At 40.6% G+C, this 53,314-nt stretch overlaps 2 protein-coding genes across 2 annotated transcripts; one reads left to right on the top strand and one right to left on the bottom strand.

The window, feature by feature from the left end:
* The first annotated feature begins 15,831 nt into the window (after positions 1-15,831).
* On the top strand, positions 15,832-18,899 carry abraa (actin binding Rho activating protein a). Its single transcript, XM_080845528.1, has 2 exons — positions 15,832-16,807; positions 17,918-18,899. Exons 1-2 carry the CDS (start codon positions 16,196-16,198, stop codon positions 18,371-18,373), a joined length of 1,068 nt encoding a protein of 355 aa, XP_080701654.1. The 5' UTR covers positions 15,832-16,195; the 3' UTR covers positions 18,374-18,899.
* Positions 18,900-22,966: 4,067 nt separating this feature from the next.
* On the bottom strand, positions 22,967-42,087 carry rims4 (regulating synaptic membrane exocytosis 4; the record flags this gene model as incomplete). Its single annotated transcript, XM_080846641.1, has 6 exons — positions 41,958-42,087; positions 29,235-29,373; positions 25,632-25,744; positions 25,004-25,105; positions 24,675-24,814; positions 22,967-23,185 (listed from the first exon to the last, which is right to left on the bottom strand). Exons 1-6 carry the CDS (start codon positions 42,052-42,054, stop codon positions 22,967-22,969), a joined length of 810 nt encoding a protein of 269 aa, XP_080702767.1. The 5' UTR covers positions 42,055-42,087.
* Positions 42,088-53,314: the final 11,227 nt, after the last annotated feature.

Raw genomic sequence — 53,314 nt, 5'->3', positions numbered from 1 at the left:
AGCCCCATCCATATCAATTTATGAAGAAATCTGGGTCGTTAATAAGACATGTGTGATGCATCTCATGATTGAGTCCTTTTTGGCTGAGGCTTCCACTGTTGGACTCGGTAATGAAGTTGGACAATACTGCAAGTCTAAATGACGTGTTTCCAAACTGTGTCGATTGACGGGATAACACTCATATGGAAATACTTACACAGCAGTGATTACATCTGTCCACAGCTGTGGTTGTCTCATTGTATTCACTTTTTTCCCAGCATGTATTTGATAACGTAACAAAGGGCATTGACAAAGAACAAGTCATTTTATTACCATTAGCGTCACCAGCAAATGGCCTGTCCCATTAAAAGGCTATTTTCACTTGAAGAGTCACTATTGACACTGACTTTGCCCCAGTTACTGGGCTGGAGACTTTATATAAAGCCTTTGCCTTTTCTCATAAGCTGATGCCTTAGTATGAGCTGGAGACCACTGCTGTGAAACAGTAGTTTGTTTAACAGTCCCTTTGAGAGAGAGAGAGAGAGGGAGAGAAAGAGATAGAGAGAGAGGGAGGGAGAGAAAAACAGATAGAGAGAGAGAATGTTACTTCTTGTTTCATTAACAGGTTCTGTGAAAGTGAGCTGGCTAATCAAATTGCATGAGATAGGAGTTTCAATAAACCAACTCCTGCACAAGCTGTAATATTCCTTACTGCCTGCCAAGTAGCAAGAATCATTTTGTACTATTTGAGACACAATGTATACTAATTTAGAATCGGTTTTCTTGAAAGGGTAGATTTTCCCCCCACATGACTGGAAGTTTGTACATCTTTTTAAAAACGAATTATCCAAGCAGAGGCCTACAAGACATACACTCTAAAAGACATCTGCCTACATTCATGGCATAGCAACACTCACCGTGAGTGTCACTTTACATCATGTCACAAGTGTGCTCTTCTTAGTGAAACTAGAACACTTTGAATACCAACTTGCATTACCCATGACACATTTCCACCCACATTAATGAGATGATGTGGCCCTCTGGTGGCAAATCCCAGATACATTCACACATACTTCACACAGACTCACTCTTACCTCCCTAAAATACTATTGATTATGCTTACCTGCCTGCATCGGCAGGGTGGCTAGGCAGGAAATACAAAAAAAATGCCACATGGCGCCGAACAGCAAAGTTTTAGTATAGAGCTGATAAAAAATGTGCTCTAGCTACGGTTCTTCTGCTAAGGGATGATGTAGTTGATGAAGTAAGGGATGATATAGTTGATGAAGTAAGGGATGATATAGATGATGTTATAAGGGATGATATAGATGATGTTATAAGGGATGATATAGATGATGTTATAAGGGATGATATAGATGATGAAGTAAGGGATGATATAGATGATGTTATAAGGGATGATATAGATGATGAAGTAAGGGATGATATAGATGATGGTGGACGAGATGATATAGATGATGGTGTAAGGGATGATATAGATGATGTTATAAGGGATGATATAGATGATGAAGTAAGGGATGATATAGGAAGGGATGATATAGCTGATGGTGGGAGGGATGATATAGTAAGGAATGATATAGCTGATAGTGTAAGAGATGATGTAGGAAGGAATGATATAGATGATGAAGTAAGGAATGATATAGGAAGGGATGATACAGCTGATGGTGTAAGAGATGATGTAGGAAGGGATGATATAATAAGGGATGATATAGATGATGGTGTAAGGGATGATATAGATAATGTTATAAGGGATGATATAGATGATGAAGTAAGGAATGATAGGAAGGGATGATATAGCTGATGGTGTAAGGGATGATATAGTAAGGAATGATATAGCTGATAGTGTAAGAGATTATGTAGGAAGGGATGATATAGATGATGGTGTAAGAGATGATATAGATAATGTTATAAGGGATGATATAGATGATGAAGTAAGGAATGATAGGAAGGGATGATATAGATAATGGTGTAAGGGATGATATAGTAAGGAATGATATAGCTGATAGTGTAAGAGATTATGTAGGAAGGGATGATATAGATGATGGTGTAAGAGATTATATAAAAATGGCTGTGGATATTGTGACTGGTAACACCAGTGAACTGATTCTGTGTTATAGATGAAGCCAAACCTTTTTCTGTCCTCATGACCTCAATTCCTCTTCTTTCTCTTTTTTTCCCCTCAGTCATTTTCCCTGCAGCTTTGCACTGTCTTCCTCTAGAGGAACTGGATGAGAATCTAGGTTATCAAATGTGTTCTATTTCAAAGCAACACCAGACAACTCTTTTTTTTGAAAGCCTGTGTCCTCTCCTTCACAAACCTCTTCTTCACTGCAGGCTCAGTGTTCGCTTTCTGTAGGAGCTCAGCAGGAGCTCTCGGTGTATTTGAGGAATCTAAAGTAAACTGTAGCTTATTACCTGCTTTAAAACCGTGTTACCACTTACTGCAACTACACACACATACAAACACACACACACACAGACTCTAGGCATTTTTACACTTCTACGATTCTCTCCGATTTGGTCGTAGAGGGACACTTTGGCACGCCTTGGCACGCCTTGGTAACACCTTCACCCAGGTGTTGCCGCCCATCCGACCCGTCGGAGAGCCGTCGGAGAGCTGGTCGGAGACAAACGCTTTTTTCTAACTTTTCTTAAAGAGACGGAGAGAGTCGGAGACCCCCTTGGCTGTGATTGGCCAGTTTACGACATCATTTCCGGAATCACACATGTCAGGACCTCACATTTCCTGTTTTCTGTCAAAATGTTTTAGTACGACTTTGGTAAACTACAAAGCTGCACAGCATGCAGCATTAGGCTACCGTATTTTATATAAACCCTCGAAAAGTACATTTCTCCCGACCACTGTTGGTCTCTTGGCTGGTGGCTCGGTGTTGAAAGTGCCTTCTCCAACCAGCTTCAACTGACATCTAACGTAATTTGCGACGGAGTAATGCTGGCAGCATAATTACTTTGCATCTATTAAATAGGAAATGTATTTCATGTATGTGTAGAACCTATTTAGAATGACTGACTTTACATAAAACGGCAGTGAAAGACATTTGAGTCAAACATTACTTTTGCCTCAATGAGGGTGGCGTGTGAGAGCATAATCGGCACGACAACGTTGTACTTATTAGCAACGAGGCTAGCTACATTAGCAGCACACTTTTGAGAGTTATTGTGAATACGCTAATGCTTGATTTAGCGGAAAATCTAGTAAACGTACGTACCACCTGTCTCCTGTTCTGTTGTTGTTGTAGTCGTCGCTCAAATCGCTACAAGCACGCCCTCTGCTTATAACTCAAACTAGTCCAGCTCCACCATCAACCATTGTCTGTTAGTTGCCATCATTCGCTGTTGTGAGGATTCCCGGGAGGAGGAATACAATAAACGACTACCACACACACAACGATTTCTCTAAGATCGTCTTCTTGAAAATTGGGCATTAAAGGTGTCCAGGCAGAGGATAATAAGTGAGTGTGCTCCTGTATGTGTTTTTCATCATATTCATGGTTGAAAAGGCAGTCTCACAACTGTATGTTGAGGTATCAGAATCAGAATGTTTATTGGCATGTATGTGTATGCATTCTCTTGTTGTGTTTCTGATATAACTATAACACTGCATGTGGATTGGTATGAAGACTGCAGTGGGTTTATTTTTCTGCCCCTTACTTCATAGTTCTACGGGTATTTCTGTTCGAAGTGTGCATGCTTTGTTTTATAGTGACGTTTCACGCTAACACTTATGACAAGGGCAACCGTCTCGTTGCAGATTAAACACATCGGTTTTGTCCTGCCCACAAGCAGCAAAAATGCATAGCCTACTTGTCAGTCCACTCTGTCTTAAATTCGAGAGTTTTGGAATCAACTTTTCGTGTGTGAGAGCCTGGCAGAGGATCATTAGTTAGTGTGCTAATGTATGTGTTTTTCAACATATTCATGGTTGAAATCGCAGTCCCACAACTGTATGTTGAGGTATGCATGTTCTTGCTGTGTGTCTGATATAACTATAACACTGCATGATGTATGATGTATGATGAATACCGTGGGTTTATTTTTCTGGCCCTGTCCTCAGAGTTTGGGGGGTAATTTTGTTCGAAGTGTGCATGCTTTGTTTCATAGTGACACATTCACGTTACCACTTTTTTACAAGGGCAACCATCTCGTGGCCAATGAGTGCATTGTCATAGCGTTGTAGTTATTCAAAGGTTACCCAGCGATCATTGCAGTATGAATGTGACAAAAATACCAAAGAAAATAAGAACGTATTCATTTTATTGGATCGTTTTATAATAGTTTCTGTATTGTATGTAAGATAAGCATATCGTTTTGTTATAAATCGGAATGTTTTTCACAAAAAAATGACCACCACGATGGAGATACATTTGCCTACTCAAGTGAATATATAGCATTATACATGCTAGTGTTGACTGAGCTACATATCTCCAAGGCCGATGTGACGGCACCTGCCCGACAGGTCCTGAAGCAGCATCCGTGTCATGTCAGTGACATTTGGGAGGAAAAACAATCAATGACTTCCAATAAAGAGGTTATGTGATAGCTACGGGCTCGACAAACAGTCGTTACCCCACCCAGCGGTCTGGCGTTGAATAGGTTAAATAGGCTTTAGGACGCATAGCCGTCGGAGTAGTATGTAAGCCCGACCAGTACGTTCATTTTTTTCTGAATCAACCGCCTGCCCCCGCCCGCCCATTTTTTTTTCGAGGACGGAGAGGGATGCAGAAGTATAAATTAGGCTTCTCTCTCTCTCTCTCACACACACACACACACACACACACACACACACACACACACACACACACACACACACACACACACACAAACACACACACAAACACATTCACAGTGTGTGAGAGAGAACACTGTCCATGGGATAAAGGTATTGCCAGATGGGGGCACTACTGCACAACTTCATAGAACGGGCCATCTTGAGAGTTATTAGTGGGAGTGTACCCACAGTGCAGTCAGTCAATGCAATTATAGCCATTACTGCCTTCGCAATAGCAAAGTGCAGCTTTAAGATGATGAAGAGGAAACATTTATCCCCTTTGGCCGTAGAATGGGAGCCATTCCTAGTTATAGTGTTCCAGTGTAGTTTAAATGCAGATGCAGTCATTTGCTGTTGCAGCTGTCCTTCATATACAGTATGTATCTTTCTGTTAAACATAAAGTAAAGAGTTATGTGAGCTGTGAAGGGATTTTCTGGTCCCCAATGACCAGAGCCAGCAGTTTAGGTTATGTCCTCTGTGCTACAGACTGCACTCACAGCGATACACTGCACTACGCCATAATAATTTGCACATGTGATAACATAGAGATGTAAGTGCATGCTGCAGTGCATGTGATGTGCTTCAGCAGAGCTGGTGCATGAGACACAGACATTGCACTAGAAGAGGGTAAGCATACAAACGAGGGATACATTCACACATAAAGCATTTAAGTATGTTATCTGTTTGTAAACATGGCTGTTTATTGAGTAATAAACTACATGTTTGAGCTAAAAAAAACATTACAATTTGGCACAGTTTTACTTAGATAGTCTGGTGGCCCACATTTTTGTTTTGGTGCCTCTCTTGTGGCCAAGCCCTGCAACACCCAGTTAGGTGTGAAGTGCACGTTGAATCACAATCACTGAAGTAAAGAAGGCTCTGTTGGACTCGTATGTCCCACTGTTTGCCTCCATCTCAATAACACATAATGTCTGCAATCAGGAAGTCATTTATGGGACCACCGCTTAATAGGTCGGAAATATTGTGAAATGTAATCATCCAGAAATGTTCTCTTGATGAGTAACTGCCAGTAAGGGACAGGTTGCATTTAACATCCAGCTTATAGGCCGTAAGGTGAACACGGTTTTCGTTTCAGCCCGTTCCACTCACTGGCATCTACACAATCTTTAGCTTATAAAAAAGAACGAGTCGTGGTTAGTTACCAAAAAAAAGTTCGTCGCTGATTTTCCAGTCGATTGTCTATATGGCTTTGTTTTATGCAGAACTAGAGACTTCAGAGCGTAATAAGATTTTTGTCGGGAGCCGTGCCACGGTTCGACACGTGATCATGCTACACCAATGAGAAGGCTGCATTTGTCAACAGAATGGAAAAATGGCGGCTCCCGTGTGGTTAGAAACATCGTTAAAGATAGAGGAAAACATCCGAACATCCTCAAAAGTTGGCTAAATTAATTCTAATTAGTGCTGTATAGATAGCCGCGTCCAAGAATAACAATGAGGCAAATATACGATAATGTTATTTTTATGTTAAGTTATTTACATCAAGTTTGACATACATGGGAATACCCATTACTGAAGATCTTACATGGACTGTGAACACCCACCGAAGAAATCAAGGCAAAGACTGTACTTCCTACATCAGCTGAGGAAGTTCAGCACCATCAGCTGTGTGTCCTGACAGCATCACTTGGTATGGGAACTGTACAGCCTGTGACTGCAGCACCGAATCATCAGAGCATCTCTCCATATTCTGCAGGAGACCTACAAGAAAAGACCTACCTACCAGCGCCCAAGGTATTGTAACTAGGATTCCTAACATCCTGCCCATGGACTTTTCAAAACACTGAGGTCAGGCAAACGTCTCTGCTGCTACAAGACCAGAACAGAGAGACTGAGGAGGAGCTTCTTTCCTCAAGCATTCCTTATCCTGAACACACACAATGACTATAAAACATCAATTACACCTTTTTTCACACACTGCTCTTTAAACTCCCTCTTGCTATTTATGAAAACTATTTCTTGATCTTTCTTTCTCCACACTCGCACAGAAAAAACAGTAGTAGGCTATTTTTATGTACGTGACAAATAAACCTCCATGTATCAATAAAAGGCAGTAATTGTAAATACCAATGACCATCTGTTTGTTCATTCATTCTTCCACAAATGAAAACAACACTAATGAACCATAAAAACACTCTTCATGAAACATGAAATATGATAAATAAAACTGTACAAAACTGAATAAGAAATAACAGATTAGGGACACTCAGTCCTCACTGTTAGTGTCAGTGTCAGGACAGTTATCTTCCAGTTCCTACAGCAACGACATAGGTCAACTACATGCAACACAATCCTGCAGAAAAACATCTGTCTGTCTCACAGGCACCTTTGCAGCCACACTACATTATCAGCAGCCGACTGATCATATAAGTGGCATACATACTGGCAAAGAAATGCAAATGTTGACTGCTCCAAGTTTAAGTTAGTACCTAAACTTTTAAAAGCCTTTAGGTAATCATCTTTCTCACATGCAACAGAAAATGTCTTTCTTTTTCCTTTGCCATAAAAGGCACTTGTGGAGTCACACCCAGAGAATGTTTGAATTCCGATCAAGGCTGAACACTCACTGGTTCCAAGAGCTGATGACACCTTGGTAATGTCAATGATACGTGTCCTGTTGCCAGTCCCTGTGAAAACATATAAAGTGCATGGCAAATCTGTCTGCACACTTACAGCAATGACTGCCACATCTGTAGATGCCAGACAGTGTAGCGGGTTAAAACGGAAACAGGGTTCACCTTACAGCCTATATGAGGATGTGCATGTGTGTGAGTGTGAGTGTGCACACACTGGGCACCTTCACGAGGCTTCTCTCCAGTCTTCTCTTCCACACACACACACACACACAAACAGAGTTGAAGACCTTGTAAATGTTTTCCCACATAGTATGTTTTTGCATATGAAAATGCCAGTGAAAATGCCTTTACATATTGTAAACATATAAAAGGTCAGGCACATTTATGTGGACCTTCCCTGCCATGTACTATCAGGTGACGTTTTAAAGACCCAGCTTGTTTAGAAGTTTTTCCACATGGCATGAGTATCAACATATGCATTTGAGAAGGGCAAACTTCACACTTCAGAATTCAAGCATTTAAGTGGCTTTTCTTCACTGTGCAACCGCTGATGGCATTTCAGACTTGATGTCCTAGTGCAGTGTTTCTCAACCACTGGGCCGTTGCACTTATCATCCTTATTACTACTGTATTTTGTGCTGTCTTATTGATATAATGTATTTAACCCTTATTTAATGTTAATCACAATTACAAACAAGGGTCTGACAGGGCTTACAATTAGGTGTGAGTGCTCCAGATCAATGAGGAAAAGTCAACCCCCTCGCTGGATTTCTAAAGTTGGGATGATTATTGTATTTCTGTAACTGTGTGTGTGTGGGAGAGAGAGAATCTGGGAGTGGAGCTGTAATGTTATAGGGGAATGAGGGTTTATTGTTGTGAATGAAATCTCACCTGTGAGTGTGTGTGTGTAGGCTATGTGTCGATGTGGAGTGAAATGTGTTTGTAGCCTACTGTATGTGGGGTGTGTGTGTTTGTATGTGGAGTGTGTGTGTGGTTGTTGCCACCTTACGTTTTTGCCCATTTTCTTAAATCCATAGTGTCAAAGTTAGTTAAACTCGCAGGCAAACATAGTTTTTGCAGGGGCAGTGAACCAGCTCAAGGATCACCTTTGGAGCTGGTGGAAGTGACATCCAGAGTCATAATTCTTGTCTTTGTTCATCTGTCAGACGATGTCATCATTTCTTTGTGATTTCTAAGAAATGCTCATGAGTTCTTACAATGTTGCATGGAATTGTTTGTGTATCATCTAAGCCTATGATTTCTCATAGTTAAGATCACCTCAGCTGACGTAGGAAGTACAGTCTTTGCCTTGATTTCTTCGGTGGGTATTCCCATGTATGTTAAACTTGATGTAAATGACTTAACGTAAAAATAACATTATCGTATATTTGCCTCATTGTTATTCTTGGACGCGGCTATCTATACAGCACTAATTAGAATTAATTTAGCCCACTTTTGAGGATGTTCGGATGTTTTCCTCTATCTTTAACGATATTTCTAACCACACGGGAGCCGCCATTTTTCCATTCTGTTGACAAATGCAGCCTTCTCATTGGTGTAGCATGATCACGTGTCGAACCGTGGCACGGCTCCCGACAAAAATCTTATTACGCTCTGAAGTCTATAGTTCTGCATAAAACAAAGCCATATAGACAATCGACTGGAAAATCAGCGACGAACTTTTTTTTGGTAACTAACCACGACTCGTTCTTTTTTATAAGCTAAAGATTGTGTAGATGCCAGTGAGTGGAACGGGATTCGTTTTCTAAAGGACTTTTCGTGCTTCACCTTGCGGCCTATTACTATCCATTTTTCATCTGTGTCACTTCTGGTGCATTCAATTAGCAGGTATCCTCTACTGTCATATTAGCTTAGTGTACAGAAAACAGAAATAGCTTGTGAGCCCCTCACCTTTCATTGCATGTTTCCAATATGCTGTCCAGAGGCTATAAAGTAAATATATGATGGTGGGAGGGTGTTGGGGGGGGGGGGGGGGGGTGTTATGTGTTATGGGAGGTTATAAATCTACTAGGAGAGAGGGGCCTCCAGTACTGGATGTTCAGAATGTTTATGCCCACCTGTCTCTCCCTCTCTCTCTATTGCAAATTATAAAGGTGAAATATCTTAGTTTCTTACAGCATGTTGAAAACATGAATACAATAACCAATAATTAACATAGTGCAATGGTCCTGGTTCTTTGCTTTTTAGATATTCTGATCATTAATATATACGTTATATTATAGTGCTCTTGTGGGCCATAAATCTATTTGAAATTAATTTAAAAATAACGTTATTCATAAATGGAAAATAACAGCACATTTTGCATTGCAGTTTTTTACTCTGATATCCCAGTGCAAGACTCCAGAACTCTAGGATTTTCAAGACTCCTCACTGTGTTAGTTCTGTGTGGCACAATCAGTCTTTCTGCCTCCATCGTGATTGCACTCATTAATGCATCTTTAAAGAACTGGAAGGCAAACTCTATTTCCGAGTGCTCTCTTTGAGAATAGCATGCGTCGCGAACAGGTGCTCCCACCCTGCTGGGGAATTATTCAGACTGCGAGAATCACTGGCTGAGTCACAGTCAGAATGACTCACTAAGACGCACACAGACAGACTCGCTCCTTTCATTAGCACACATGACATGACACCACAGACATATCTGTCGTATCTTTGACTCCATGGGACTCCATCTCCTTTTACACATGTTACTCTTCTCTTGGTTTGTGAAACTGGCTAAAGACGAGGCTAAACAACCATTGTTTAACACACTGCCTTACAATGTCACACATCCATTTCTCTCAGATTCAAACTTCCTATCTGGGCCATGGCTTCAGCGCCGTTTAGGGAAATAAAAAAGAAAAGTGTATGTAGAACAAGTTTTGGCTGCCGAGTAGGTGACCGAATCCCCTTAAATGTGGCCAATACCCAGACAGGGTAAAACAGAACGGCGCATTGCATTCTGGATGGTTCCAGAAAAGAATCCCAGACAAAGCTCGGTAAAAATACTTCCTCTGTGTATATAGTTCAAGGGCACATTTTTGGGTCAGGTTGCCTATTTAAAAAGAGAGGTAGCAGCAACAGTGGCCAGGAATACAGAGTGACTCTTCATGGGCCACATAAGTAGTGTGTTCATAATAAGAAGTGTAATTATTAGCAGCAGTGACCAATGACCACTACAATGACCTCAGACATGGTTTAAATAAAACATATTGCCTGGGTCACAATGGCATGCAGTGCCTCAGGAAAGATATATCTGGGGCGTGATGTTTCCTTTAAGGATAACGAATGAGTGTTTCCAGAATCCTACATAAACAAATGTAACTAATAAGCAAAGTTGTAAACATTGGCAATCACAAACGCAATATCCGTCACACCACCAATATGCTCTGAGGTAAACATTACCTTCATCACATCAAATTGTGTCTGTTTCAAATAGCAAACACTCTGGACAGGCTTCGAACACTTTGCCTCCCCGAAGATGAGACGCTGCCTCTCACCAGTGCACTGCCAGGCGTCATTGCATAGCACTGTGTTGATTAGCTGATTGCTCATTCTCCTCTAATGAGTGCCATGGAGATGCAGGAGTTATTCAAGCAGAATGAAAAAAGAAAAACACTGACTGACATGATGGTGGCAATGCCTAGGCCTGTGCTGACAGAAAGCATTTTGTAACTCTTTTTTGAGGAATGCTCTTTTGAAGGTATTCAAACTAGACACTAGAATTTTTTAGTTTTTAAAGTATTTCCTTATCTCACAAATTACCATCCAATAAAAATCAAGATTCAAACAGTTTATGAAACTGATGTTGTGAAAATGACATGCTTTTTTCCTGATACATAACCCCTAAAAAAAGTCATACAGGCAATACAGTGTAAAACGTGCAGTCCACAATTCTGCTCCAATGCTTTTTGCTCCTCACGGCCCTCTAGCTGTCTGTTGGGTCTCAAAAAACTGTGGTGTTTGTACACAGTCCTGGCTCTGTAAATGGGACACAAACATAGAAGCTTGGAACGATCCATAAACAGCTACATTTACAAGTTGCTTCAAGAGCACAGAAGGAAGGGGGTGTAATTTGATTGGTTGGAGAGCTCAAATTTCATCAATCTTTTGCCAAGATTCACGGACTGTACCTTTAAGGGACTAGGTTGGTTTGACAGATGGACACCTCCCACTTGTCAAAAAGCACAGGCTGTTGGGAAAATTACAGGTGCCAAGTTCGGTATCAACACACAAATGCAGTGCCAAAGTATGGAATCACTTTTGGAAATTAAACTCTCTGTGACACCTTTTCTTGGTGAGTCACTGTGTCCTTTTTGTAAATGAGGAAGTGAAACAATTGGTGTTGAAAAATGTAATATGACAGGTATTGAAACCACTGCACTCTGGATTGTTGGAATGGTTCTCCTTTTTCACTTTAACAAAAAGTGGAGCTCCAGAGTGCAACATTTCATTACAAAAAAACATAAATTCTTATTATTATTTTTTTTAAAGGCTAAGACAACTGTGCCTGTATTATAAAGTACACTGTCCTGTGTGTGCATCCAATTGGTGAAAAAATGAAAACAATACCTATTTCAGCCTTTAATATATGGATGCTTGTGCATGCCACCCAAGTATAAAACAATAGAACTAATAGATAATCAGTACTGCTAATTCACATTATTTGTTGCCATGTATGCCAAGGTAAAGATTAGCTAGCACCTGAATATTGGGATCTATCACCATTTCAGTGAAAACATTTTGTTTAAGGAGGCTATCTGACTTGACATTTCCAGACAGGTAACATTACTATAAAGCTAGGGCAGTCTTTCACAACTACACCTAAACTCAAACTTCTCCCTGTCATGATTTGAGTTTGTCCATTTGGCTGATTTGCAAACCAGCTACCCAACTGTCTGGGCTGGTTAGCAAATTAGCTAGTTAGCGAGCTAAACACCTATCATACACAGTTAACTGAACAGTACCTACAGTGTCATCAAATCAAGTTGTGTTATGTCAAGCATAACCAAGCAGTTCTCAGTAATTCTGGTGGACCTAATGTATTAGCTGTGGGCAAGGCACAGTGCTATCATGTTTAAGGCACAGCAGGCACTGGCCTGTGCCAAGACCTGGGAGGTTACTGAAATACATGGTTAAGTGGCAAACCTGTGGCTCTTCTGTCAGAGGTTTACTACTTACATGGAGTTAACTTGCCCTGCTTGGTCACTTAACCACATAATTGGAATATCATCCTGCATAGTCTATTGTCTGTGTGCAAAATACAGTATATTTTTATTTGCATATTTTGAGTAGAAACTATTATACTTGATTTATTTTAGTGCTGTCAAACGATTCAAATATTTAATCGCGATTAATCGCATTTTTGTCATAGTAAACTCAAAATGAATCGCGATAAATCGCAAATTTGTATCTATTCTCTGTATCTGTCCCTTCAATAATTTTCCATCATTTTTATTTTATTTTAATGCTCTTATCATGGAAAAGTGGATTGGCTTGCTTTATGCAATGTTTTATTTTATTGAAAAACAACATTGCCAAACAGGGCGGTACAAAATAAAATTATAAGGTGCACATTTCAGATAAACAAGGACTATAGTACAGTTAAACTATGGCTTAATATTTTCTTTTTTTCAAGTTTGCTGTGAACATAGAAGTCAGGCCTCTTATTTAAAAAACAATGAACCGTAACAGTTAGGTTACCAATAAAAGGTAAGCCTACTACTTCTGTGCTTTCAGCCAGCTGCCTGTTGACATTTTCAGACAACAGTGAAGCTCGCTTCTTTTGCACAACACAACTTTTAAAGGTAAACTTTCTATTCAGAAGCTTTTTATCATCCATTTTGCCGTATCGTGCTAACCATTCACTGAAACCGTAACATTAGCCTACTACACATTTTGTGAGGCCAAAAAGAACGTAATGGCCCCCAACTGTCACACATTCTTGATGTTTTAACTAGCTATTAAGTTAGCACAGCAATTATTCAAATGGACCAGAAATACATTAGGCAAAGTAATAATGCTGATACTGTAAAAGAGCTGTGATCCATCTTCTAGCCACAAGGTCATGTGGTTATTACGTTTTCTGACAATTTCTTTCTAGTCTCCATTTTCTGCATATGATCATAAAGTTGATTTATCATTGGCCTTTAGTCATCTATTCAAATGTGGTGTGGCCTTACAATATACAGTCACTGAGCACTTCATAAGGAACACTATACTATACTATCAATTCTTCGTGGCATGGATTCCACAAGATTTTGGAAACATTCCCTTAAGATTCTAATACAAAAAAAAATCATGCTGCAAACCACCTGTTCTCCGGCCATCACCAAATCACCAAATCACCTGTTCTCCCACATCCCAAAGGTGTTCTATTGGATTCAGATTCGATCACTTGGAAGGCCACTGAAGAACACTGAACTCACTGTCATGTTCACCAAAACAGTTTGAGACAACTTTTGCTTTGTGACATGGTTCATTTTAATGCTGTAAGTGTGCCTAGAAAACATTCCCCACACCATTACACCACCGCCACCAGCCTGGACTGTTTTCAAGTTTCCATTTTTTTTTTTTTTAGATTTGTTTTTGGGCTTTTTATGCCTTTAATTGACAGAGCAGTGAAGATTGTGACAGGAAATGAGAGGGAGAAGAGGTGGGGAGTGGACCCGTGACCTCCTTGAGCTTCAAGCCCGAATGTGGTCGGGGCTACTGTTTGAGCTACAGTGCCCACCAAGTTTCCAGTTTTGATGAGCCTGTGCCCACTACAGCCTCAGCGTTCTGTTCGTGGCTGACAGAAGTGGAGCCTGACGTGGTCTTCTGCTGTTCTAGAATCTCGCCACAGTCAAAAGTCCTTTGTCCCCGCATTCTGATAGATGATTAACTGAAGTTCCTGACCAGTATCTGCATGATTTTATGCATTGCACTGCTGCCACATAATTGGATGATAAGATAGTTGCATGAATAAGTAGATATACAGTTGCTCCTAATAAATTGCTCAGTGATTGGATATCCATATGAAATGTATCTCAGAGTTGGTAGCCAATGGCCACTGTTGCTGCACCTAGGCTTGTTGTTTAGCCAAACAATAACTAATTTCATGTTGCAAACCCACTGATGTTTCAGATTTTGGACGTATTGGATGTATATTTTATAAATGTTGGCCACATTTTGTATAGGCCTATAGGGTTCAGAGCGTCATTAATGGTAGTATGTTGTAGCAGTTGAGACGGACACCATGATGACTCGGTGCCAGAAACAGACATGCAGCTGTGTAATGTGAACCCTATTAACATTTCGTAGGGGTCCCTGCGCCTTAGCCTGCCCTTTTTTGATCAGGGGGGCTACCCCATATCCTTAAATTCACCACTCACTCCAGTTAATAATGTTTATGCAACAAGTTATGCAGCCCTTCCATCTCTGAGGGATGATGTACTTGCAAGTTAGAGCAGTAGCATTTATGTTTGCGTTGTTGCGGGAATGTTTATTGAATCTTAACATGCAGTGTAAAGCCAGGCCTACAGTTTTTGTCACAAAATAAATTAACCGAAGCAATGTAATGACCGTACATGCACAATGAGTTCAGCATTTCATTGTGAGAAAGTGAGAGAAACCAGCAGATCCTGTTACGTCTGATGCAGAGAGCGACGTTAGCCACACTCCTCCATACGTGAGTCACTCAGCATCCTGTCACAGTTTAACCGAAATAGGCAGAGCTGCATGGGCCCGTTGAACAGTACAATTAATTCATTTCCTCTGCGATGTTCGTCCTCAAGGAACTTGAGTGGGAGATGAAACAAATGTATAAATTAAGACATGGCCCATCTAAATCAAAGCCTTCATTCTACTTGTTTCCTTTGTTGTCTTTCATAAGCAATATGAAGTCTTCCGCCCTGTGTCACGTGAGAAAGTGTCAAGGGTATCAAAGTGTACCCACCCATGGTGATACCAGGACCACAAAGGGAAATCATATGTATTGAAGATAGATATCTTTTGTATGCTGTATGCTGCCTTGGTCTCAATCTTGATTGTCGTCACAACCTAACAAACTGCTTCCATCATATCCTATCGTTCACTCAGTTATGAGTTAGTCTGTTTGTTTGTGCATACATACTGTACATCTATACTCTAATGCAAGATCTTAAGTTTTCTTAGCACAGACCCATGAAGTCTAGTGAGCATTTAAGCAGTCGGATTCAAACACACAGCTTTAAATGTAAATAAACCAGATGGAGCCTATTGGTTTGTTGTGGTCCAAGGACAGCGATCTGCCCAAAATAGCCCAGCTCATGTTTTGCCGAGCAGGTCTGTGCATCAATCAGCAGAGGCCAGCACATGCAGCTTCTCTCAAAAATAGATCAACACATAGTGCTGGCAAGCCACATTAAAACTGGCATCTAAAATAACCAGCTAATACTCAAACGCAGGCCCTTCTGGTGACAAAAGCTGTCTGAAAATGTGGGAGTGAGCTAATCTTTTCACTATGTGAGCGGCAGCTAAAATAAGAAATATTAACCGTTTTCCTTTTGGAATGGGTGTATGTATGTCTTACTTCAGGACAGAGATGAATAGGATTGTTATTGCCACTCATCATGGCCACCTGTTGACTGGGTTGACTGGAATTTCCATAAGCGTGTTTGGGGTCAGCCTGGGCACCATGTGCACACTAGAAATGTCACACCTCCAGCCTCTGACTTTGCTTCCTCCGTGCTCTCGTATTTAAACCCGGGACACCCTCTCCAGGAGGCACCAGAGGATTACCTTCCAAACCCCCCTTTCCTATCCTAACGTCAAAGAACTCTTCAGGAAGCAATGAGCACAGACACACAGGAGAACAAATCCTTCACCCGGGTCGTCCGGAAGATTAAATGTGCAGCAATGGTCAACAGCCTGGCCAAGAGCTGGCAAGGCTGGGCCATTGATCGTTCCATCCAACAGGACGTCATACCCTCAGGGTGGGTGCCCGACTCCATCATCGAAGACGTGGAGAACAAAGAGAAGAGTGAGATCAAGCTGCAGGTCAGTCCGCGCGTGGTTACGGTGGATGCCGGTGAGGACCTGGGTGAAAGCTGCATTAAAACGGTGGCGGTGACCAAGAGAGTGGCACCCAGACTCAACGAGTGTGGCAGCGAGTGGGTGAGCTCTATAAAGGAAAAAATCAACACCAACCAGATGGCGCCACCCGAGGGCTCAAAGCCCTTCCTGGGCAACGAGTCGCCCACCAGGAGACGTTACTGCAGCTCCAAAGCAGGTGGCATGGCGAAGGTCCCAGGGCAGGCGGGCCGGGAGGAGCGGAAGATGGGCTCACGCAGCAGTAGTCTGGACACGGAGGACAGTGGGATCGGGGAGGAGACGGGCCACAGCGACCAGAATGAGACGGAACAGAAGAAACCAGAACAGAAGAAACCTATCACCAGACCGCAGGTACGGTGTCAGGGTCTGTGCTGGACCTCTGGTCCAAGCCTAATAATTGAGAAGCATCTGTCAGTGTGCAGCCAGGGAAATTAAATGTAATGGTAAAGTAATTCATTATACTCTTCTGTTCAGTATAACCTTGTTTATTTTACGTACGTTAGCATTCTTTTATATAACTATAACCATACATAATATTGGAATTTTATACTGTAAACAGACCAAACATAACATACTCGGTGTACAGTACTATACATGTAGGCGTATTTAATTTTAAATGACGATTTTACGGTAAACAGCCTGTGTCTGGAAAACTTTACTCATCCCCTGAATGTTTTGACACAAAGTCAAACAAGTGTCTGAGCAGTGGAATATATGTGGCCATAAATACAAGTCACATATCTTTCCCACTGACTTCAAAATCATTGAGATATCTCAGATAGCCATGGTGCTGGCTGAGATTCATCGCAATGTCACAAGCCCTTCTTGATTCAGTGAGGTTTCCATCTTAGATTTCACTAGGCACATTCCTCACACTTTGAATGACCGTCATCAAAGAAAGGTCCCCCCAAAGTGCGTCACAGTGTGTAAGATATGCCAACACGCAGACCATTGGCATGACAGTGTATTTTTAAATGGCTGCAGTATAAGCCAGTATCCGCGATTCGGTTTCGCAAAATGTTGTTGATAATTAGACCGAACATTCCATGCTCCCTTCCATGCTTCTGGATCATGTGTGTTTATTGGCTGGGATTTTTTTATGTCTCGGTCCGAGCCACTACTTGTCTGGGAATTCCCCGCCCCTTCACTGCATTTCATTTGCTCAGTTGGTCTGGTGAACTACTCAACAGCGGTCCACTTCAGTCACGTAATTGGACACGCCTTTAACCAATCAGACCAACGATACTATACAACGATACAACGATCGGTAAAAAGCAAACACATATTGTCCGAGCCACTACACTACCCATTGACCCAATTTTTTTTTTCGAGCGCAGGCAATGAATTCGGCAAAAAGTGTACTGGATTAGAATCACAGACTTATCCTTAAAACTGGATTCCTAAACTGCTTTGGTACACAATAAAATATGTAACGTCCTCAACACTATCCTCCCTCCACAGGTTAAGGTGACCACTATGTCAGACATCAAGAACAGGTGGCAGAAATGGTCAAAGGAACAAGTGGAAAGCCAGAAGCTGAACCCTTTCAGCGGGGAATTCGACTACGACCACGCCATGGCCTGCCGTCTGCAGAAGGGTGACGCTGGATACGGCCGTCCCAAGGATGGCTCCAAGACGGCCGAGCGCGGCGATCGCGCTAACAAGCATATCCACAAGGAGATGGAGGAGATGTGCTTCATCATCCGGGACATGGACATGACGGACAAAAACGGGCGCTTCTACATCAGCTTTGGTAGGCTGTTTGACCGCTACGTCAAGATCTCAGACAAGGTTGTGGGCATCCTGCTGCGTTGTCGCAAGCATAAGATGCTAGATTTCAAAGGGGAGATGCTCTGGAAAGGACAGGATGACCATGTCATCATCACCCTAATGGACACTGAGGCCGTGAAAGTTTGACCCACTGACCGAGAGAGGGCTTGCCATTTACACAGCCTGTCAGGCAGCTGTCCAGTTTGGCACTGCCAAAGGCTGGAAACATGGCGTCCACAATGCTAACCACACTGCTCTTCTGTGCTAATCCCTCTGTTTTCCCATTATTAGCAATACTGAATTTGAAAATAATGTATGTACAATTGTCAAAACAATCATTACAAATCCTTACAGTGGCAATGTCAGATTTTTGGTCATAGTAAGTATTTGAAATAGTGCTTTTTTTTATCGAAAATCGTTAAGTGATTTTTGGTTTGTGTTTTCACTGGAGTTGACTGTAATAGTAGGTGTTGCATGACTTGATTACAGTCACCTCTATAAGTAATGTAACCATTTCTTTCAAAATGAAAGCAAGTCAACCTTCTTACAGAAGGACATTGTATATTTATTAGATGTTTTGTGTTTAATCTTGATTGTCAAATTACGGCTACAACAGCTAAATTCTAAACTCAAAGCTTGTGTGACTGGAAATAAAGTCCCCTTGCCAAAACAATGTCAGTTCTCTTCTCTCTGTGGCTTTGAGTATTTCTGGCTGAAAGGTTAGATCTTTAAATATATTTCCTTTGTGAAGAGCCAGTTAGCCCAGCAACAGCATCGCAGCCTCACCCAAGCCTGATGCATGAGTGACATCATTGTTTCATTGTGTGTGTGTGTTTGTTTGTGTGTGTAGGTCACACATGCGTGTTTGTGTGTGTTTGTGACCTTAATTCATGTTGATCAAATCAGAGGTTCTGAGGTGCACTCGAACAGACACAGGGGAATCTGGAGGGTTGCCAGGTGCTTGGAGAGAGAGGCTGCCTGCACGTGTGACATTCACCACACAAAGGACATCCAACAGCCGCTACCTTCACCCGCAGACACGGTACACACTGCCAGGCTGTACTGTTTGCCACGTCCGGACTCCTATAGTGTTTCTGATTTGTTTACACCACCCTGCATGGTGACTTGATTTGTGCAGGGGATTGTGCAGTACACATCTTTATATTTATATCTATGGTTAGAAAAGATCTGTCACCATTCTGAATGTCAACAGTACTGCCTGGTAAAGATGCCTGATGCCTGATTCTTTCATAAGTGCAGGATGTGGATGAATAGGCATCTTCAACATACACATTTATTATCAGTAAACTATTTATTGACTCTTTAGAACCAAAGAAACAATACATGGAAATTGTGCATTACTGAACAATGACATTGTTTTGGTAATATATATTCATGATTCAAATACTCAATGTACATCTACAATATAATAATGACCCAAAAACGGTGAAGTAGTGCATCCTCTAAAAAAGAAATCACAGCTTCCAATTCAAAATCATGCTTTTGATTTCAATGTCGCATTCCTCAGTTTGAGGCTAATGATATGTTCAGTGGCTATTGACAACAAACAGAAAACAGTGTCTTTCTCCTTTTTAAACAAACAGAAAACAGTGTCTTCCACCTTTAAAGATGTACTCTTAGGACAACACATTAAATATGACAGTGTACATCAACATCGTGAAAAAGAGCGAGGAGCAGAATGCATGAAATTTAAACATGATAAACAACAATATTTTTTTTGTTCCGCTGTTCCATTGTATTACAATCCTGAAAATCTTAAGGTCTTAAATACCGGGTAGTATTCTAAATGTTAAGGCTTCTAATTGTGTGTAATGGTTTGTTGTAATGAAGTCACCAGACAATGGAATGTTCTGGGTCTTTAAATACATTATTGGTAGAATTTCTTTCAAGATATTGTACTGGTTATAGAAAAAAATGCCAGTGCAACATCTGAGAGATCTTAAGATACTCCAAATCTTGTATTCCTAGATGCCATACTTAAATCTCATGTCTTGAACATAGTAATGTTGTCAGTGGGTCAACACATTGATCAATGCTGTATCCCACTGGCACTGATTAAGATTTTGTTTTCTGCTTCAAAACTGATTTAGTCAATTTGAATTTGTTCGCTATATGGCAATTGAATTGTCTTGATTGATTCAGAGCTACAGAAGATTGTGTATGGGTGTATAAACAGTGCAGAATATGCCAGCGTTGGCTGCGTCTGATCAGATACAAATTAGAGATATTTGTTTTACCCAAGTGCTTTACAAACATTTGTCATTCAAAAGTATACACAAATAATACAATACAGAGCTAGTTTGGTGCCTTCCCTTAAATTATCTTACTTCATTAACATTCATGTTAGTCTGTTCTTAGAGTCCCTAGCAATGACTGCGCCATAGGACATGATCGATGATATTTTCACTGCCATTGTAAATTGACCTTGCTATCACAAAGATTCAAAGCCAAAGATTCGTCATTTCAACTCACTGTGTAATAAACAAATGCCTCTTATAATCCTAGTCCTATCTCTATTTCAACATTAGTTACATTTTTATTAAGTACTTTCAAAATGGTATGAACGATCAAAAAAATGTACCATTTACCTCTGATGTGTTTGAAGTCATGAAAACTGAAATCTCTCTCAAGATACAATAAACTGCATCTAAAAACACTTTGTGAGTCTATTCAAGTGTGAAATATTAACATTATTGTGTACATACACGGTAAAGCTGGTGTTGCTTGCTAATGACAGAGAATGCTAGCTGCTATTTTGGCTTTTCTTTAATCGTATGGCATTTGAACCCTTCATAGACCAGTCCTGCACCTGGCACACTTCACAAAAAGGGTACATACTGCCTTAGAAAGGGCTAACCGGACAGAGCTGACGGGGCGGGGAAATGACAGCACAAGTCCTTGTACAGACAGACTTAAGATGACATATTTCAAAGTGGATTCAGCTTCCTGGTGCTTGTTTTGCTTTTGTACCAGGTAAACGGTAAGCACTTTGTTACCCCAAAGATAAACAAGACTTCACAGCATTATAATCATAGGTTTGTCATATCCTCTTTGAAGAAACAGGATGTGACACATCTTAATGGCTGTTAACATCACTGCATCATATTGCTTTTTCTTCCTTTACATAACAGTTGGACTCAAAAGAAAATGTTAATACAATATGATGTTACTTCACCAAGTTCCCTTTGTTCTTGGTGCACACAATACTGAAGCTGTCCCGCGTCTCAAAAGAAATAAAGATCTCTCTGTTTCATGATTTCTGTACAAATACATTTCCAATGGACTTACAAAATGACACTCAATATGCTTTGTCAAGCCTTAGGGAGCAGATGTTCATCTGTAATACATGGCTCTTGGTTTCCCCGCATATGCAAAAGGACATGGCAAATACTGCTCTTTGACTTAGTGTTTCAGAACAAGACACATTCATACCTACAAACATGACTCCAGTTTGACAAATACTACATCAGTATTGCAGTAAAAACTGACAAATACTTTTTTCTGCTACATTTTTTCTCCACAACCTTTGAGAAAAAGCCATTAAATCTACCATACTTCAATCTGTTTCCTGTCGTGCGAATTTTAATTAGCTTGAAGCTAAACATATTTATCATGCTGATGCTACAATCTAATGCTAGCTTGCAATGCTACTAAAATTGCTGCATTTCCCATGTAGGAAAAATAATCCAAATAATAACAGCACTTTGGCTCCCTCAAAACCTGTTGAATTATTAAAATGATATAAAAAAAAACATTTGTCATAAAGTGCCCAAATCTAACAAACTCTTTCGACAATCAACCAATATTCTACATCATCCTCAAGGTAAACATTAGTGTGTCAAATATATATTTACTGTATACATTTCTATATATACCTAATATTATCTTGAGACATTCCTCAATCCTGTTTATCTATTATACCAGTCTAAACATCTGCAATGAAGGATAACACATTCTCTGAAGATATCTGAAGTTTCAGATCCCTACTAAACCTTCATAAGTGGCACATGATACAAAGCAAAGACACTTGCTGGATATTTGGCACAGTAAAATGAGGAATAGAGCAAGAAAAAACAAACTACATTTCAACTCAGAACCAACCTTGTATCCTCAAGTCAACCAAAGACTGTCATCACTTTGAATTTTTCCAGATCATTCCATGTAGCCCACTGTTGTGCAGGAAACGAGAAGAGAGCAGAGCCTGCTTTTTTATAAAAAAAACTGGGTATTCAGCTGTGTCGGTTGGCTGTTCACAAATTCTTGGACCCCAATTAAACTTTGATACTGCACATGCTGGTCCCATACGAGCAAGACGTCTCCTTAGACACCACAGGCTTTATTTTCAGTCCTCCTTTTCATCGTCTTTCTGTTTTCTGTGCACTTAACACGAGCAAAAACAGATGAAGATTCAACTCTGAGGCCTCTGAGACAACAAAAAGAAAGAAAGCACACGACAAGCCCAGATGAAGAACATTAGTGTGCTCAAGTCCTCCTACAGTTGTCCCAAGTCACCTTCATTGTGTTTTACTTTTTTTCCTCCACCTTTTCCCCCTCCAGACAATGCAAGGTGGCTTTGTTGTACTGTAGGTTTGTGCCTAGGTACACCCAGAGTCCTGCATTGCAGTGATGCACACACACTCTGAAGGTGAGGCACCCCAAGGGCCCGCAAAAGGGGGATGGGGAGCGCAGCGAAAGATCCAGAGTCGGGCACCGTCACTATTAGGATCGGTCACAGCATGGTCCGACCGTGCTCTCCAGTGACAGCTGGGACGAGTGGCGCATCAGTGGCGCCATCATGGGGTCCACCATGGAGGAGGTGGGAAACAGCTTGTACCAACCAATCACCATCGTAGTCAAATCCAACTCCTCCAAGAGGATGCGGGCCACACCCATGAAACATTTGCGGTCCATTCGGCCGTAGTTGCCCCAGACGATAACCTAAGGTGGATAGTCACAAGTCATGAAATGAGCATTGTTTTTTCATTAAAATTTCATTCAACAATTCACATTGAAGTTGTGTGCTGAAGTACATGCTTTAACAAGTTCCTGCTATGGCAGATATATTGCTAATAACATGGTGATTGCATTGCATTGTTTTTTTCGTCCAAAAACTTTTTTGTCTCTTTACAATGCATGCATGCATGATAATACAAAGCATAAAAGCAGCTAAAGTCATGTTTCTACATTAAATTAATTATTCATCTGCTAAATTATATCTGTATCTATCTATGTTTTATAAGAAACAACTGTCTGATATATTGTACAGTGTAGTACATGTAAATAAAGTCAAACTGCTATTTATGGGACACCACTGTCTACCATATAAGGGTTTCGTCCTCTTTTGTATGTTTAGAAGTGACCCATTGTCATTATCAGTCATCCTCTCCAGACACAGATACACACCATCCTCCCTTAAAGAAGGACTGGGTTTTGTTTAAGTGTTTAACGTTTGCTTGGACAAAGAGGAATAATGTTCTCCAGTGGGGAAAAAAATAGAATGTTTAACATTCCCATATTTTCTCCGACACCAAAAATAAAGCATTCAATCCATTTCTCTGTTCTCCAGCCAAGACATCCAGAAGAAGAAATGTATCTGGACAGAATGCTGAAGAGGAATTTGCAAGGTTAAATTATTCATTGACAAGATATGAAATTGCCCCTGCAATTATTCTTAAGTTGTTGGCTGAACGTGACTGTTTAGCTGGGCGCTTTGCTTTACCTTTAACCTGAATGATTCGACTAGACTGTAGTTATCCATTACTGATGTCCTCAGATTGTCTATTTATGCCCACTTAACAAGTGTTGACACAGATACCTAGCCAGTAACTATGGCAGTGGCATTATTTCCATCAGATCTGTTGCTAGGCAAGGCAGGTACCACATTTATTGTTTGTGTTTAGATAAAGTAAATTCAAGTGTTACATAACTTCATTTCAATCGTGACATGTTTAGTGAACATGACAGCTTTTGTTTGAAAAAAGAATATGTATAATTGTTGAACACTGTTGACTGCATTTTTCAAAGGACACAACTGACTTTACTTTACTGACTGCAACTGCTTAGATGAGACCTAATTTAACCGACCATCTCTCAAAAGAATCTGACGCCAATATTGAAGAGCAGTGGAAGCAGGATGAGATGCCTTCTGTATGTAAAGATTGCAACTGGGAAAATAAAAAAAAGAGTTGGAGAGAAAAAAATGTTGTAGCCTAACTTCAATTACACTGGAAGCATTTGCCACTTATTACTCTCTTTGGTCAATAAAGATATCATGCCTTTGCATATATCTACAGTAGGCCTAATGCTGAATTTTGAGGGGGAAATATCTGTAAATAAAATGTGTCCAGTCCTGATATTCTTTCTGTACTGTACATACCAGGTACATGCTGCAAGTCACTTGGAACTTGGAGTAGAGTATTTTCTTTACCTGCACAACCTTTCCCTGGGCGCCCTCTGTGAAGACCAGGACCTGATTGTAGAGGGGATCCAGGGACTTCCTCACTCTCTTGGTCTTCTTCTTTGCTACACAGACACTATTTTCAAGTAGGTAAACTTTTATATATGCCGCTGCCAAGGGATGGAGAAAAAAAAGGATTTTAGAATTAGACAGTCTGAGATGTACCCCTTTATCCAAATGTAAGGTTGTTAACTATGCACTGTTAACATTATGAATACTGTTTCTTAACTATAACATAGAGTATATGTACATACTAAAACACTACATTTCACCTGGATGTCTGTAAGATTATACTTTACCTGGAGGCCCTTTGGATCCTGGCTTCATCGTGAGCCCTCTTGCCTGAATGACCTCCACTTCAAGCTGTCCATTCCTCTCTGCCAAGCCGATCTCAACATCACCTGAAATGAGCACCTCAATAATGAGTTCAGCTTCCTTTAAAGGCACCCAGTGCAACTTTCGAGGCTTAAAAATAAACATTCAGTTTCTAGTCTTTTTTACACGTAGTAAGTTTCAATAACTCCATACCATTACATATCGACATTCAAGGAGCAAAGATGAGACGTCGTTGTGTGGTGAGAACTGATAGAAAATCGTAAACAACAACAATCGCCGCCATTTTTTCCCCAAATCAGGATTCCAGTCAATGGAAAAATGGCCTCTCCCCACCGGCGATTGTTGTTGTTTACGATTTTTTTTATCAGTTCTCACCACATAACGACGTCTCATCTTTGCTCCTTGAATGTCGATATGTAATGGTATGGAGTTATTGAAACTTACTACGCATAAAAAAGACTAGAAATTGAATGTTTATTTTTTGAGTCTCAAGCCTCGAAAGTTGCACTGGGTGCCTTTAAAATACATTATTCCAAATATTCCAGATGTATCATGTATCTGCTCTTTTTCCACCATTCTCTTTTTTCTCACCCATTGAAGTTGTTGCCAGAGTCTGTCGGCCTACAAACTGGGCTGGACCCATGCCGTCCAAGAAGTCACTGAACTGGTTATCAGAGGCCAGGCACATGCCAGAGTAATTAAGACTGTAGGAAAAGAAGAGAAAGGACCGTTCTATTTCCACATTTCAAGGGGTTTTACAGTTTCTGCCCCAGCGAAATACTTTCAAATGGGGTTTGTGACAACTATTGGCTACAATTCCCATGTAAGTGATACAAAGCAGATTTTCTCCCTCTCTATGTGACAGTATCGACAGACAGACAGACAATGCAAGGTTGGAATTACACTGGTGGTTGAGCTGCTGGGTCCTTTTATGCAACTCAAGCCGATTTCGAGCTTAATGATGTCTGACAATGAGGCAGGAGTGTTTGGGGCCCTCTGTGTGAGCGATACGGGGCCTGGGCCACATAAAAAGGCCCGCTGGCAAGGGGCCAGCTCTTGAGAGCAGATAAGGCAGCCTGGAGAATGAATTATGGGAATTACTGGACGTGTGATTGCTGGCAGTGTGTCCAGGCCCCAACAGGGGCGCAGTACACAGAGTGGCAGAGCGACAGACGAGTGGCACTGTGGCACAGGTGCCTTTTATCCCGCACGCTCTGAGCTCAGGCGCACGGAGAAGGCTGATTCAGAGGGAGAGTGAGGTGCACAGTTTCCCTCAGTGGACACCATTTCATCAGTCTGGCAGCTTTGTTTAAGGGGCGAAGAGGAAAAATGCGCGCAGTGTTTCAGCAGCATCAAGCATATGAAGGGAAATGTATGTAACACATATCTTATATTTAAAGGTATACGATTACATTTTCGATTTGATGTAACTGAATTGAACTCTTTTATCATCCCACCCTTGACAAACACAAAGATGACAGCAGCCACTGACAAATAAAGTCTTATCTGAAGATTGATTCATCCCTCAATGTTGGGTAGTGATTTTTAGCTCAGTCTAAAACACAATATAGTACAGTTGAATCCAATCGGTTGCTTTAAAAATCAGCCTGGGTGAAATGACCAATGCTCCCTCCCTCATGTGTGTCTGTGGGTGTGTGTCGCTGTGTGGGGTTTGTGTGTGTGTGTGCGTCGTGCTCTTCTCTGCCAAAGGATATTGCTCGCCATTGTCTCTCTCGCTCTCCTTGTGCATATGTGTAGGGAGGCTCACTGGAGTGTTGAAGGTTCGTAATTAATTTCCTCACTGTGTTTTTGACCTCAATTCTTCATCCTCGTTGCTCTCTCTCTCCTTCTCTCTCTCTTCACTCTTCTCCTCGCCGATCTATTTTTACGGTGCTGCTGGGATGGTCTGCACCAGCTGCCACATATTTGGACAGGCAGAAGGTCTCAGGAGAACTCCTCTTCCTCACTCATCTATCTTAGCCCTATCATTCTCCAGCTGCATGCCTTAGGAGGCGACACACTAAGAGCAACACCCATTAGAGTCTCATTCCACCCTAATGAGAGGACTGACAAAAGAAACCAGGCCTGACTTGTGTCATTTCGCACCCAGTGGCCCTGTGACAAACACACACAAACACACACACACACACACACACACACACACACACACACACACACACCGTGGCCCTGTGACACATATCGTCTGTCCCCTGCTACAGGGACATTTAGTGACCCTGGAGGAGATAGCGTTCATTTTATTACAAGCATTTGATAACATCGGTGTAAACAATGCAGAATTACAGCGTGATCAGTGGCTACGTTTTGTAAAGCTTGAATAAGGGCTGCTGGTGTGCCTGATTAAAGCAAACATTTGCATGTAATCAGCATGCCTCATTACTGCCGCAGTGTCAAGGTCTGAATTTCTAAAGGGAATCCTGAGCCAAATACAGAAGCAATGTGTTTTTTTTTTTCCTGCATGACAAAGGGCCAATGTTCTTCATGTCACATTCCATAGGAAACGAGACTACATACTGAAAGTGTCTATTTGGAGATGCATTGAATTCTCTCCAGCTGATGGCAGCCACATACTCATATCTGGAAAAGATTACTAACAACCTTACACAGTCTATGGTTTATGAAATAGCGTAAAAAAGGGAACGCAGCCTATAGTTTATAAGAAACATAAAAAGAGATTATTCATGGTACTGTAGTAATCTCCTCATGACCCCCTTTTACACTGGTTTTATGCACTGGTTTTAAAGCATAGTGGCATAACCCACCCACAGACATACACAAAACATAATCATGTAATCATAGAAACCCAAATGCACAGTCACACACGCACAAACTGTGAAGGTTTCTATTCGAGAGATGGAACACCAAACCTATTTGTTGTTTGGTCGTAACTCTAAAAAGAATGTTGATGGAGTGGACGCATTTTATTGTTATTTATTCAAGAGATTCCGGAGACTCAGTATGATATGGTAAAATATCCAGCCTGCACCAAAAGTCTAATCTTCCCTCCACGTTCAATTCCCAGTAATCCAGCTTCAATGAGGTTGATTTCTCCCTGCTGATGTCACTTTCCTGCCAGAGTAGCCGTAGATGTTACGTAACAATTCTGCATGCAGGTTTTTTTGCATCTGAATCTATTTGCAGAGTGCTGTGCTGGCTCTGGTCTACCAGTGCCTTCAGTTCCCATGGGACAACTCAGTTTCCTGAGGTGGAACCAAAGGACATTCGTGCAGGTTCCGAAAAAATTTAAGATCTAAACGTAAATGGTGACAAAAGTGAATCAGACCGTTTATAGTTTGATTCATGTTTCTATTTTCAGAAAATGGTTATGGCCCAGCCTATGTTTGGAAGAGAGTCAAGTATCTGGAACTCATTCCAGAGCTCGGCTAGGCTTAAAGCTGCTGTATACGGTGCTTTTTTACAGTCTGCCATCTGTTTCAACTGCAGCTCCTATCGGCATGTTTATATTGTCGAGGTGAAAGTCTTGTCGAGCTCCAAAGATCCAAGTGTCCTACCAGATTCAGAAACCTGCATGTAGCAGATGATGTCCCTCAGCCTACACAAAAAACAACAACACTGGGTCTTGAAACTCAATGTGTGACGACTACCCAGCTTGTGCAAGTCCCACATTTCTGCATTTCTGTTTTTTAATCCCTTTCCTGATATTTGAACATGCTTGCATAATCTTTGTTGACTTTGAAATGACTACACTGCTATTCTTTCAGAAGAAACCAGGTCCTTATTTCATCAATGATTAAAGTGTCTTTTATATTTGTAACAAAAACATGAGCTATCATGATATCTTAAGGCACATTAAACACATTTAGTGTGAATTATTTTGACAGGCAAAAAGAGCAGCCTTGTGCATAAATGTGTGTTTTAAAAAACTGTGAATTCACAAGTCAAGAGCTCAAAATCATAAGGTTTCATCTGACTAAATAAAATTTTGGTTGATGCTCAAATGCCTGAAAATAATACTGAATAGAATAAAGCACAGGGACCTGAAAACCACAGGATAGTCCAATAAAGCCCTCTAATTCCAAGCAGTAAAAATAGAATTGTCGTCATTAGGAACATCTGACAAATAACTCAACCAGTGCCTGAAACACAGACATCATATCCCAGTAGCCTACTTGCACACACAGAGCAGAGGAGTGTGCGATTTGAGAGTTGACTCACTTTCCCTCTGAGCCGTAGCTGTTCATGCTGTCCTCAATGGACTCGTGGCTGGCCTGGCGCACAGTGCGGCTGGGCATCTCCACGGCCAGGCCAGTCTCTGTGCTCCGCTGAATGCCCTTTAGCCTCCGACCCTCCGCATCTGCAACCGCAAGAGAGAAAACAGTGAGTGTCAGCAAGGTCATTAAAGCTGAATGCAGCATAAGTTATTACACGTGCAGGTTCTGCATCTGTATAGGTGTGCCTTAACATTACAAAGTGCTAACCTACAAACACACATTCTATATCTGATAATGTGTACAGTCAGACCCAGCAGAGCTCCTACCGTGGAAAACAGTTATCCGCTAAATATATAATAAATAAATATTGCAAAACAAATCAAACTTTGACTTAAGAAATCTTTGCACCATGATTTCTTTACTGCGTGTCAAATCCAGATACAACTGAAAAACCTGAATCTACTCTTCTTGCCATTGCTCTGAATTGAATAGGTCACATGCTTCCTGTACCAAAATTAGTAAAGTTAAGAGGTACATTTCACTAAGTTGAGTATGAGGATTTGCAGACAATGAAACATAAGAGGTTATTGATCATCCTTTTCATTTTTTCGGTACCTCTAACCTTAATTTACATCTATTCATTTAGCAGACGGTTTTATCCAAAGCAACTTACAAGGATGTATACACATTTATATTTACACTGATGGCACACAGCACATCATCAGGAGCAATTAGGGGTTCAGTGTCTTGCTCAAGGACACTTCGACAGGGAATTGAACTAGCAACCTTCTGATTAATAAACAACTTCTCTACCTCCTGTACCACAGTCACCCCATGAGTTCTGATTTGGCATCAATTAAAAAAAACACAACCACAACCACATAAGATACCAGACACCTTGAAATAAATCCCACTATATTATTCTTATAAAGCCTGTGTATAATTTCTAATTTAGACATTTTGATTTTACATACATAATGTAGTTGAATATACAGATGATTGTATTTGTGTTGATTCTTTAATAATGTACCCAGTCTTGAACTGTAAAGACAGAAGGTATTTAACAACAACTATTCTTTTTCATGTTATAGCAATTTGTCCTTTAACATAATAGAGTTCAATGCAGTGCAGACATACAAAAATGGCAACAGATTGCTGTTAGTTTTAAAAACGAAACGTCTTTCCTTGGTCGTTTAAATCAAAAGTTGAGGCCAATTAAAACAGCAGGCAATGTATCCACAAGTGATGGTTGTCAGACATTCGGTGGAAGGCTGTTGTGTAGAAAAGGGATGGTTTAATATAAGATCTTTTAAATGAGCTCTGTCCAGTGGTGCGTGTGCACAGGTTTTGATGTTCCCTCTTCTAATATGTATCCCATCTATTCGGCAAAGAACAGTATGTAACAGGTTGCCTGTTTTCTGTTCACTTTTAACAGCTGAACTGTGGCATACTTAGGCTTGTCTCGGATAAATACCCAAGCTGACACTCCACGTCCATGAGGGTGCAGTGCTGAAAAGACCCCCTTTTTACATCTTATATGCTGGGTATGAAGCTCATGACCTACATTGCTTGCTGCACAATGAGCTATTTGGCGTCAGCTGGAGTGGCACATACCAGCTACCATGTCAACGTGGTTTAGAGGCACTCGGGGAAAAGAACGTTCTGTATCATGAAAGACCCTCAAAAAGACATGCCGTTGCCATGGGAGACAAACCCAGCCAAATTCAGAGCAAGTCTCCAACTGAAATTCTTATCCAACCTGTATGCATGATTTAGGGGGATAATTATTTTCTTTTCAACCAGGATTATTAACAGGTGCTGGGAAGAATCCTCTCATTTCAACAGGTGTGATGGCAAAAGAGTCCCTTTTGTGCATTAAAATTCATTAAGATTGTCATCTTTATGATCATATTTATGGCTGAGCTCAAGGGACAGCAGGAAATGTAAATAAATAAACTTACATAAATAGTGCACGTCTATTTTAAGAGGCCAATCTATCAGTGTTTTAAGTAACCTGGATGCCCTTGTGTGGAGGCAACCCTTAAAGCAGCTATATTAGCAATTGTGATTCATTTGTGGCTCCTGCGTGTTTACACTCTTGTATAATGCATGTAGCAAGGATTTTCCAGGCATGGTGCATTATAGCATGAAACCAGAAAGGCATGATAGACATCTAGCTCTTGAACCAGATTGATAACTTTTGTAGCTGGTGGAATGTAGACCAGGCACAAGTAGGCCTCATTAGAGTTATCCCTGGAGAATGGATAAAAATGTGTGCAGCACATTTATTAACGCCAGCTGAATTCATTAATCAAACGACAGGCACAAATTCAAAGTAGAAAAGAAGACTGGCAATAAGGTATATTTTCAATATCCTGTTACTTCACATCTTGCATTTCCTTGCTTTCACGAATATTACATATCAACTTTGATTCATGATAAAGTATACTGTATGTTTACTTGAGGCCGTGATCAATTAACTCTTTTTGATTGCTTCTTAATTTTACACCACTGTAAATCACCTTCAAAGTCTTTGCTTAGTCTAATTATTTTGACCAATGAGATAATTTCACTGGATTTGTTTGCTATTATTAAAATGAATGGCATAATCTCTCAATCTTCAAGTTAGCCTAGCTTTAGATCCAAACGGGCTGAAGGAATTTTAGAGTTTAAGGCTCTCATGCCATGTATTTTTCATGTAGGTGCATTCTGTAACAAAGGGCTACTCCTAACCTTCAGTATTAACATCAACAAATATTGTACTATAAGTGATGTACTTCACAATGTACTCAGGATTTACATTTTAAACACACAGGAATTTGTTCCCTGAAACAAAGTGGAACTCTCAGTTCTACAGTCCACTATGTTTTGTTAAAAGGGCATATCAGAGGAACTCAAAATACCAGTTTTACCACACAAACAATTATACGAAGATAAACAAAGATAAACAAACTCATACAAGCTCATTTTGTTATGAGATTCCAATTTTGTCAGTAAAAATAACTGATAGCCAGGTCCTAAACAGTTATGACTGAAAAAACATTGAATTGTCGGCGAATGTATTTTTCCTAAAAGACTCCAATGTGGCATGCTTATTGCCAAGGGGGTTATTGATCCCAAACAGAGTCATCAATTTTCTGTTTAGTCCAGGCCATCAACCAACCATCATATGGCTCTTCGCTGCAGTGCCATTAATTACCTATTAACCGTTTGATTAATTGTCAGTGCTGTTTAACTCATTGATCCAAAAGGAGGCTGAAAAATGATATCTGCGAAGCTAACAGCCTGAGAAAATACAGTCATAAACCACACAACAACCTCCCTACCCAAAACACCCCCAAAGGCGTCATCATCATAGATCACTCTGTCTTTTATGTTCTCCTGTAGGTGAAGCTGTGTTATCAACGAGCTTCACTACAATCTGTTACTGGAGGACACCGTATCATTCAGCCAGAGTCTTCAAATACATTATCAAAATATTAATGTTTAAACCTTTGTTTGGTTTCATCTTTTTTAGGATTTTTGAATAGAGGTTGTTTTGAAGATACCAAACCGAGTAGAACACACATCTTTTAAGCTTTTCCCCCACTCACAGAGTTTTTCCAAGCGTCCCCCATCTGTTTCCATTTTTTTCCTGTCTATACACAAACCACTTGCGGCAATACCACAAATCACTGCAAATATTTACTCTCCTGTGGTGACACCATCATTCTGCCCTAAAATTAATTTTGTATGAGTTATTTCAAGGATAAATGACTGGCACAAATGAGCCTGCATGGCTCATGTAAAAAATGACCATAAAGTTTCTATAATTGGAGATGGGGAGGGTTGGAGGGGCCGGGGGTGTTCTTCTCCACGTCTCCAACTTAAGAATATCTGAGAGAGGTATTAATGGATGGTGATATTTCGGGGTTCGTCATACCTGTGCTGAAATTAGAGCCATACAGCCCTGTGCCATGGCTCCTCCATCAGCATTACTAAATGATATCTCTGCTTGTTACGTTCATTTTGAGAACTTCATTGAACTCATAATTGACATTCTTTCGCTGTGACAGAGCATGAATATTCAATTAAGCAATATTAGCTAATTTCAAGCACCCCATTGTAGATTTTCAATGGCACTTGGCAGCAGAAGAAGAGGTGCCGTGTGAAATAGCTGCAGCTAAAATGATTTCTGCATTCTTGATTCTGATTTCTGTGAGTGATGTCATCAATGTCACCATGAAATGAATGGGACATACAAAATGTACGGCTAGCAAAATAGGACATTAAAAAAATAGGAATATTTAGGATTGCATTTTTTTGTAATAATATTTTCCCATTGTGATGCCATATCATAAGATGTCAGTTGTACATGCCAGAAAGGATCTATTTAGGGTTATATACTAAGCTTCAAAGTTGCTTACTGATATGAAATAATGTCAGGAATACAGTAAAGATGTGCTTTAAAGACCAATTCATGCTATCAATTTCATTTGCTACATACAGTATTTTCTCAAAAGTGCTCCAAAATACCGAACAATGGAGGGCAAAAGAAGCAATTGGAATTAAAACAAATTGCATTTGCCAAAACTGTATTTCCTTTCCCCAGCTGCTCATGTTGAAGTGGTTCAGGACCCTGGAGAATGAGCAGGAGCGTGACTGTTCATTGTGTTAAGCCCTAAGTAGTCCCATTTTCTAAAGCTGATAAGAGCGTGTTATGTAAATGCTCAACAACAAAACAAACATCAGTCCTGTTAGCCTGTGTGTCAGACCATATGAATGAGCTCCTCTTCTCTCTTTCTCTCTCTCACTCTCACACACACACACACACACACACACACACACACACACACACACACACACACACACACACACACACACACACACACACACACACACACACACCAAATGTTTAACATCTTGCATGCTTTCTAGAAGGTCAGACAGGAGCTTGTACTGACCAGAGACTGTGTTTATACTGCATGTTGGTACACGGGCATTATTCATTAGAATGAAGCACAAATTGCCACACATTTTACATCACATTGGGTTGCGTTTTAAATATTTAGTTCAAGGTGTTTTGCTCTGGTCTATGCATTCAATGTCATCGTGTGTTGAGTGTCAGTGTTAGGCCGCAAGGTGAAGCACGAAAAGTCCTTTAGAAAACGAATCCCGTTCCACTCACTGGCATCTACACAATCTTTAGCTTATAAAAAAGAACGAGTCGTGGTTAGTTACCAAAAAAAAGTTCGTCGCTGATTTTCCAGTCGATTGTCTATATGGCTTTGTTTTATGCAGAACTATAGACTTCAGAGCGTAATAAGATTTTTGTCGGGAGCCGTGCCACGGTTCGACACGTGATCATGCTACACCAATGAGAAGGCTGCATTTGTCAACAGAATGGAAAAATGGCGGCTCCCGTGTGGTTAGAAATATCGTTAAAGATAGAGGAAAACATCCGAACATCCTCAAAAGTGGGCTAAATTAATTCTAATTAGTGCTGTATAGATAGCCGCGTCCAAGAATAACAATGAGGCAAATATACGATAATGTTATTTTTACGTTAAGTCATTTACATCAAGTTTAACATACATGGGAATACCCACCGAAGAAATCAAGGCAAAGACTGTACTTCCTACGTCAGCTGAGGTGATCTTAACTATGAGAAATCATAGGCTTAGATGATACACAAACAATTCCATGCAACATTGTAAGAACTCATGAGCATTTCTTAGAAATCACAAAGAAATGATGACATCGTCTGACAGATGAACAAAGACAAGAATTATGACTCTGGATGTCACTTCCACCAGCTCCAAAGGTGATCCTTGAGCTGGTTCACTGCCCCTGCAAAAACTATGTTTGCCTGCGAGTTTAACTAACTTTGACACTATGGATTTAAGAAAATGGGCAAAAACGTAAGGTGGCAACAACCACACACACACTCCACATACAAACACACACACCCCACATACAGTAGGCTACAAACACATTTCACTCCACATCGACACATAGCCTACACACACACACTCACAGGTGAGATTTCATTCACAACAATAAACCCTCATTCCCCTATAACATTACAGCTCCACTCCCAGATTCTCTCTCTCCCACACACACACAGTTACAGAAATACAATAATCATCCCAACTTTAGAAATCCAGCGAGGGGGTTGACTTTTCCTCATTGATCTGGAGCACTCACACCTAATTGTAAGCCCTGTCAGACCCTTGTTTGTAATTGTGATTAACATTAAATAAGGGTTAAATACATTATATCAATAAGACAGCACAAAATACAGTAGTAATAAGGATGATAAGTGCAACGGCCCAGTGGTTGAGAAACACTGCACTAGGACATCAAGTCTGAAATGCCATCAGCGGTTGCACAGTGAAGAAAAGCCACTTAAATGCTTGAATTCTGAAGTGTGAAGTTTGCCCTTCTCAAATGCATATGTTGATACTCATGCCATGTGGAAAAACTTCTAAACAAGCTGGGTCTTTAAAACGTCACCTGATAGTACATGGCAGGGAAGGTCCACATAAATGTGCCTGACCTTTTATATGTTTACAATATGTAAAGGCATTTTCACTGGCATTTTCATATGCAAAAACATACTATGTGGGAAAACATTTACAAGGTCTTCAACTCTGTTTGTGTGTGTGTGTGTGTGTGGAAGAGAAGACTGGAGAGAAGCCTCGTGAAGGTGCCCAGTGTGTGCACACTCACACTCACACACATGCACATCCTCATATAGGCTGTAAGGTGAACCCTGTTTCCGTTTTAACCCGCTACACTGTCTGGCATCTACAGATGTGGCAGTCATTGCTGTAAGTGTGCAGACAGATTTGCCATGCACTTTATATGTTTTCACAGGGACTGGCAACAGGACACGTATCATTGACATTACCAAGGTGTCATCAGCTCTTGGAACCAGTGAGTGTTCAGCCTTGATCGGAATTCAAACATTCTCTGGGTGTGACTCCACAAGTGCCTTTTATGGCAAAGGAAAAAGAAAGACATTTTCTGTTGCATGTGAGAAAGATGATTACCTAAAGGCTTTTAAAAGTTTAGGTACTAACTTAAACTTGGAGCAGTCAACATTTGCATTTCTTTGCCAGTATGTATGCCACTTATATGATCAGTCGGCTGCTGATAATGTAGTGTGGCTGCAAAGGTGCCTGTGAGACAGACAGATGTTTTTCTGCAGGATTGTGTTGCATGTAGTTGACCTATGTCGTTGCTGTAGGAACTGGAAGATAACTGTCCTGACACTGACACTAACAGTGAGGACTGAGTGTCCCTAATCTGTTATTTCTTATTCAGTTTTGTACAGTTTTATTTATCATATTTCATGTTTCATGAAGAGTGTTTTTATGGTTCATTAGTGTTGTTTTCATTTGTGGAAGAATGAATGAACAAACAGATGGTCATTGGTATTTACAATTACTGCCTTTTATTGATACATGGAGGTTTATTTGTCACGTACATAAAAATAGCCTACTACTGTTTTTTCTGTGCGAGTGTGGAGAAAGAAAGATCAAGAAATAGTTTTCATAAATAGCAAGAGGGAGTTTAAAGAGCAGTGTGTGAAAAAAGGTGTAATTGATGTTTTATAGTCATTGTGTGTGTTCAGGATAAGGAATGCTTGAGGAAAGAAGCTCCTCCTCAGTCTCTCTGTTCTGGTCTTGTAGCAGCAGAGACGTTTGCCTGACCTCAGTGTTTTGAAAAGTCCATGGGCAGGATGTTAGGAATCCTAGTTACAATACCTTGGGTGCTGGTAGGTAGGTCTTTTCTTGTAGGTCTCCTGCAGAATATGGAGAGATGCTCTGATGATTCGGTGCTGCAGTCACAGGCTGTACAGTTCCCATACCAAGTGATGCTGTCAGGACACACAGCTGATGGTGCTGAACTTCCTCAGCTGATGTAGGAAGTACAGTCTTTGCCTTGATTTCTTCGGTGGGTGTTCACAGTCCATGTAAGATCTTCAGTAATGGGTATTCCCATGTATGTCAAACTTGATGTAAATAACTTAACATAAAAATAACATTATCGTATATTTGCCTCATTGTTATTCTTGGACGCGGCTATCTATACAGCACTAATTAGAATTAATTTAGCCAACTTTTGAGGATGTTCGGATGTTTTCCTCTATCTTTAACGATGTTTCTAACCACACGGGAGCCGCCATTTTTCCATTCTGTTGACAAATGCAGCCTTCTCATTGGTGTAGCATGATCACGTGTCGAACCGTGGCACGGCTCCCGACAAAAATCTTATTACGCTCTGAAGTCTCTAGTTCTGCATAAAACAAAGCCATATAGACAATCGACTGGAAAATCAGCGACGAACTTTTTTTTGGTAACTAACCACGACTCGTTCTTTTTTATAAGCTAAAGATTGTGTAGATGCCAGTGAGTGGAACGGGCTGAAACGAAAACCGTGTTCACCTTACGGCCTATGTATGAGTCCATAAGATATGTGCATGATCTTTTTTAAGTGTGAATAATGATTGTGGTCTCTGAAGAAAAGCTACTTTTAGCTTACAGCAGTGAGTGGACGAACGGTGTGCCATTGCAGGGCCTTATGTACATCTGGGAATCTTATGTACATCTGAGAATCTTTTTCATGGAAAATGTGGTGTCTTTAAAATGCATGACTGTATTTTATTGTGATTGCATTACCCTTTAACATGTTCAGAATCAAGCCTGTGAGATTATTTTCTTATAAAATAGTAGGATGTAAAGGATGCAAAGGATAGAGAATTAGTAGCTACCAGCATCCCAGAATAAAGACACCTTCCTTACAACCGGATATTATTTGATAACAATAACTATGGACATCAAATCACCTTGGTAGCCAGTGTTACTGAGGGACAGACTGATATCCTGCTTCAGGCACCACCACATACAAACAGCACAGCATCTCACTGATATAGGTGCGCTAAGACATGATTGCTTGTTTTACAGTGTGTGTGTATGTGTGTGTGTGTGTCTCTGTCTCTCTCTCTCTCTCTCTCTCTCTGTGTGTGTGTGTGTGTGTGTGTGTGTGTGTGTGTGTGTGTGTGTGTGTGTGTGTGTGTGTGTCTAAAACAGTCAACACCACCAGCTGGTTCCTTTTCTCGAAATAGTCACTTTCTCACCTGACTGTAGAACAGAAAAACAAAGCTCAGTTAATCTACAACCAATCCAAGAGCACCTCACACAAATATGCTCCTGGGTGTATTTTCCTATTACACCCTCTCGTGGTTTACGGTTCATCTTTATAGAGTAGATGCTCAGGTGAGATATAAGTTCTCACAGCCCTCGGAATGACTACAAACTGTGGGGTCAAGCCCAGATTCATCTGGCACTCCATATAACTGACAATCAAGGGTGGTGTGAAAGGCGCCATGCAGAAAACATGGAGATTGGATGGAGCGTGTGCGTCCTCCTGCTTGTAAAGAATGGATCTTTAAATCATGACCCACGTCAATGTTTATGAACGTGTTCTGGCTAGAGGACGCCTCAGCACTTAAATCAGCCCGCAGCCGTACTCAGTTTGGGTTCTTTATTCATCAGAGCCTTATGCAACACAGATTATGGACTGTATGGGCATGAAGTCATTTGCCGGATATTGTTTCCCTTGTTGCTCTAGTGTTCCGAGCAGCGACATCAATTCTCTTTGGGCCTGTCAGCGTAGGCGTGCTAATAAGAATAAAGAAGTTCTTAGATGTATATTTTTTTTCTTTTCGTAACAGATTACAGTTCCTCAGCTAGAGGTGTCATAACGCACGCAGTGTATGCAGAGTGTGGGCAAACACTGTGTCCAAGCATGCCACAGGAAACTAAATGGAAACGTGAGATTCAGAGCATGCCAAGGGTGTTGTTATATTATGAGATCAAATCTGGCCAAGCATCTAGTGTGGCAAATGTGTCTGACAGTGCCTATATATATTTTCATATGTGAATTAACAGAAGTATGCATTTCTATATGATGGTGCAAATATTTTTCTATACACATACCTTTCCAAATGTGTCAATTTTTCTCATCAATTTCAGGATTGTGTCATCATGTGTGTCATACACATCTATGAAGAAGTTCTGTAACTCACATAAGCAGGTGCTCACCCGGGGAAGAAAATTCTCACTTTTCTTCTAAGGCGATCTGATATGACTCTTCAAATGAAGATGCATGGCTAGTAATGTGTCTGGGGCCAGTTATTTTCAGGGATTTTGTCTCTTTAACATGAATTCAGTTGCTGATTTTCAGCTCTTGAACTACAGATGACTAATAATAAGCAAAACATTCTGTGTTTTCAATAACATTTCCTAGACTTTCAAATGTGCCTTTACTGACATTGCTGTAAAATGTATCAAACAGGCACATGTTTCAGCCCTAGACAAATAATTATATACTCTCGTAATTTTTTTAATTATTTCTATGTTTTTCTGTCCATCATTTTTATGGCATATTACTTCCTAGTTGAGTGATGCTCGATTTAATTGCAAATCATCATCAAACGCAGTCAAATTTCACATATTTAATGGGTTCCTATGCATTTAGCCCTGTATCAGAAGGGCAGGCATTCCTTTTGGGTGACATTAATTTCTTTCTCCGTGACTTTTCTGGGTCATGTCTCTGACATGACCACTGAGGGACTTCAGTGTCTCTCCTCCTCTCTGCACTGCCTGAGAACATTAACCATTCCACAGCTCTGACATCACAGATTGATTGAACAGAATGTTCAGACTCCTTTGGATAGCTGTGACAGGTAATTACTAACTATTCTAGCACCTGCTGATTTATGTAGTACCCCTGCAAAGAAAAATGAGAGAGATCCATGAATACAATATGGGGATCTCACTCTTTTGGACCAAATTTGTTTCTATATTTGTAGAACATTTCCTTTCCTTGAAGACTGATGGATGTTGGTTATATAAGAATGCGGTGACATCTTAACTCATTTCAGTGCCACTGCAGTAGTTAGTAGTCAGAATGTTAGTTTGATAATAATGCCAGATAGTAATGGGTCCCTATTCTTTTGCCAGTTTACTATCACATTTGTATGTACCTTTCTTTTTTGCCTTTTGTCATATCATAGCAGCAGTATTACCATTCCCACCGTTTGGATTAGATATCGCTTGCAACAAATTGCAGGGGCACTGTAAGCGTGAGTTACACCCAACTGCCAGCATCCTCATTGCCCTGAACCTTTTGGCACGCGATGATGGGCAAACAGAGGCCGGCTGGCCACGGGAATATTTGCGTCATACTCTGATTTTCCATGCTCCGACGTGGCAGGGGTTAGGCTGAGTCTCAGAGATGTAATCACAGCTGAATGCCAGAGTACATCTCTCAACAGGTAATAATCCACATGCTGGCTCCCAGCCGCATGGTGCCTTCTGCCAATCGGACTGTTATAGGCAGTGCTGGCAACATCTATCACAGGCACGAGTCTGCTCTATGTGTGTGAGTGTGTGTGTGTGTGTGTCTGTCTGTCTGTCTGTCTATCACCATTCTCTTCTATGCTTATGCACAGGCTTCTTCAGTATCCCTCCCACATCAATAAGCCATTTAACACTTTAAATTGAAATTCAATTTCAATGCTGTTCATTTATAATTTTTTAACGGGCTAATTAATTAGATTTATGCTAATCATCAAGGCTTGATCAAGAGATAAATGTCAGCTTGGTCAAATGGAAAGCCATTTGGTAAGTGTTTGGCATACATGTGCCTTTGCCTTCATTTGCAAGTGTGTGTGTGTGTGTGTGTGTGTGTGTGTGTGTATGTGTGTGTGTATGTGTATGTGTATGTGTACATGTTTGAGAGTGCACATCATGTCGCCTTCATGTATGTGTGTGTCTATATGGAATGTGTCTGACTGATGTGAAGTGATTTGTACTTAGGTCTGCTGTCCTGGCTCTATCTTCCAGCCCCCTGCGATCAGTACTGCTGCCACATCTGAGAGCACAGATAGGGAGATATATACAGGCTTGACAACTGTCAGTCCATTCTTTGCACCTGCTTACGACTCTGGTAACACAGTCTGTGAGTGGAACACGCCATTAGCTACAGAATAGCAGTTATGATTACACCATGAATCGTGTTAAGAATGTTGCACATATGAAAGCACTGTGAAATTCAGTGAGTGTGTTTGATTGTGTATGTATGTGTGTGTGTGTGTGTGTGTGTGTGTGTGTGTGTGTATGTATGTACACGTGTATCTGTCTCTGGCTGCACACTCATTATGAGACTAGAGGTGCTTATGCATCTTGCCATTTGTCCTGAGAGTGAGACTGATAAACCATTTCATTTGGAGAGATAAATCCGTTTAGTCCTTCAGATTAACACACCACCAACGTCTCCTTTTCCAATTCAACTGATCGACTTGTGTAGCTCCTGACCTCTATATAGGGGCTTGCTTTAAAAATAAAACATGTAGCTTTCCACTTGACAAATGATGCACAAACTGAATGCAATCTTTTTATGAACTGCAACAAAGCAACCTCTAACACAGAATGCAAAGTGCTCCACATGAATGAAAAGTAAACCCATGCCTAGTTTTCTCTGTTACTCTCTAAAGTTATTATGAGAGGGGAAAGGCCCACCAGCAGTTCACAACCTTCCCAAACCAAATGTGCCGTGCCCTTGCCAAACTGTCATCCCTTCCAAAGTTATACTTGTTGACAATGATGGGGCTAAGAATGAGACGATAAAGAGGAACAGACAGGAGACAGATTTTTTTATCCCCCAGAAAGCTTACCCGCATCGTCCTCATCGAAAGAGTTCATGCAGGGGAAGTAGATGGCCAGGGCCTCGAAGGAGGCAGACAGGCTGATGCGGCTCTGGGACCTCTCCATGTAGAGCCCTGGAGTGGGCGCCGGCTCGGCCGGCTTGGCCAACCTCGCCTGGGCATTCTTCACGCGGAGCACGGCACGCGGCGTCTTGACAGACTTTCACGACCCCACACCACGGGGAAATGATTCAAAACAACAAAACCAACAAAAACAAACAAAAACGACAACAATACTGCAAAAACAAAAACTAAAAAATGTAAAAAAGCAAAATCCGCCTTTTTTATTACTCCTTGTTTCCAACAGTGTTGTCTCCAGTGCTGTGTATTTCCCCTTTTGGCGTGGGTAGGGCAAAGTTACCCAGAGGGTCTGACTTCTACTACTCAGTTTGGACAGGTGTGTTTGTTTGCGTTTTCGTCCGTCCCCCTTCTCCTCCTCTTGTGTTAGTCCACGGGTCTCAGATCAGGAGGGAAAACCGGCCACACAAGGCTGAAATGTCTGGAACAAGGAGAGATGACAGAGTGGAAAACAATCACTTGTCAGGTGATGGTGCTGTTCTGTTTTGGAGCATGTCTTGTCGAGAGAGCATGATCTGTTGCTGTGGCTTCACGCACTAAACTCCCCTTCTGTGCCCTGGAAGATTCAACCCGTCAGACATAGAGAGAGAGAGGCAGAAAAAGAGACAGATGGAGAGAGAGCGAGAAAGAGAGGGTGAAAGGCTCTTACTATCTCAACAGCCAGTGCTTGATTCAGTTCATTCACTGATGAGTCCTTTGTGGAAGCAAAAATAGGAGGAGTCATCGAGAGCTGTGGCTGGGATTCTGATGCTCCTCCAATAGGACGAAGGCTATGGGAATCTGGGTGTGTTCGGAGTCCGTAGCAACCTCTCAGCACCATGACTGTGAGGCTGCTCCCTCTCTCCCCCTCTCCCTTTCTCTCTCCCCTCCTTATGCACATTTCCTCATATTTCACCACTCCATCTCCCAATCACTTGACTACTGAAAGATGACAGAATAAACAGGGCAGTGTAACATCAGCAATCTTTGATGAGAGCTGGGTTTCAAGCATTTCCAGGGTGGTATGCTCAGAAATATTATACCTCCTCTGACAGTATTTGTCTCAGCAACAGTTGGCATAGGTAAGGATATAGAATCAGTTGGGAAAAAAACAGTGTGTATAAAAACCCTGTCAACGACTGTAAAAATAATTGAGATTACTCTTTTCTGAGGAGAAAAAACCCCCACTGAAATTGCATATAATACCTTTGGATAGGTTATAGTTAATAGCCTTACTGAGACTTCCACTGCATATTTCATCACCTAGAAACAGAAGATATTGCAAAGGTCTGTAATCACTTAGTTGGACATGTCTGTATTAACTGAGGGTGTTCATTTTAGTAGTCCCCTATTCTCACACTGAGCATGTTTCAGTATATTGCCATTTTAAATATTAAGTAAAAATAATTGTATTCATTTTATTTTACATTCTGAGAAAGAGTAAGAGGGCCACAGATCGGCATATGCCTTATCCTTCTCTCTAACTGAGAATGGGAGGTTGGAGTGATGCACACAGAGATTAGACATCCTGATCCACGCAGGAAATTGAGGTAAAATAATGTTCCATTGGAACTGTGTGCACGTCATGGTGACCAGAACATACACCAAGGTTACTACGTGGAAGGAACATTTATGTGCAATTAAGCTTTAGAATGTCTTTTCAGAAAAACAAAACCTGGACTTCAAACTATGATTCCACTGTTTATTTAGATCTCCATTCATTCTCTCTAAGACTATAAACACTAACAGAAACTGAATTAAACATATACTAACTACACCATGACATGAAACACAAAGAATACAATGTGACTCTGACAAAGCTAATTGGTTTGACAAGTACATGCCCATCGCCCTGTGTTCCCTACACCGTGTCATGCCTCCATACAAAGGCAGTGACCTTTTGCTATGTGGCTTTAATTTCCAAGCAGCCCACGGGAGAGAGGTGGAGAGTCGAGAAACCAGAATCTGCAGGGATGGGATCATTCTTCGATAACACGGTCAGCATCTGATGGTGATCTGTCCTGACAGGCCCACACAGGCTGCGGGAGCTCAACCTGTCAGGAGACAGGCGCTTTCTGCTGGACAGACACACGAGCAGCCACACAGATGGATGAGTGCCTATACATCATTACTCACAACAACAGTTTGGGGGGGGGGTTGTTGTTGTTATACTGGAGCATTTAAATCAAAAGATTTACATGAGGATGAAAATGGAAACTTAAAATTCCTTAAAAAAGGTGAGGTGTAGTGGTATTGTACGTGGGGAATATTTTACGGTTCAGTCTCTTTGTCAATGCACCTGGTTCTTTACTGAGAGCAACGGGCATCTTAAGATGTCTTTGGTTATTCAGGCACAGCCCAGTGTTTTATTTAACAGAGTGGCCTCTGTCACAATGCTGTCTGATTCCATCAAGGATTCCGCCCCGCAAGAGTCCTCTGTCAATCACACCAGCTCAAAATCCACTTAAAGGCTTTGGCAAACATTGTGTGCATGGACCAATCCTCCTAACAGCTTTTCATAACAACATTTGCAGAAGCATTATGTATATTCCTCTCATTTTGTTCGCCCTGTCACTGGTAAGACTTCAGTGTCTGTTCTTGGGTCAGTTTTGAGAGGCCAGGATCTTCTGATGTCTCAGAATGCCCACAGACTTTTATGTGGCATGGTCTGGTCTTAAATTGAAAGGAAAAGGGGGAAAAAAAACATACTTTTACTTTTTTTCCAGAGTAATCCACATTCAGAAGTAAGTCATTTTCACCCCATCTGAGGGCATAGGGTTAAGACGTAGCTTTGTTTCTCACCATGCGTAGATTTTATGTTATTGCCCTATCTAAAACTGTCATGAATTCATATTCACATTTTATGTGAAGCCAATTTTCCCTTAATATTGACCAGATCCGGAAAATGATGAATAGAAAATCTTAGCCTGAGTGAAGCTATCCTGTCGAGTAAAAGCACTTTCAGAGACACCTGAACTTTGTGAGTCACCATTGTCCACAGGCTGCTGAGATCCTGTATATGACAGGCTACTTCATAACTGTTTAGACAATGACATGAAATTCAGGCATCAGACAAACCTTATACGACTGAATAACAGGAACTCCCGTAACACACGTCTCTGTGCTAAAGCAGACCACCATGATTGAATTTGAAAGATTGTCCTCACAAAGTATTCCCTTTAATTAACATAACAATGTATTCATAATTATAAACAAACCATTAAATCCTGAATCATGCCATCAAATGAAGTCCTGTAGTTAATGCAATTAATGTCAACTGCTGCATTAATGTTGATGGGTTGACATTAAAAACGCATGAGCAACAGTACTTGATAATGTGGGATGTTTGTTAACAGTTATGCTTTATTTATATCCCATTACTACATTAACTAATGTTAATGAAGGGAACCTTAAAATGGAAAGTACTACATTACTGTTACTGTGTTTATAAATGGTAATCTTCCATTCTAACATTTATCATCACTATTTTGGTGCCTAAGTACCTTACACATAGAACAGTGCCTTTTTATTTTTTTTGTATACTTACTACTACAGGGAATATGTAATCCGTAACAATCATTCTGCCCCCTTTTTCAATATGCTCCCCAGTGAAATATAATGTTTTGCCATTGTACAGTTATATTCAGTGTGTAATCATGTCTTAGTTTTATTCTCTCTTTGCTTTCTGACGCCCTCCCATTTTGTTTGTCTACGCACTATAATAACCAAATGTTTTTTGATGAACTGCACACTCCTGCCTCACTCCTAACTCACTTTTGATAGTCACATAACAGATTATCCAACAATAACAACTGGGCTGTCCAGCCACTCTTTATCTCATGTACCTAATCCTAGGTTTATGATGGTTTCAGTGTTGGTCCTGTTTTTCATGTGTCCACCAAGTTGAAAAGATCTAAGGGTACATGACCCTTCTCCTCACACTGAGCATTTGACAAATTGCACCTGATCAGAGAAGCACAGGACACCGAAACAGTGGCTTGGTGAGATTGCTCTTGGAATCTAAATGCACAAGTCTTTGGTCTTCGCCTGGACAGATGAGCCTTCTGCAAATTCCGGGCGACTTCTCTATTTGGCTGGCACTTCACTTGCTGCTTGGGAAAAAAAGGACGCAGGTGGAGGTCATAAAGCGCAATCATTCCCCAGCAGGAGGGGATGAAACAAGCAGTCACACTAAAATGGCGTCACCCACCATTACTGCCTGTGAAGTCAAACTCTATTTGCCTCAAGTGCCTTACTTTTTCAAAAGCATCTACATCCCACTGGATTCCTTTGTTTACTGCCATAGCTTCACAGCTTCTGTAGAGAGTTCCAATGAGAACTACTTAAAGTGTTTCATTTTGTCATATCAGCACTGACGTCTACATCACTTATGCTCAAAGGTATGCTTATTTACTTTTATATTCCATTTGTTCTCAGCTCAATGTGGCATTTTCACAAACCACCTTTCATTCTCATGAGAATGTGTTGTCAGATGGTGTTTGTGTTCCTAACAGCTCATCAAAATCTTACATGGCTGGCCTGACTCACTTTGTAGCTAAATGAAAGAGAAATTGCACAATCGATGGAAAAGGTTGTGTATTGACATGATGGGTTAAAAGAGAGTGTATCTGATATTGATTATTGATCTTTCCTGCCCCCAGCTGGGTTCTTTCACCATCACCGTTTGTTTTCCCCACGGCAAGGCAGAAATTGGTGTGGTGCTCTGAAAAAGTAATTAAGGTGGTCCCAGGGCTTCGACCCATTCAAGACTAATACCTCTGATACATGGCTGATTGCATGCTACCTTACAGTGAGCAAAATCTTTACCTGAGTCTTGTGATTACAATGGTGAACGGGACTTGCTTCAGCACTTCATTGGCTGCTGATGCTTTGGGATTTTGGTGAGAAGCCAACATTAATCATTTCAGAGTAATTTGTGCTTACTCTGCCTGACTACAAGAAAGGGCATGGTGAGATTTTTCTTTTGTTGTATTAGCCAGTGCTGGGAGACAAGAAAAGGACACAGCAGGCCTGTGTTTCATTAGTGAATGTCTGAGACAACCTAGGCATGGCGTGGCCTCTTGGGTAATACATACGTGACATTGAATTGTCTTTCAGAACGCCTCTCCCCAATGTAACAGCCTCTCTCACTCCCTCCAGTATGCTAGGGTCCACAACGTACCAAAGATTTCCCCACACATGTATGAACAGAAGCCAGTACAGTACCAATATATACATATATCCTATTGAATAAATATATATCCTATTGTTCCCTTCCTCCCTTCAGTCTTTTTCTCCCTCTCTCCCTCTCCCAAATAAGATGTTTCAGGCTGACCTAGAAACAAGGTAAGTCTCCTGCATCATTGCCAGACCTCACAAAGATTTATTACCATACCGTGCCCTGCATTCAAGCGCAAACACTACATGTTCATTAATTCAATGGCAATAAGCACTAACCGTGTCCTCTTTCCATGGACATGTTCACTAACCACACACCCCTTTATAGGACCAACCCCCACATCGGATTTGCCTGCCTTTGGTTAATGGATGTCTTGTCCTTCTGCTTCTGATTAATTCCCATTGAGGGAAGGATGGACATTTTTTATGATTCAATCAAATTTCATGCTTTCATCAAATGATATTCTCTTTTCCCAAAAACAAGTAAAATTGTATCTGAGAACTCTTTACATTTCTGCCGTAACCCCACAGAAATCCATTTTCAACTCAAGGCATAGTACAGTATATGAAAATGGATTTAAAAATTCTAAGGACTGTTGTGTGATTTTTGTTTTCAAGTATGGTCTGAGACACTGCTTGGAGAATAGAAAAGTGTCCGCTTTCAGTGCTTAATGTATTTGTTCCATTTGAGGGTATTGACTCTTTGCTTCTTTGCTATAACCCAATTTGTTTTTCCTCTACTCTCTAGTCGCTTTACACATCCAAGGACACAGATGCACACCAACTGCTTCCATTTACCAGGAAAGGGCGGGGAGAAGCAAATAATGCAGACAGCTGTGTTTCCCACCCTCCTCTGAATACCTGGAGAGGAGGAATTAATTTGGCCCAGGAACTGCATGCTCCAGCACCTTGTCATAATATGCTGCTGACTCATAGGAAGGCGATTGCTTCAGACTGTTCAAAAACAATATTTTATAAAAGCCCTGGGGTTTGACATTTCATATGTGTAAGCAATGATGGTCAAAAGCTAGGACATAAATTCAGTATATCACATTTGGAAGCTGCCAAATGCATCTCTTTTCAATATGGGAGGTGTACAGTATGATGTGTTGGTAAATATTTATAGAATATTTTGTGTGGTCATAACTGGAGAAAGGAGCCTTTTACAAAATTCATCTTTTGAATATTTTTTCACAGGGAACCAATAGAAGGTTTGCTCGATCAAAGGCATGTTTTATTAGAATGTATTTCCAAATGCAAGAAATAAAACAATATTTAATATCCGTCATTTATCCAAAACTGTCAGCTAAAATAAAAACAATTGTATTTCTCTCACGTTAAAGTAGGGGGTTTTGCATATAGATGAAAATCAATTTTGCTGATTAGAAAAAAAGATTCTGATTCTGAAGAGAGCTGAAGAACAAATTACGTATTATCAATGAAAATGTATTGGTGCGATGATCCATATTCTTATCACGTTTTGTCTATGCTTTTATTTTTTCATAACCACACAGGTTTTTGGTCATTAAGTTGACCAAATGACAAGACAACGAGCATGCTGGGAAGGCATCCTGTCAGTTGTGTCCACAGAGGCCTCTGTCTCGTCTGTCCCTCAGTTACGTCTTTTTCTTCTCCTGCTCTGGGATTGGATGGGTAGCAATGTCATGGCAAGGACAGAGTGACTACGCTGCTTGCACTGCTGGATGTGAACATCAATGAATCATGATGACTCTGACCCCGGAGTGCTAACTTATTTATCCCACCTCTATTCCTATCATCTGCTGATTCTCCGCACTCATTTGAATATGTAATATCGTTGATGTTTGACATCCGTTCACCTCCAGCAAGGTCTGATCCATGTTTGGCCAGATTTGAGCCAGTGTTTTGCCAGATTCCAAATTTGTTCTGCATAATGGTATTATATACCCTTGAACAAATTTGAGGTGGTCAAGGTCACTTGAAACTTTTGGCTTTGAACAATCAAATAATGTAGAGTGACTCTTGAGTGCATATTGGCCTACGCTAAAGATCAATTGAGCATTAAGAATGTTAACAAATGGCCACACCTCAGCACTAAATGTCAGTGATGAGAACACATTTACAATTTCCGAGTTTCAGTGAACTAAAAAAAAAAGATCCAGCCTATTAATAGCTCTGAGAAACAGATGATCTGAATCACACACTGACAAATGGTCTCCTCTGTCCTTTTCTCTCGGTTGGTTTCTGAAATGTGACATCAATTTAGCAACATAGCCTTTCAATCAAGAGTTAAAATCAATAGGCCCACCATAAGATCTTGGCACTTGTTTCAGCGATCACTTTCCTTCAGGACATCTCAACCTAGTTTCAGTGGAAAATGGAGCAGATGCTGCCAGTTAATTTGAGAATCTGAACCCTGTGTTTGATTCCACATCACCCATGTCTGAATTGTTTTGGAGTTTTCTTCCTAAAGAAAAGTTGATCATTCATCTATTCAATAATTTAGAGATGCAAAGCCTTATCTACTTGCATGGTGAATTAACCACATACATCACATGTCCACATACAGGAGACACATGTGTCCCTTGTAATGAAGGCATTATAAAATATTGATTGCATTGTGAGAGTCTTTCTTTGTCAGTATCACACACTGTCTATATTTACAGAACAAGACGCATCAAAGATGGACAGGGTAGCTTCTGTTTTATGCACAGTTAAGGTGGCTCGGGGAGGACTGGAATGTGTCCACATTTGTCCCTCTGTGCACACTGCCCTCTGGGGGTTCACTGATCAAGCATTAATTCGTTCAGTGCGAGGGTCAGGAGGAACCAACGGTCACAACCTCCTTGAAAAACACCACAACCAATAAAACTTTCACTTCATAAGGAAATGTTGAGGTGCTGTCCGATAGATACAGAATGTTCTATTTCTGAATGGCGTTGTATGGAGTCTGCCTGTTAAGGTTCTGCTAAATTTCCCAGGGGACTATTGACTGTAGAAATTGCTTGCTTCACCTTCTGGGAATGTGAATACTCCTTCGCATCAGTGCTGAGCATGAGATGAGGTTTTGCTCCAATGGCATTGAATTGGAGGAGTTGAATTTAAAATGATTTTAAACAACGCTGTCATCTACCTAGCAGACATTGGCATTTCATTTTCATTAAAATATTTAAAAAATTACAAAGTAGATCAATTTTTCTGAATGCACATGATCTGATTAAAACTGACTATGACCAAGACACTACATTCAAAATGGGCACTTATGCAATATAAGCCTCTATGTGTCAATGTAGAAGTAGGGATAATGTACGTATAGTCCCCCGGTCAGTATTGGAAAATAAATCCTGAAAGGTCAAACCGGACCTGTTTCGTCTTGAAGGGATTTATTTTCCGATATCGACTGGCAGACTATACATTATCCTGCTTATTATACAGATACTTGCCAAAACAATAAATATTTATTTAAGTGATTTTGTGAGTTGTTTTGTAGCTTTCGCTGAGAAAAAATGAGGTCTTAAATTAGGTCTTAAGATTCTTCTTATTAGTTAGTGTTACAATGAATTTCTACTACAGACTTCAGACCTCTTCAGAAATTATATGAAAGATGTGAATTAGAAACAAAAAACCCATTGCCAATGGCAGAGGTAATTTAAAAAAAATATCGGACCGCCAAACGGTGGGATGGGCCATTCAATTGAACTGAACTTTTTGCAACATTCTGAGGAGCCGTATAATAAAACATACAATCTTAACCTTCTAGAGCATCTATTATATAGTCAGCAAATTATTTGCATGTTTTACATTGATACTGGTAAACAGCAGCAGCAAGTTTTGCCACTTTGCTTCACATCTGCTTTAAGGTAATGGGGGTCTGGTCTATAATTCTGTTCATTTTGTGCAGCAGCAGCAGAATGTCTCTTCATGTCAGTCTTGCTGTGATCTCCTGTGGCCAGAGGTGACTTTGATATGTTAAGACAGGCAGACACTTGAGACAACTTGTTGAAATTTTTTAAAAATCAGATGGCTGTCATTCTTGCTGAAATTCACCCAGAACTTCACAAAGGCATGCATCTCTCTTGCGGATTTCTGTCTGGTTCTGTACCACTACTCTGAACTAATCGCCATGAAGCATTGACTCGAGATAGAATGTTTCCTATGCACTCAAGGTACTAATCAGAAACCCAAAAGCAGACAAAATTGTAACATGGTTTTCCATGTTTCATGAGGCTAATTTTGCAGCATTTCCAGCAACAGCCCCATAACAACACCTAGGGTGCTCCTGTTTGAGACACCTTACAGTAATGCAGGCAGAATCCAAAGAGAGCAGACAGGTCAGTGGCTGAGTAAGAGCAAGACGCACAGACCTGGCAGACTGAGCAACAGTAATAAAATAAGTCCGAAATTTAAAAAACTCAAGGTCCAAGGAGAAAAATGGATCAGGATCTGGAAGAAATGGGCCTGCTCGGAGTGTTGCAAGTCAGCCTTCTTCTTATACGTCTGGCTGGCCTGCATTTGATGTGCCTCATTCTTAGATACTTAAGGGTCTCTCCAAGTGATAAAAGGAACTTCAATCTCTTCAAGTGTCTCCAGTCCTCCAGGGACTCCAATGCCATACTTGTGATCTGCCGGACAGTGTGAGTAGATTGCATAGGGGTGCATCTTATTATCCTTAGCGGAACTCTGGGAGAACAGACACCCTATGCAGTGGTGGAAGAAGTACTACAGTTTATTACTTAAGTAAAAGTACAAGTAAACAGGCAAATGAAAGTAAAAGTAAAAGTAAAAGTACTACATCAACAATCCTACTTAAGTAAAAAGTACTCACTTTTAAATTTACTTTTAAAGTAAAAGTAAAAGTACTCACGCAATGGGTTGTCTCAATGTCTAGGCTGTCCCATTTTGATAAAGAAATAGCGACTGGTAATAAATGCCTCTACAGATGTCACTACTAGTAATAATTATAAGCAACAACATTTGTTAATTGGAAAGGTTGGTGTACTTATTGGGCCTATTGTCTGTAATACTGTTCACACTCTATCTTACAATTCTGCAGATGACAAGTTATCTACCAGGGATTATTTGCAAAGTTAATACCATTAAGCCAAACCAATAAAGACACAATTTTATATCTTTTAATCTTTTATTTAATTGTAAACGTGTAAAAAATGGAAATATGAAACATGAAAAACAAATGGAGTTGTTAAACTGGTCAATGCAGAGTTTTATGCTCTATTGATTGCAGAAAAGAAAAAAAAAACCATATTGAGTAACCCAAGACTAGGCATTGCATGCCAGGCAATAACCAGTCAATACAAAAGGCAAATCTTCACGTTAGCTTGACATTGCTAAACTACCAGCTTTATCTTACCACTACGTTAAATAAACAATCAAGGTACAATCGTGTTATTTTGATGCTATTGCTGTATGTCAACATGTATTTTTGCTAGATAACAGTATAAAATCATGTCAGTAAACGCATACGATATGCAAAAGTCATTAACTTAGCATAGCAAGAACTCCGCATAATTTGACCTGTTTCTCCAAATTTGAAGGCAATTTTTTTGAGGTAGACAGGAAACGCACTGAAACCTCCACGGGTTATTCTTGGGGCCTCTGAACTTGAACATGTCCTCAGATGAGTCTGACTCTGAATCCATGCTGAAAAGTTGTTTGTTAGTCAGGCTGTTTGTCGAATGTTTAAGCAAAACAGGCAAGGCTACCGTAGTGCTGCTGCTGCTGCCAAATACACACTCTGCTGTCGTTGGAGCTGATAGAGCCACCTGATTGGCTGAAACGTCCTAAAGCAACGCAATCCATATTTTTGTGTAGGCAACATTTTGGCAAAACTGTGTTCATAAAATGTAACGAATAACGACACATATTGTAGAAATGTAGCGGAGTAAAAGTATAGATAATAGCTGCAAAATGTAACGAAGTAAAAGTAAAAAGTATGCACTATTATTTTTACTTAAGTAAAGTACAGATACGTAAAAATGTAACGAAGTACAGTAACGAAGTAAAAATACTTCGTTACATTCCACCACTGACCCTATGTCAGAGGTGTCTACCTCCAACAAAAACGGAGCATAGGGATCTGGGCTTGTCAGGACAGC

The sequence above is a fragment of the Sprattus sprattus genome (genome assembly GCF_963457725.1).
Source record: "Sprattus sprattus genome assembly, chromosome: 10".
NCBI classification, from domain to species: domain Eukaryota; kingdom Metazoa; phylum Chordata; class Actinopteri; order Clupeiformes; family Clupeidae; genus Sprattus; species Sprattus sprattus.
The sequence above is the reverse complement of the archived record's forward strand: the minus strand, read 5'-3'. Positions and strand labels throughout refer to the sequence as shown.

Excerpts from the sequence above, each read along its gene's own strand:
- abraa (XM_080845528.1), top strand. The coding sequence starts at position 16,196 with ATGAGCACAGACACACAGGAGAACAAATCCTTCACCCGGGTCGTCCGG. Across the intron at positions 16,808-17,917 it reads AACCTATCACCAGACCGCAG|GTTAAGGTGACCACTATGTC; the intron begins GTACGGTGTCAG and ends CTCCCTCCACAG.